This window comes from Notolepis coatsorum (assembly GCF_963971535.1).
Source record: "Notolepis coatsorum genome assembly, chromosome: 1".
In the NCBI taxonomy this organism is placed as follows: domain Eukaryota; kingdom Metazoa; phylum Chordata; class Actinopteri; order Aulopiformes; family Paralepididae; genus Notolepis; species Notolepis coatsorum.
Window position 1 is genome coordinate 319,324,729 of NC_140165.1, and position 55,143 is coordinate 319,379,871.

General features: G+C 44.5%; 1 protein-coding gene across 1 annotated transcript; it reads left to right on the forward strand.

Moving 5' to 3' along the window:
• Positions 1–24,133: 24,133 nt before the first annotated feature.
• Positions 24,134–49,726, forward strand: drc12 (dynein regulatory complex subunit 12 homolog; the record flags this gene model as incomplete). Its single annotated transcript, XM_084311940.1, has 5 exons — positions 24,134–24,137; positions 25,843–25,962; positions 44,154–44,246; positions 45,899–46,029; positions 49,598–49,726. The coding sequence occupies 5 exons, from the start codon at positions 24,134–24,136 to the stop codon at positions 49,724–49,726; spliced, it is 477 nt and encodes a 158-aa protein (XP_084168066.1).
• Positions 49,727–55,143: the final 5,417 nt, after the last annotated feature.

A 55,143-nucleotide genomic window follows, 5' to 3' on the forward strand; every position in this document is an offset into this window, starting at 1 on the left:
CACTACTACCACTACCATTACTACCACTACCACTACTACCACTAATACTACTACTGCTGCTACTACTACCACCACTACCACCACCACTACTACTGCTACTACTACTATTACTGCTACTACTACTACTGCTGCTACTACTACTACTGCCACTACTGGATGTAACAGTACTGTATATCTGTATGTCGTGATATATATCTGTATATCTGTATGTCGTGTATGTCATAAATGTCATGAAGAATTGAAAATGGGGGACCCTGATGTAAACAAGATGAAAGTCTTTCTCTGGTCTGCATCCCCTTAACAATCGTGTGTAATGTATTGAGCCGTACTGTATTGTACCCATTCTGCAATCTGTTAATACAATTTTCAATCAATGAAATTAGGGGTGCACCGATATGAAAATTGGCCACCGATACCGATACCGATTGTTCAACTAACACAATCGGCCGATACCGATACCGATAATTGTGGCAAAAAATAAGTATTTTTAATTTTTTTTAATTTTTTTTTTAATTTTTTTTTTATTTTTTTTTTATTTTTTTAATGAAACTACTGTATATTTGTATGTGTGTTTGTATTTGTAGGCATCTTTACTTACTTAAAAAAGGAAACATCAAGAAATATGTTTATGGTATCACTGATCCCTCTCCCAGTATCGTCTGGCGGCCTGCAGAGGGATACTATTTTCTCAACCAGAGCTTTCAACCAATGCAATGGAACCATTCTGGCGGCCTGCAGCGGGATACTATTCTCTCAACCAGAGCTTTCAACCAATGCAATGGAACCATTTTGATTGACAGTCGATTCGGCCAATTACGCCACACCGCTAGCACCCACCTCCTGCTTACCACCAAGCGTTTATTCATTTTTCTACTTCGGGGCATGCCGCCATTGATCTGCTTGCTCGAATGCGAGTCAAACTTAGAACCACAACAAGCTAATACGTTAGCTGCCCGGCAGTGCCCGCCGACCAGCGCGCTCCACAGGATGGCCAAACGAGACACAATGATTTTACTGCAACAAATTTTATAATAAAACAAAGCCTTTCTATACATTTGTCTGGTTGAAAACTTTATTAACAGATTGCAGAATGTGTAGTTGGGTACGGAATGAGCAACGGAATGTAACCGAGCTATGCACGGCTTGCTTGCTATCTTCGGGTAAATACTATGCTGATGTAATTGAACGTGTAACTAACTATAATAACGTTAATGCCACAAAACGAATGTTTGTGTCATTTTAACAGCAGATACTTTCTTAAATGCCATCCTCCCGACAGAGCGGTGTTGATGGGGAGCTCTGATGGATTCGCTTGGTTGTGTTATTAACATTGAACAGCTAACCGAAAGCTAGGGTTAACTAATGTTAAAGGTTTAGCCATAACGTTACGTTGGCTAAAGTTGGGGCTATTCTTAATCCAGTAATAATGGCTGCAGACCTGCAAGCAAAGTACAGCAAGTTGGCAAAGGAGTATTCCAACGTAAATCACATTTTCACCAGTAACGTTAGTCTTCTGCCTCCCGGCTATGAACGGACTCGGAGTAATGCCTTGCTGCTATGGGTAATAATAATATGCTGATGTTATTGTCCGTGTAACACTAACTATATAACGTTAATGCCACAAAACGAATGCCTTGTTAATCATAAATAGTAACTTTGATGCAGTAGCTTGTGTGTGTGTGGGGGGGACGGCGGGCGTTGTGCAGGTAGGTCGCGAGTGAATTTTTTTTTTGCCTTTTGACGCTACACAAATGGATGGTTAGTTATCGGCGACTGCTATCGGCACATTTGAGCTTATCGGCCGATAGGCCGATAGCAGTCAACAAGGCACTTATCGGCCGATACCGATACCCGACCGATATATCGGTGCACCCCTAAATGAAATCAATCAAACCACTACCGCTACTAGTACCACTACCACTACTCCTCCACTAGAATGATCAGGAAGTATGTGACACATGCGTGTGCATGCGTGTATGAACATGCAGTTCTGTAAACGTGTGCAGTGCATGGAGTCAGTGCACATACGGACATGTATGTGTTTACAGACTGCGTGTTCATACACGCATGCGCACTTAGGTCAATCAAGGCTGCGACTTCTTGACTTGGGAGAAAAGTGATGATTGCCTCCGAGCTTAGCTGCATTCCATCCATCCACTCTTCTCTCTCTCTCTCTCTCTCTCTCAGCAGCGCTACATTGGAACATACTTGGGTAGTGTAGACTTAGGGTTTCATGTAAATGGCATGTTAGCAATAGCAGGCCACATGCTTAAAAGAGGTATCAAGTTAGGAGGATACCACTCTGCCCTGTCAAGGCAGACCGCAGTAACTTCCAAACAGTGAAACTGAGAAAAATGGCTTTAAAGTTTTTTGACTTGCCATCCAAAATGTGTTATAGGTAGATAGATGATAGTACCCAGATTTAACATGTATTAATGAAGTAATCTTTAGGCATACAAAAATATGACGTAATTGTTTTAATTAACCCCCAAAAAGCAGATACTGCACTCTGCTGCACGATTTCCTTAAATAATTATACAGGTAATGTACAGGCAAAGTGCAGGCAAACAATGTTGTTTTCACTCCAGCTTTCATAACTTAACCTAGCCATTTTATTTGGATCATCATCATTCCAATATATTCAGGTATTAAATTTCATTTTCAAAATGGCTAGGTTAAGTTATGAAAGCTGGAGGGAAAACAACATTGTATTTGAAGTTACTGCACTTTGCCTGTACATTACCTGTATAATTATTTAAGGAAATCGTGCAGCAGAGTGCAGTATCTGCTTTTTGGGGTTAATTAAAATAATTATGTCATATTTTTGTATGCCTAAAGATTACTTCATTAATACATGTTAAATCTGGGTACTATCATCTATCTACCTATAACACATTTTGGATGGCAAGTCAAAACACTTTAAAGCCATTTTTCACTGTTTGGAAGTTACTGCGGTCTGCCTGGGTTTTGAGTGTGATTTTGTAGTTAGTACTGCAGTTTTTAAAACCCCATATCTCCCAAACTGAGCGACATTAACATCTGAAACTTGGTCACAAGATAAAACATTTATTGACAAGGTCAATTTCACTCATAACTCAATTTTGACTTTTTTCAAGTTACTGCGGTTAGCCTTGGCAGGGACTAACCTTCTTACCGTCTTCTACTATCATGCTCTCTTCCTACTATACTAATGTGTCTCTACTACTACTATGCACTCAACACTGCAGCGCCCAAGTTTCAACACTGTTTGATGAACATTGTTACTCAGCTGGTAGAGTTGTACCCTTCCTTCCTTCCTGATGACTTGTCGTACAGAACATGTAAGTCGTTTGGGGAAAAGCGTTCAGCTAAATGACTAGATGTAATGTTAAGGGTGTGAATCCCATCCGTAAGGTATAGGCTATATTGGTGGTTAAAAAAAAGTCAAAAGTATCAGACAAATTAATTTCACAAACTGACACAACAACAACAACACTTATTGTCTTGCTCTGATGCAGTTCTAGCCGGGTCAGCCCAGGCCCAGCGGGCCGGCGCACTATAAGCTCTACTACACACACTGTGTCATGAGACCCAACAACAGGTAAGCCTCAGACCCAACAACAGAGCAGCCTGGCAGGCGCCGGGAGGGAGTTTGACATTTAATACCAAACTAATGTTTAAAAAAAACGTGCTTCAGATGACGCAGTGACATATTTGACCCAAATTAGAGCAGTGAGCAGCATGGTGGTGTGGTTGTGAAAAGAATATATATATATATAATAATAATAACGTCAAGCAACAGGACAATATCTTTTGAGGCCATCGTTCACCTTTAAGCCACCGGTCTCTTTAACATCTAATCTCCCCTGCGTGCGTGGGAGGCGTTTTGAAAGGGAGATTTAGTTCACACACACTATATCTATGGCACATGCTGCTACGCTGTGGTTTTCCTTTCTTTCAACAACTCTCCGGCTGATATTTTCACTTCTATTTAAAAAAAAAAAAAAAAAAAAGTTTGGCGTCGAGTAAAAATACTCCGGGGCCACCGCAGCGAGCTGCCCCCCCCCCCCCCCCCCCCCCCCCCCCCCCCCCTTTAGGAGGCTCCGGGACACGTTTTCCAAACACCACCGAAAGCTCTCACACTCACACATTGGCGATTGTTCCAAAAAACGCCATAAAATGCCATACTAGAGGTCGAGGATCAAACTTCTCACAGGCTGGAGTTTTGTTATTTCTACTTCTTCAATACCAGTGCGCCTCCGACACCACATTGCTGACTGTCGTTTATGAACTGTAGTTGACTTTCAGTATGAGGAAAGCAGAAGTGTGTCTGCAGTGTGTTTTCATGTGTGTGGGGGGGGGGGGGGGGGTGATGGGGGCCTACTCACAATGCACAATGTGTCTGAAGACCTGACCGGATCTGGTCGTACAAATGTTTAAAAAAAAAAAGGTGCAAAGAAACAAATAAAACAAAGGAAAACATGGATCAGAGGTTCCGAAAGAGAGAGACTCTTAACCTCAACGTGTTCAACTTAGACCTCAAAGAGGAAGAAGAGGATGAACAAAAGAGCGTCTTGTCTTCACAATCGCTCCTACAGTGCTGTGTGTGAATCTCACAGGAAATCAGGGGTCAAACGGCTACAAGAGTTTTTCCGAGAAGTAAAGCTGTGAAATGAGGCGCCTTGTGTGTGAGGCTAGTTTTTTTTTTTTTTTTTTTGTATAACAGTCATGCACTCTTCCTACATTATTACATGGCGTTTTCACATTCGCCGAAATGCTTGCTTGTGATTGGTCAATAGCCCCCGACAGCGGTGAATTATTTTTCAATAACCACCGGTGATTATTGTTTTTCGCAGCTGGAGTAATCAAGCCCCACTGACACACACTGTTTCAGTGCAGCCAATCAGACACACCTGCCGGGCTGCCCGCGATAATAATAATAATCACTTTATTTGGGCTGACAGAGCCACAGAACAACTGCGATTTGTCAAATGAATTAGGTATATTGTTAGTAAGTTAGCCATGTAATAAGCGGGATAATGTATAGCTATACTCGGTCATCATCGCAAAATAATTGACCTTCACTGACGTTTAAAACACCTTGACACAATGACCTCGTAGCTATACATTATCCCTTACTTATACTAACATACACTTTACACTTATTTACGACAGGCAGCCATGCGGGAGGAAAGATAACCACACAAACATTCGAGAAGGCCGCTGTTGCAGAAACCTCTCTTCCAGTATGTGTGCCTATATTACTTACTACCTACTATACTTAATAGTCTCTACTAGTACTATGCACTTGCAGCACTCAAGTTTGAACACTTTGATGAACATTGTTACTCAGCAGCTGATAAGAGTTGTACCCTTCCTTCCTGCCGACCTGTCGTACAAAACGTGTAAGCTGCTTTGGATATAAGTGTCAAAGCTAAATGACTCAAATGTAAAACAGCCTGTAACAGAACATTTGCTTATTTTCCACAACGCTCTGTTTTGGTCTTCCAACTGACTTCTTCTGGTTGAGTGGGTCTCTCTTGTTGATTGATTGATTGATTGATTGATTGATTGATTGAAAATTGTATTAACAGATTGCAGAATGGGTACAGAATACAGTACGGCTCAATACACACAATTGTTAAGGGGATGCAGACCAGAGAAAGACGTTTGTCTTGTTTACATCAGGGTCCCCCATTTTCAATTCATCATAACATATAATATGACATACTAGGGCTGGGCGATATGGAAAAAAATCATATCGCGATAACGATATGATAATTTTATTTTATTTCTCGATATAGATTTTTTTTTTATTTCGATATTTGATATCGATTATTAAAATATATCGCGATATTTATCGTTATCGTTATATTGCCCAGCCCTATGACATACATGATAGACAGTACTGCTACATCTAGACATTTACGACATACCAGATTTACAAATAATAGTACCGTTAGTGTTTGTGATGCAAAAAAATAGTCTAAAAAAGAGAGTATATATACATTTGAGGGGGAAGAAACTGTACATTGGAAAAGAAACTACTCCAGTCCAGAGTACTAGTTTTGGTCTCCCAACTGACTTCTTCTGGTTGAGTGAGTCTCTTCTTGTAGGCTACTGTACTCCAGAACAGTACTAGTTTGCAAGCTAGCCACACTTGACTGTCTATCTGTATGTTATGATGAATTGAAAATGGGGGACCCTGATGTAAACAACAAGACAAAAGTCTCTCTCTGGTCTGCATCCCCTTAATAACAATTGTGTGTATTGAGCCGTACTGTATTGTACCCATTCTGCAATCTGTTCATAACAATTTTCAATCAACTGCACCTAATCGATTCGTAACCCTCTTGATAAGGTTACTTAGAAAATAGCATGCAGCACAAACAACCCCTAACGTTTAGCACGACACTGGGATGTACAGTAGGGACCATGACATCTAGCATTCATTGCACAACAACTGCCACTGTACTGTTTGATTGATAACTTTATTAACAGATTGCAGAATGGGTACAGTACAGTACAGCTCAACAATACACACAATTGTTAAAGGGATGCAGACCAGAGAAAGACTTTCCGTCTTGTTTACATCAGGGTCCCCCATTTTCAATTCATCATCATAACATACACGACATACAGATAAGACAGTACTGCTACATCTATGACATGCCAGATCTACAAATACAGTACTGTTTGTGATACAAGAAGAGTCCAGAAAATAGATAATACATTTGACGTAGAAACTGTACATTGGAGGAGGTACTGTACTGGCGAACAAGCCCTGGTTCTACCACCAATGTTGTGATATCAGCAGATTCATATCGTTGGAAAGATGATGATGATACCGTCCCCTTAACCCAGTAATAATATACGTTTTAATAACTTGGCAAACATCACACAGACACGTTAGCAAACTAGCTTGTCTTTAGCCTATACTAGCCCTGTATTGAGACCCAGCTGGCTAGCTCTCTGTGGGGGACCCTGATGTAAACAAGACGAAAGTCTTTCTCTGGTCTGCATCCCCTTAACAATTGTGTGTACATTGAGCCGTACTGTACTGTACTGTACCCATTCTGCAATCTGGTAATAACATTTTCAATCAATCAAACTCTCTCTCTTGTTGCAACACACAGATTAGCTCAGCTAGCCCCAATTAGCTTCCTGCAGCTAGCTAGGTTAGCCGCTCGCCTAGCTAGCTGCCTGAGTCCGCTAGCTGCAGGAGTCGGACTCGAACTCGCGACTGTCTGTTACTGTTACCCGCCGTCACACCGTCACGCACCTTGTCCATCAGCTTCCAGCACTTCTCCACCGTCTTCTTGTCCACGGCCCCGGGCTGGTGGTGCGTGTGGAGGTGGTGGTGGTGCGGCTGGAAGGCGTCCTTCATCATCCCGATGAGCCCTCCGCCGCCTTTCTTCACGTTCCCTGCCATGTTCTGCCTCCTGTTCTGTTCTGCAGCCGGGCTCTCGGGCTCTGAGCCTCTGACCGGGGCGACGCGGGGGAGGAGAGGGGGGGACTGGAGGGGGACGTGGGGACTGGTGACTACCAAACCGAGGCAGGGGGGGCCAGCCAGGGACCGAACCGCCTCCTGTAAGCAGGACTGGGGGGTGGTTTGTTTAGCAGCACAGGGCCAGGGGAGTGGGACCAGGGGACAGGGTCTAGGCAAGGGGGACCAGGGGGACAGGGTCTAGGCAAGGGGGGACAGGGTCTAGGCAGGGGGGACAGGGTCTAGGCAAGGGGGACGCAGGGACCAGGGGGACAGGGTCGAGGCAGGAGGGACACAGGGACCAGGGGACACAGGGGGACAGGGTCGAGGCAGGGACTAGGGGGACGCAGGGGACAGGGTCTAGGCAGGAGGGACGCAGGGACCAGGGGGACAGGGTCGAGGGACGCAGGGACCAGGGACGCAGGGACCAGGGGGACAGGGTCGAGGCAGGGACTAGGCAGGAGGGACGCAGGGACCAGGGGGACAGGGTCGAGGGACGCAGGGACCAGGGGGACAGGGTCTAGGCAGGAGGGACGCAGGGACCAGGGGGACAGGGTCGAGGCAGGAGGGACGCAGGGACCAGGGGGACAGGGTCGAGGCAGGAGGGACGCAGGGACCAGGGGGACAGGGTCGAGGACCAGGGGACACAGGGACCAGGGGGACAGGGTCGAGGACCAGGGGACACAGGGACCAGGGGGACAGGGTCGAGGCAGGAGGGACGCAGGGACCAGGGGGACAGGGTCGAGGACCAGGGGGACGCAGGGACCAGGGGGACAGGGTCGAGGACCAGGGGGACGCAGGGACCAGGGGGACAGGGTCGAGGCAGGGAGGACCAGGGGGACACAGGGACCAGGGGGACAGGGTCGAGGACCAGGGGGACGCAGGGACCAGGGGGACAGGGTCGAGGACCAGAGGGACGCAGGGACCAGGGGGACAGGGTCTAGGCAGGGGGGACCAGGGGGACAGGGTCGAGGCAAGGGGGACACAGGGACCAGGGGGACAGGGTCGAGGACCAGGGGGACCAAACCGCCTCCTGTAAGAAGCAGGACTGGGGGGCGATGGTTTGGCTGCAGCACCCCCCGGCGAAGAAGGGTCCGACGGGGGAGAGGGGGGGGGGGGTAGGGTAACCCTACCGGAGCGAGGAGGATCCCATGAGCGGTTAGTGAGTGGACCCGGTGGCTATTAACTAACTAACGACCTGCAGCACCGAGCGAGCCTGCAGCCACCCCGCCGCGTCCTGCAGCTCTCCGCGGGGACCGACACCGAGCAGCAAGCAACCGAGAAGATCCAAGAAGAAGAGAGGACAATAATGGCACCGTGTCCTCCGTGTCTCTGTACTCCGACCTCTTCCTCCCCAACATGCAGACTGGAGGAGGGGGTCTCTGTCTCTTCTCCTCTTCTTCCCCCCAACGTGTCTTCGTTCCCCTTTTCAGCTGCTCGTCGCTCTTTGCGTCTCTGTGTTCAATCTTGCTGCTGCACGGGAAGTTGTTGTGTGGCTCTGCGCATGCTCTGTTCTCTCTCTCTCTCTCTCTCTCTCTCTCTCTCTCTCTCTCTCTCTCTCTCTCTCTCTCTATTCTCTCTCTCTCTCTCTATTTTCTCTCTCTCTATTTTCTCTCTCTCTCTCTCTCTCTATTCTCTCTCTCTCTATTTTCTCTCTCTCTCTCTCTATTCTCTCTCTCTTCTCTGTCTCCCTCCCTCTATCTCTCTCTACCTCTCTCTCTCTCTCTGCTCTCCCTCTCTCTCCCTCTATCTCTCTCTCTGCTCTCCCTCTGTCTCTCTCTCTCCCTCTATCTCTCTCCCTCTATCTCTCTCTCTGCTCTCCCTGTCTCTCTCTCTCTCCCCCTCTATCTCTACCTCTCTCTCTCCCTCTATCTCTCTCTCTCTCTCCCTATCTCTCTACCTCTCTCTCTACCTCTCTCTCTTCTCTGTCTCCCTCTCTCTCTCTCTCTGCTCTCCCTCTATCTCTCTCTCTCATACACACACACACAGAAAAGAGAGAGAGACAGGGTTGGCTCTATGTAAATAACACCGTTTATCGCCATAAGGTAATGACATAATAAATAATAGCGACAATTATACATTGCCTACTCTGTTTTTCAACCCCCCCCCCCCCCCCCCCCCCCGTGACGTAGCCGCGCAGCCCTGTGCCTTTTCCGTACGTCCCCTCCCCTTCCGTCCGTTCGCCTCGCCCATCGCCCCCGCCCCCCTCCTCCAAACTCCACGCCCTCCTGGACTGGTGCGCGTGCGTGGCGTGCACATGCACACGGGTGCGCGCTTAGTGCGTTTTGCAGCATTCATAAAAATCGTACAATGCATGATTCATGAATGAATGATGAATGAAAACTTTATTTAACAGATTGCACAATGGGTACAATACAGTACGGCTCAACAGTACACACAATTGTTAAGGGGATGCAGACCAGAGAAAGACTTTCGTCTTGTTTACATCAGGGTCCCCCGTTTTCAATTCATAGTGAGGCATCATGCATCATGCTTTATGCCACCTTGGCTGGACTGTTGTGGTGCATTTCTTGGTCACCCCCCACAACAACACAAGCGACGCCTTGTTGTCACAATGGAAATTCAATTGAGATCCAATTACACCATTTTTGCATTTTTGCATTTTAAAAAGCTTGCATTTGTACTTTTATTGTTTGCATTTTGTACTTCACTTTGTGCTTTAGGTTGTGCTTTAGTTTGTATATTGTATATTTTGGTCTTTATTCTCTTCTTTTTTTTTACTGTATGAAGCACAATCTCAGGAGGCGCCCACTGTATGTACCTTATGTGACAAACAGGGGTGTGTTGTTGGTGATTTCAAAGCTGGTTGCACAGTGTTTTAATGACGCCACGTGCACGCTCGCTCCCGGGCATGCGCATAAATGTTCCCTTGCGTACGCACAGACTAAAGACAATGCCTAATTGCCTCTACGAATGGAATGTAACACATTTCATTGACACGTTTTGTGTGAATGTATCTGAGAACGTATTTGAACACACCTGACGACCTGCGCTATTGTTATGCAAAGTAGCCAGGTGGGTACTTACTTAGCGAGTTGGTGCATCAGTCGAGTGCAGCAAGCTGAACAAGCTGGTGAAGAAGGCTAGCTCCGTAGTGGGTGGTGGTGAGCTGGATAACCTAGAGGTGGTGTCTGACAGGAGGATGAGGAAAAAGCTAGAAGCCATCCTGGAGGCGTGTTGCTTTTTAACAGCGGAGGAGTGCAAGAATGTGACAATGTGACCATGTGACCATGTGACCGCGGCAGCGCGAGAGAGCGGCAGTGCGGAAATAGGCTGTCTATTGCCATTCTCTAAGACAAATGCTAACCTTAACCAGCTCCTTAACAGCGCCTAAACTTAACCTTTCTAACCTTAACCAACTCCGAAACAATGCCTAACCTTAACCTTAACCTTAACCATGCCTAACCTTAACCGGCGAAAGAATACATGTTAAAAAAAAAAAAAAAAAAATTGATGGGATTCAAACTTGAAACCAACGGACCGCAGGACCACAGGACCACCGCGCTGCCAGGTGAGCTCCGAATGAGAATCATGGCGGTTTACGGCTAAATAATGCCGCAAGCTCTGCCGCTCCGCTCTGCGGTTGCCGCGCCTGCCGCGGGGCGTGTCGCAGCCAATCAGGGAAAACGCGGAAGCATTATTCGGCGCACTCCTCCACTGTTAATAAGCAATAGGCATCCTGGAGAACCCCTCTCACCACCTCTATACGAGGAGCTGGCCAGAATGAAGAGCACGTTCAGCCCCAACTCATCCCCCCCCGACACACCACAAACCGCCTGGGCCGGTCCTTTATACCGGCAGCCATCAGGCTCTACAACAACAAAGGGCTCGGGAGGCCGGATCGGTCGGTTCTGTTTCTTTGCACTAGAGACTCATATCACTGGACTCTAACCACTGGACTATCTTGTGGTCGTACTTTGTATATTATTATACTGTATTTGTATCTATACCTTAAGTGTGTACAGTATCTATAGTGTATATAGATACGGGACTGTATAGGACTGTGAAGCTATGCATCCCCCAACCCGTATCCCCCCCCCCATGCTGCTTTGACACCTGAATTTCCCCCAAGGGAATCAATAAAGGATTATCTTATCTTATCTTATCTCACCTCGTGAAGTTGTGATTGGCTATTACCATGGCACCCCCACAGTGTGGCTCTCTGCAGACCAGGTGAGTAAACAGCTGAGCAAGTTACACGCAGGCGAGGCTGCGGGTCCGGATGGGGTGGTGAGCCCAAAGGTACTCAAAGCCTGTGCCCCTCAGCTGTGTGAAAACCTCCTGTGTGGTCCCTGTCCCTAAGTGCCCGCGTCCCAGCACGTCCAAGGACTACAGGCCGGTGGCTCTAACCTCTCACATAATGAAGACCATGGTTTAAGTTTTTAAGTTTTCTTTAATAGTTGTCATACAGAAGTACAGAATACTTTCATACAAAATGCTTCTTACTGTTACGCTCCAGAGACTGTGCTAGACAAGATAGTATCAAATAACATAGTATAGCATGTAATTTAGAAGAAGAAAATGAGGTCACAGTGTTCGGTATAGACATATGTACAATGTTCTGAGTTACCATATAATATACAATACTATGCAGTGTACTAATGTACAGTACTATATAGTGCAAAGCAGAAATGGGATGAGGTACAATTTAGGTACAATTTACAGTAAGGTGTACGAGTTGTAGTGCAATCCTTCATCAATAAATATAAAGTGTGGGGAGTGGGTGCTACAGTGTGTTTGTTTAAAGTGGGTGTGTGCTATAAAGTGTGTGGAGTGGGTGCTACAGTGTGTTTGTTTAAAGTGAGTGTGTGCGTGTGGATGTGTGTGCTATGTGCGTTTGGTGGTTGTTGTTGTGTAGTGTTCATTGTTCGTTTAGCAGCCTGATGGCCTGGGGATAGAAGCTTCTTCTGAGTCTTTCTGTGCTCGCCTTGAGACTCCGGTATCGCTTGCCTGACCGCAGCAGTTCAAAGAGGCAGTTGTTCGGGTGACTGGAGTCTTTAATGATTCTCTTAGCCTTGCCCTTGCAACGCTTGTTGTAAATGTTCTGGAGGGTGGGGAGCCCCCCTCCAATTGTGCGTTCGGCTGAACGTGTCACTCTTTGTAGTCTGCTTCGGTCTTGTGCGGTGCTATTCCCAAACCAGGAGGTGATGTTGCCGGTCAAGATGCTCTCTATTGTACATGAGTAGAAGTTCTTAAGGATCTTCTGACTGACTTGGAACTTCCTTAGGCGCCTGAGGAAGTAGAGGCGTTGTCGTGCCTTCTTCACAACACTGTCAATGTGTGTGGTCCATGTCAAGTCCTCGGATATGTAGGCTCCGAGGTACTTAAAGCTGTTGACTCTCTCAACCGGTGCCCCGTCGATGCTGAGGGGGCTGTAGTCCTTGACCCCCGACCTCCTGAAGTCCACAATCATCTCCTTTGTTTTGCTGACGTTCAGGGAGAGGCTGTTTTCCTGGCACCATCCCGCCAGGACCTTGACCTCTTCCAGGTAGGCCCTCTCGTCGTTGGCAGAGATCAGGCCCACCACCACTGTGTCGTCAGCAAATTTGATGATTGTATTGCTACTCCGCTGAGCCACACAGTCGTGTGTGTACAGGGAGTAGAGGAGGGGACTCAGAACACAGCCCTGGGGGGCCCCTATGTTGAGGGTGATGGATGAGGAGGTGCAGTTGCCTGCTCTCACCACCTGGGGTCTGCCAGTCAGGAAGTCCAAGACCCACTGGCAGAGGTCATAGTTCAAGCCCAGGTCCCTGGAGAGGTTATAGTCCTAGAGCAACTCCGCCCGGTGACCAAACCCCACCCAGACTCACTCCAGTTCGCCTACCAGCCCCGACTGGGGGTAGAGGACGCTGTCATCTACCTGCTGAACCGAGCCTACACTCACCTATACAAGCCGGGGAGCACTGTGAGAGTCATGTTCTTTTTTTTTTTACTTCTCCAGTGCTTTTGATACCATAAGGCCTGGGCTGCTGGGTGAGAAGCTGGAGGCGATGCAGGTAGAGGCCCCCCTGGTGTCCTGGGTTGTTGACTATCTGACGGGCAGACCACAGTACGTGCGCCTACGGAGCTGTGTGTCGGACAGACTGGTCAGCAACACCGGGGCCCCGCAGGGGACAGTCCTCTCTCCCTTCCTCTTCACCGTCTACACTACACCAACTTCCACTATCGGTCAGAGTCCTGCCACCTTCAGAAGTTTTCTGATGACTCTGCGATAGTGAGATGTATAAAGGACGGTGACGAGATGGAATACCGGGAACTGGTAGTGGACTTCGTCACATGGTGCGATAAAAACCACCTGCAGCTAAATGTGGCGAAGACCAGGGAACTGGTTGTGGAGCTGGGGAGGAGGAGGAGTGCACCTGTGACCCCCGTTTCCATCAGGGGAGTCGATGTGGACATGGTTGAGGATTACAAATACCTCGGTGTGCACATCGACAACAAACTGAACGGGTCAAAAAATGCAGAAGCACTGTACAAGAAGGGCCAGAGCCGACTCTACTTCCTCAGAAGGCTAAGATCCTTCAACGTCTGCACAAGGATGTTGAGGATGTTCTACGAGTCGGTGGTGGCGGCGGGCGCCTTCTTGTACGCTGTGACCTGCTGGGGCAGCGGACTGAGAGTGGGGGGGACGCAGACAGGCTGGATAAGCTGGTCAGGAAGGCCAGTAGCGTGGTTGGGGTGGAGCTGGACTCCCTAGCGAGGGTGGCGGAGAGGAGGAGCCTTGCTAAGCTCCAGGCCATCAGGGAAAACCCCTCCCACCCACTATACACAGACTTGGCTTAGTTGGCTGACAGGAGGAGCATGTTCAGTGCCAGGCTCACACTCCCTAAATGTAGCACTGAACGACACAGGAAGTCCTTCATTCCGACAGCCATCAGACTCTACAATGCATCAATGTGCCTCACTGCACCACTGAGCACAGGGTTCATCTACCTGGACTTTTACTTTTAAAATAACACTGTTCAATATTACACAAGTACTGTAGACTTCTTTTTTTTTATTCCACTTTTTCTCCTCCTATTTTTCTGTATTTTTCTCCCAGCCCAATTTGAGTCGTTATGCCAAGTCCCCCCTCCCCTTCCTGGTCGTTGCGCGCATGTGCCCCCCTACTGGTCGGTCTAGGGAGCCCTGAAGTCTATCACATGCTTCCTCCGAGACATAGGAGACAGCCAGCAGCTTCTTTTCACCTGGCAGCGAGGACTCTCATTGGTGAAGTGTAACGTGTGGGAGGTCACACTACCCTCACCATTTCCCTCCCTTGCTGTGCAGGCGCCCTGCCCTAACCGACCTGTAGGAGTTGCTGTTTACAACGACCAGAATACCACCCAGCGGCTTCCCTCCCGCTGACTCTGCCAATTGTGTCAGTATGGACGACCGGCCCAAGCCGGAGGCAACGCTGACAGCTGGATTCGATAACAATATTACACTTACTGTAGACTTCTGTATATTTTTACTGTATATTTTTTACTGTATATTTTATACTAGAATGTATATACATAACATACGAAATGTGAATCCCCGGTCCGCACTCTATTGTTATTATCTTATTCTTAGGCCTATTTTATTCTTATTCTTAGGCAATTTGTTTTGTTATTCTCATTCGTGACTTTGTTCTTCTGTCTAAATGTCTCAATGTTTACTGTGAGCGATCTGTAGTGTCAAATTTCCCTCAGGATGATTAAAGTATTTCTATTCTATTCTATAATCAACAATCGATCAAAATGGGCAGTCATGGTGCGTTTGTGTCCTCATCGTAAATTGGTAACATTAAAAGCCTATAGGCTACAGCCCAGGGGATGTGAAAGTGATTGGATTTTCACCTTTAAAATAAAAAAATAAAAAAATGCACAAAGTTTCATATTTGCGTGCGTGAAACATCAGTAAACCTTGAGTGGCCTAGAGACCTATTTAACATATGACTCCATGATCAATCCACACACAAGAGGGAAACACTGTTTTGTAGACTAAAAGTTCCGCCCAAAACAATCACCCCCCCGAACGGTGATTACGGGGTTTAGTGCCATCAGCCCATAGCAACGGCACGCCCGCGTCACATGGAGCTCATGGGGGGGGGGAGGGGAAGAGAGAATGCGAGGGCATACAATTAATGAACGTTGATAAGAGCCTTGACATAAGTGGTTGTAGCTACGGCATGTCAAGGCTCTTATCAACATTAATTCATTTTATGCCCCCGCGCCACCCCCCCCCCCCCCCCCCCCCCTCCCCCGCTCTCTCTCCAGAGGCTCAAAATACCGGAAGTGTTGCTATAGCAACTAGTAGTAGTAGTAACCAACGCACGGCAACAATGGACCAAGTCCCCACACGCCCTTCTATATAATCCAAGGCCCCCACCACCACCACCACCACACATTCTGAGATAGCCACTGGAAAGCAGCAGTATAGGCAACATTAGTATTAAAGTCATCTTATTGCAGATCGTGAAACTATACAGCAAAAATGCCTCCAAAGAAAAAAGGGAAGGGAAGCGTCAAAAAGACAGAAAAGAATAAACCAGATGACAGTAGGCCTAATTCTGTTAACCATTTTATGTCTATGATCATATGATATAGTCCGAGTGTCGTCATGCACGCGTTGACTCATAGCCTGTATTTCTTTACACGTGTTATTCTTTATTAGTTTCTGCAGGGGCAGATGAATTGGACACCAAATACAGGCGCAGTGTTCTGGATGTAGCCATTCTACAGGATCAGCTGGGTGAGTAATAATAATAATAATAATAATAATAATAATAATAATAATAATAATAATAATAATAATAATAATAATAATAATAATAATAATAATAATAATAATAATAACTTTGTTTTATATAGCGCCTTTCAGAAGACCCAAGGTCGCTTTACATAGGGGGGGGGGGGGGAATAACAAAAGTAACAAACACAGTGGACAGACACAACATACAAAGTGAGAAATTAGGGGTTAAAGGCCAAGTTGTTGAAGAGGTGGGTTTTGAGGAGTTTTTTTAAAGAGTCCAGAGTCGAGGCGTTGCAGAGTTCTGTGGGGAGGGAGTTCCAGAGGGTATCGTTGTCTGGTAACTGAAATGTGTTCTACACTTTGTGTACATTAACCCTTGTGTGGTGTTCGGGTCGGCCTGACCCGTTTTACATGTTTACTGAAAGATCAATTATATAATGAATACTTTTTTCTTTTTAAACCTGAGATTCATTGGCCTTGGCTCATTTCTCTGTGAATAACATTATACGATAACACTTTGTCGCATTGTGAAAACATTTGCACATTGTGAAACTGATTTTCTACCCATTTGTATTATGTAAGTGGTGCTGAGGTCCACTGAACCTACTGTAAAAGTGTGTAGATTGTAGGTGAAAACAAGTAAATATGGTAAAAAATTTAACAAAAAGGTTCACTGTGGTCCATCACTGTCTGCCTCCACCTTGTTTCATTTATATCTTTTCAAGATAAACATGATTTATTCCATTCATATCTTGATTATAATTATAATTGATTATAAAAAAGAAAAGAAAAAAGCGAATAGTTAGAATGTATGCTGTCTATATTACAGTTGAGATAAAGTTTGAGATAAAGATCTGCTAAGTATTTTTACATACATATTTGTGAGTGCGTAGCAAAAACTCAACAACTGAAAGAAGAAGAAAATCACTAAAGACTATTTAACACTGATTCTACTCTATTCTATTGTGTTTATATATGTGTGTGTGTGTGTGTGTGTTTGTGTATGTGCATCTATGTGTTTGTGTATGTGTGTATGAATGTGCATGTGTTTGTGTGTGTGTGTGTGTGTGTGTTACAAAGAATGAAATCAGGAATGTCCAATCGTTGCTTTTCTTTGAATCAAATCTTAAGGTCCTTTATTTTCTATTAGTTACAAATTCTAATTCAGTTCAGTTCTTTTTCTTTCAGTTCAGTTCAGTTCAATTCAAAGTCTCTTTGCATTCTTTCAGTTCAGTTCAGTTCAGTTCAAAGTCCTATTACATTTCATTTCCATTTCATTTCATGCTGTGTGCTCGAAGAGCACGCCACCTATATTACACAGCTGGTTCTAATAGCAATCAAAAACAATTCAGCTCAGCTGCAGTGTTTTGGAACACGTTGGCAGGAGCTGTCCACTCTTGCGTGGTGCTGAAAGACAAACTGCATTAGTTTTGTTGGCGAACAAGCATTGCACTTTCATTGTCAATAAAGAAAAATAAAACAAATAAGACAAAACGTTATCACCAATTAACTATGTGTGTGTATTATATTTTACTTTATGAGTCTGAAAGAAAATGTATATTATTTATAATAATAGTTGCAACAAACTCCGGCCCGATGAACACTGTTCATCAATTAATCTCAAGGTTATACAATAACTGTATTGGCCGTCTGATCATTTTCCTTCCTGGTAACTGTATTGAGCAACTTCTAGTTTTGCCATCACGACCTGGGAATACTTCATGTATCCTACCCATTTTCCAGAGTTGTCTTGGCAACATGTGTTCGTTTATCAGTACCACATCACCTTCCTTCAGTGGTGTTGTTTTCTTTGTGGAGGATGCGTGAGCAGATCTCAATTCCATCAGGTATTCACTTCTCCACCGATTCCAGTATCCATTGACGAGACGTTCTCTGTATCGCCATCTCTTGTTCATGTCCTTTTCGAGTTCCTTGTTGTATGTTTGACTCTTTTACAGTCTGTGGTGGTAGTGTCGTCAGTCGGTTTCCTACCAGGAAGTGAGCTGGGGTTAGAGGTGCCACCTCGCTTTCGTGGTCCACATAAGTGAGTGGTCTTGAATTGATCACTGCCTCCACTTCAGTCAGAAAGGTCTGTAGTTCCTCGAAGCTCAGAAATGCTTTTCCCACAATTCTTTTGAGGCTGGTCTTGACTGAACGCACCATACGCTCCCATATACCACCCCACCATGCAGCTCTTTCCACAATAAACTTCCAGTTTATCCGTTTTTCTGCAAAGAAGTCCTTCACTTGGTTGGATTTCATTGATTTCCATATTTCGTTCAAGTCCTGTGATGCCCTTTTAAATGTCTGTGCATTGTCTGAATAAATTGTTGAGCAAATGCCTCTTCTTGCAATAAACCTTCTGAAGGCCAAAAGAAAGTTAGGTGTCGTCAAGTCTGACACTAATTCTAAGTGAACAGCTCTGGTTACTGCGCACGTGAATAAAGCAATGTAGGCCTTTTTGTGGTTAGGTCTGACGTACAACGGCCCTGCAAAGTCAACTCCAGTCACTTCAAATGGTGCAGCTTCATTTGTCCTGTCCGTAGGTAAAGGTGCTGTTATTTCTTGACTGGCCTTGGTTGTAAACCTTTTGCAAATGAGACATCTGTTTAGAATCCGTTTAGTTGCTTGTCGTCCTCTTAGGATCCAGAAACGTTCACGTAGCTGTGTTAAGGTGTTCTGAAGTCCATTATGCATTACCTCTTCATGCGCATGTTTTATTTCCAGTTCTGTAAATAAGTCATGCGTGGGTAGAATAAACGGATGCTTTTGTCCATATCTGAGGCTTGATTTTTGCAATCTACCTCCAACTCGCATTACTCCATTATCCAAGAATGGGTTTAGATCTTTAATTTTCGAGTGCTTGTGAATATCCGTTCCCTTTTACAATTCCTTCATTTCTTGTGGGAAGGCTCTCTTTTGCGTTTCAGCAATCCAGTATAACTCTGCTGTGTTCATTTCCACTGCCGTCAGTGGCCCTTGGCGTTTACTTTTATTGCGCGAGTTATGCACAAATCGGTTTACCCATGCAGTAATTCTGAGAACTGTAGTTAGCCTACTGTAATTTTCAAGCGGAATAATTGCAGGTTCTGTTAGGTACGTTTTCGTTTCGGTCACAACATGGTACTGTTTGACAGTCTCCTCAATGGGCTCTTGTAGGCTATGCCCGGGGGTTTCCTTTTCTATTTGACGGGGGTCCGCGTCTCTTAGCCATTGTGGTCCATTCCACCATAAGCTCTGAGTCTTTAGGTTTTCCGCGGATATTCCTCGTGTGCCTAGATCGGCTGGATTATCTTTACCAGGACAGTGTCGCCAATCTTCTGGCTCGGAAAGCTTTTGGATTTCAACTATCCTGTTTGCAACGAATGGTTTCCACTGGTTGGCGGAGCCCTTTATCCAGTGAAGTGCGATTGTTGAGTCTGTCCAAAGGTAAGCTTTTATCGGTGTGTCTCTGGTGTCCGATATATATTTACAAAGTCTCGCTCCTATTAGAGCTGCTAATAACTCCAGTCTTGGTAGCGTCACCTTCTTCAAAGGGGCTACCTTTGTTTTGGCACATATTAACGTGCAGGTGCTTTCGTCATTCCCAACCGTGCGTAAATAGCCTACGGCGCAGTACGCTGTTTCACTGGCATCGCAGAATACGTGTAGTTGTCGCTCTGTGATTGAACTCGTGGTTCCAGTGTCGTAGGGTCTGGGAATTACCATATTCTTGACAGTTTGTAACTCTCCATACCATTCTTTCCATTTTGACTTTAAATCGGTGGGCAAGTCCTCATCCCACTCTAGGCCTCGTTCCCATGTTTCCTGGAATAGTCGCTTGGCCCTCACCGTGAATGGTGACAGGAACCCGATAGGGTCGAATAACCTGGCGGCTGTTTGCAGGACTGTCCTCTTTGTGCATTTTGTATTCTTTGATTCTCGTAGAATACTTGTCAGATCAAACATGAAATCGTCCGATGTCGTTCTCCACGTCATTCCCAGAACCTTGACTGGGGCATTCTGGTCCGATTTTGTTTCCTGTAATTTGTTCTGTAGTTCAGGTGAATTAGTTTTCCATTTACACATCTTCATTGCGGCCTTGTCCATGATTATTTTGGATTCATTATACAACTTGTATGCATCTTCTACTGTATCCGCTCCATTTATGAAATCATCCACATAAAGAGTTTCTCTTAATGCTTTTACCGTAGAGGGGTATGTTGACTCCAATCCCTCCAGATGATGTCTGATCGTTGCTGACAGCAGGAATGGGCTGGCAGTCGCGCCAAATGGAACCCTTGTCATCCTCATTATGCATTCATTATATTCGTTTTCATTCTCTGTATGAGGTGTCTTGTCTGTCCACAGGAACCTCAGTGCGTCTCGATCTGTCGGGTTTATTGAGATCTGTAGGAAGGCCTTTTCAATGTCCGACATGAAAGCAATTTTGTGTTGTCTGAATTTCAGTAGTACATTCAATAAATCAGGGTTCAAATTGGGCCCAGTTAATAGACAGTCATTAAGTGAGTCACTATTTTCATCATGTGATGATGCATCGAATACAACCCTGACTTTCGTCGTTGCGCGTTCCTCCTTCACAATAGCTTGATGTGGCATGTAGTACAATGGGTTACCGGTGATATTGGTTTCGACTGGTTCAATGATTTTCTTCTCCAAGTAGTCTTTGATCACCTCATTGTATCTTGTGAAGAGTTTCCCATCATGTTTGAATCTTCTCATCAGACGTTGAAACCTGTTCTCTGCAATTCCGTAGTTGAATGACAGTTTCAAATTATCTGTGCGCCATGGTAGTTGCACTTCATAACGTTCTCCGTTGTGCGTAATGGTTTCTTTGAATTGTTTCAGAGCAATTTCATCATTGGCGCTCAACTTAGTTTCTAGTTCAGGGTTGATTCCCAGGGATTCTAGCTCCCAAAATAAACGTAACTGGTCAGACAGTGTTTTATTATCTACATTGACATGCATCACTCCGACGTTGGTTATAGTGCTGACGTGCATTGTAGTTACCGTTCCTTGAATGAGCCATCCGAAGCTGCTCTCGGCTGCCACTAGTCCATCTTGTAGTCTTTCAATCTTCCCAGAGACCACTTTCCAATAGTAGTCGGATCCGATTAATATTTCCACGTCTTGATTTTCCATTCCGTGGACCTTTACGTCGGCCAACAGCATTCCTTTTCCTTCCATCTCCGTGCGTAATGGCTCTCCGGGTACACTCATTAGTGACGTGCACACTTGTGGTGATTCCAGTAATTCAATTTCGATTGTTTGGCCATTTCTTACATCGGATAATTTTGCCCGTACCTTATTGCAATGCACTCGTTTTGGTTGTAGGCTGCCAAACGTGTGTAATTGTATTACCTCGGAGCCTATTACAGGTAGATTTAGTTTGCGTGACAATTCTGTCCTTATAAAGCTACGTTGACTCCCACCGTCCAACAGGCATCTGGTCAATTTACTCCTGGTTGCGTTTTGGCCAACCAACCACACTGTTGCTGTTTGGAGTAAAACATTGCTATTATTGCCCGAATTATATCCGACGGTAGTATCAGTTTGTAGGTTTGTGGGTTGTTGCGCTACGCGCTGTCTTGGTTCATAAGGGCGCATATCATGGGGTTGAGCGCATACTACTTTGTGGTGTCGCCGGCCACACTTCTCGCATGAAACCTGCATTTTACAAGTTCTGGCCATATGTCCTGTCCCCAAACACACAAAACAACGTCCTTGTCTTTTAAGGAATTCTCTTCTTTGTTCGACTGTATTTTCCGTGCAGTATTTGGATATATGGTTGGCTTTGTTGCAAAATATGCAGTTCTGCGGCGCTCCCGTATATAATGCAGCGGTAGACGCTCTATAGGCTGCGGTAGGCCTATGTCTTTGCTCATAATTTTGTTTGTCAATTTGTGGGTTCAGATCAATCAAGGTTGCCGTTCTTTCTCGGCTTTCAACTTCTCTTTTCAGGAATTTCATTAGGCCATCTACTTCCAACATGTCGTCTTCCTCTCTTTGACGGCTGAACGCGAGCGTTATGCTCTCTGGCACCATTTTCATTAGGATAGGGCAGAGTAAGCTACCATACATTTCAGAGACGACTTGAAGCGCTGACAGACTTCTTACTTGTATTTCGATCTCATCATATAGTTTTCGTAGGGCGACTGTGTCGTTTGCACGTTTAACCGGGGTCAAGTTCAATAACTTATTCATATGGGCATTGATTAATAGATCTTTTCGGCCAAATCTGTTTTCCAACATTTTAATCGCAGCATCATAATTTTCATTGGTTAATGCGAGACCCGTGATTGCGTTTGCAGCCCTTCCCGTGAGATAGGACTTTAGATAATTAAACTTGTCAGCCTTGCTGAGGTCTGGGTTTCTATGAACTGCCATGTCGTACTGGCTCCAGAACGTTTGCCATAGGCTAATTTCTCCGTTAAATTTATCAATGATCAGTCTCGGGAGTTTGACTGCAAAACCATATCCCTTGTTGGAGCACACTGATGAACGGTCATCTTCTTTTCTTCTCATAGCCTTTTTCAATTTGGTTTTACGCACACATATATCCTCTTCATATCGTTGTACACCCTGAAGTTCATCTTCAAAATCCTCTTCCTCAATTCCGTCTTCAATTTCTGTGTTCAAGGCTTTCAATGCAATTTCTTTTTCCACAAGCATGTCCAGCATTTCTTCATAATCCACGTCCACATCTTCTAATGACACTCTTGTCTTCTCATCTATCACATTGAGTAATTTTGTTATCGCAGTCCTTACCACACCTCTTTTCAGAAGTAGTTTCTTTAGTTGTGTCTTGGACATCGCTGCTGTAGGCATTTCTGTACATTCCCTTGATCCTTCTTTGTCTTCAAAGCACTTCTTTTCTTTGTTCCTCCCTGGTTTCGGCACCAGCTTTTGTTACAAAGAATGAAATCAGGAATGTCCAATCGTTGCTTTTCTTTGAATCAAATCTTAAGGTCCTTTATTTTCTATTAGTTACAAATTCTAATTCAGTTCAATTCTTTTTCTTTCAGTTCAGTTCAGTTCAATTCAAAGTCTCTTTGCATTCTTTCAGTTCAGTTCAGTTCAGTTCAAAGTCCTATTACATTTCATTTCCATTTCATTTCATGCTGTGTGCTCGAAGAGCACGCCACCTATATTACACAGCTGGTTCTAATAGCAATCAAAAACAATTCAGCTCAGCTGCAGTGTTTTGGAACACGTTGGCAGGAGCTGTCCACTCTTGCGTGGTGCTGAAAGACAAACTGCATTAGTTTTGTTGACGAACAAGCATTGCACTTTCATTGTCAATAAAGAAAAATAAAACAAATAAGACAAAACGTTATCACCAATTAACTATGTGTGTGTATTATATTTTACTTTATGAGTCTGAAAGAAAATGTATATTATTTCTAATAATAGTTGCAACAGTGTGTGTGTGTGTGCGTTGCACACGTGAACATGTGTGTGTTCTTTATGTATGTGTGTGTGAGTGCACATGTGTATGAGTCGGCCCCTCATACATGTGCATGTTGTGTATGCATGCATGTTAGTGTGTTTCATGTGTTTGTATGTGTGTGTGTGTGTGTGTCTGTGTTGCACACGTGAACATGTTTGTGTTCTTTATGTATGTGTGTGTGTGTGAGTGCACATGTGCATGTTGTGTATGCATGCATGTTGGTGTGTTTAATGTGTGTCTTTGTATGTCTCTCACGCCTGCTCACGTCTACATGCAGGGGTGTAAAAAGTACCCAGAAATTATACTTAAGTGAAAGTATGGGTGCCGTCTCAAAATCGTACTCAAGTAAAAGTCAGAGTATCTGGCTAACAACACACTTGAGTAAAAGTAAAAAAAAGTTTCTACTTTTAACTCTATTTTTCTGATAGCAGGTGTTTAATCAAAGATCCCCGCTTTCTAGTCTTGCACAAGGACCAATCAGCATGGGTAGGGGCGGGTTAATTATCCATTGATGGGGATTTGATTGGCTGTTTTTAAATAAAGTGCGGCCGCAGGATTAATAACGTTAACGTTAGTTCGGCCAGAGAAACAAATATACTAATTAAAATGGTTGGACCGGCAAGATTTGTACTTTGTACTTTGTAGGTCTGCATTTTAAATGTAAGGAGTAAAAGGTATGTTTTTTCTCTCTGAAATGTAATTGAGTAAAAGTACAAGTATACAAACGTAATAATACTTGAGTAAAGTACAAATCCCCCAAAACAGTACTTGTATTTTATTTTTTTATTCTTTTTTAAAACAAACATATAAACAAACATGACAACACACGATAAGATATACAAGCATTAATTGTCAGGGCACATCCAATGAGATCACATTTTGGTTAGTTGTTTTATATAAGATATACCCATAATACCTGTTATCTAAAAAAAAACCCTACATACGTATGCTCAGCTCGAAACCCCCCCTCCCGGACCCCACCTTGAGAAGTACCTCCACTATCCCTCGCACCTAACCAGACACTACCATTATAAGCTAGCTTTTATTCTCTCCACCACTTCTAACCACATTGACATTTTGGATTCATTGAGACCCAGAATTCTTGCTGTAGATATTTCATGGTAAATTACATCGAGATATGTAAGAAACCAAACTTTACGGCACATTTTTTCCGGTTGAAACCAGCGTGATGCGATCAGCTTTTTGGCTACTGTGATACCCGATAAAACCAATCTCTTTAGCTGTGGATTCACTGCAAACTCAAAAACATCATTCAACAGCAATACCGAGGGGTGTACAGGTATATTCCAAGATACGAGTTTTGATATTTGTTGGGTCACATCTTTCCAGAATGCCTTAACTGGTGAGCAGTCCCAATACATGTGCATAAATGTCCCTTCGTCCCCATTTGTACATTGGGTGCATTTGGAATCTTGTTTGAGCCCCATTCGGCACAGTCTTATAGGAGTCAAGTATGTCCTGTGAATATAGTTAAGATTGATTTGTTGATGATCCGGGTTCCTTGATGTAAGTCGGACATTTGCCCAGGCTCCTTGCCAATCAAAGTCATTTTCCAGGTCTGGTATATCCCTCCTCCAGACAGAGTCAAGTTGGAGGGTTTCATACGAGGACGTTAGTAATTGATGATAAAATTCTGAAACAAAACCTCTCGATGTCTCTCTTGAGTAGAAGAATTTGTGGTATCTGTGGTGTTCAATTGGTCTGTCTAATGGAACACCGTGAGACTTCAAACATAGCTCTAACTGTTTGTGAAAAAGCCATGTGGACTTGGTGAGATTAAATTTTTTGCGTATTTCTTTATCACTACAAAAACCCTGTTTGTTAAAAATATCCCCTAATGAGTGTATGCCTTGCTTTTCCCATATAGGGAATCTTATAGGTCGTTTTCCAATTAAGAGAGCATTGTTATTGAATAAGGGAGTATGGTTGTGCCATTCTTGTGGGTTAGGATTTTTTTTTTGTGATTCACGCCATATCCGGATCGCATGAGTAATTATGGGGCCAAATTTTCGTTCACAGTGCTTGATTGGTAGTTTAGTGTGTGCTATGTCCTTCAGTCTATGTGGGGCTACTATGTTTTCTTCTTTCTTCAAAACAGTACTTAAGTATTGTAACGAAGTACAATTACTCAAGTACTTTACACCCCTGTCTACATACGTGTGTCTCTCAGCCCTGCAGTGTGAGCTGCTGATGAAGGCTCAGTCCACCAGCTCTGACCTGAAAGGCCGCGTGAGAGACATGGACCAGAGACTGCAGGAGGAGAAAACGGATCGCAGGGACGTCAACGCAGGTACCACATTTACATTTAGTCATTTAGCTGACCGCTTTGATCCAAAGCGACTTACAGGTTCTGTACGACAAGTCAGCAGGAAGGAAGGGTTCAACTCTACCAGCTGAGTAACAATGTTCATCAAACAGTGTTGAAACTTGGGTGCTGCAGTGTTGAGTGCATAATAGTAGAGACACATTAGTATAGTAGGTAGTAATATAGATATACAATTTAGTTCCTCACATTTCACCCATCCACTCACATTCACACACCGACGGCGGAGGCGACCGTGCAAGGTGCCAACCTGCTCATCCTGGGAGCAGTTAGCGGGGTTATAAGTGTCTCGCTCAAGGACACTTCGACACGCTGCCCAGGGAGGAGCGGGAATCGAACAGGGAACCTTCCGGCCCTGTAATCATTGGTAACCACTTTCAAAAGAAAGGGCCTAATTTCCGCCCAGCCGCAGAAGACCGGGGTGAATTATATAGCTGGCTTCTACTTCTACCGTGACTTGTGACTTGTTTATAAGATCCAGTAATAAGACACCACATTGTTATGCTTTTGTTGATATATTTCTCATATATCAACACATAGCAACCATTGTTTTGCACATAGCAACCGTCTCTTCCATTGCCGTGTACAAAACAATGGCTGCTATGTTACAGGTAGCCATGTTGGAAGACTAGAGAACTACCCAAACATTCGAGGAGGCCTTGAAGTGCACAAGGGTTCTATGTTCTGTTCTGATGAGATCAGAACCAGCTAACTACTCTGCGTTGTGAATTGTCCGTCCTAATTCCCTTGTACTACTTTCAAAGACCATGAAACTGGCCTTGCTTCACGGCGGCTATGCAGGAGAATGAAGAAGGAGAAAGTAGTTATTTCAAAAGTAGTGGTTTTATTAAAATCCACAAAGTTATACAAAAATGATCTGTTTCAATCAACTGAGATGTGCTATAATATTTAAGGTACCGAAAGCACTATGCCGCTTGCCCTCAATATTAGACTAAGAAAGCAGATTAAAGAATGGTAATTATTGAGTTGTCTTTGTTCTCTGTTGATAACAAAGAGGATTCTGTTCTCGTTCTTCTCCGTGTGTTTCTTTGTTCCTGCTGCCGCTCCTCTGTGTGAAGGTGGGAGGTGTGTTACTGTGTTGGTTCCGTTTTCAGTGTGTCTCCACAGTCACAACACCCCCCTTTTTATCAATGAGCCGGGAGTGTCTGCGTGATGTCACAGGAGTGACGTCAAGCAGATGTTCCCCTCCAATCACGGGCTCCCTAAGTTTGAATTTGAAATCGAAGGTTGTCCTCAGTAAGCCAACCCTCTCTACTTTGTTTAAAATCAGAGAAATAGATACCGTCTAAACTAACTTAATACTTTTGTTATTAAACCCAAGATATATATATTCGAATTGAGATTGATTTCATAAACACAGAGATATCATTTTTGAATAGTTTCTCTTGATGCTAAATGAGAATCACAGTAGTTTTATCATTAAGCCCACTTCTATAGTTTTCTAATCAACTTCTTTTAACTTAAATCAATATCTATTTTATACAGTTATTATTCAGCACTTTTAGTATTTTCCAATGTAGTTTCAGAAGTGGCTTAATTTCAAACTCTGTGATTCTTAATCATAAACATGGCATATTTCATATCATTAGATTCAGGATTATTACCACAACCTAACAGGAATATTTGCAGTTCATTGTAAGCTAATTTAAGTATAGAAACAGACATTTGAAAGTGTACTTGTGTTACTGAAATGGTGACGCTTTGAAGCTGCTTCCTCCACATCCTGTATAAACAGATTCTGTTGTAATCCTGTATCAAGTTCCTCCTAGTGCAGCTGTCCCCACATGTCGAGCCACAGGGCCAGTTTAACAGATACTACCGACATGTGACTTTTGACCTATTGTCTTCTTGTTGCCAACAGTTGTATGCAAATCTACCTCCTGTTGTGAGCCCAAGTCTCTGTAGACACACACATCTCTGAGCTAAGTCACTCTAGTCAAATCAGGTTTAAACTATATTTGATTGCCAATTGTTACACTTTGACTGTTTCTATAAGACTAGAACACATGATTTTGATTAGTTACTGAATTCCTTAACCCAAGGTAACAGACATCCTTTTCTCTTATCTATTCGAACACCAGTTTCAGGCAGAATGCAGATCTATGGTTACCAAATGATACTGCAGCCTCTTTTGAAATTCCTACCGTCTCCCATTCCTACTAAGCATGTTTGGGTGGAAATCTAACCTTGTACCTGCTCCAAACCTCCCCCATCAAACTCTGTCTCCGTTTGAATAACCTAATATCTATATTTGAATTTGAACCAAGACGGCATCCATCATTAGAGTCGGGAACAAGCTGATGTCAGCTCAGTTCAGTGCAGTAGTGGGGAAAGCTCCCGTTCTTAAAGGAACATGCCAACATTATGTGAATGCGTTTACCATTTTCTCCAGAGTCAGACAATGGAAGCGGATACGGACCAGCTAGCCCAGCTGCTGGCCAGAAACACCTCTCCCGGAGTCTTAAGCTATAGGCTAGCCGCGGTCCGGATCCGCTTCCATTGATTTGTGCTAAGCTAAGCTAGGCTAGCTTGCCGCCGGATAGCTTTCTACTGAACGCATGCACAGAGAGGAAATTGGCATCTATCTATCTTCTTGTCTGACTCCGGAGAAGACACTGAGCGCATTTCCAATAATGTTGGAAAATCGGATTCACATGTTATTTCTATAATACTGTACAGCTCAGTTTTGATTTGTGAAGAAGAATTATTGTCTCTGAATAACAGAGAGAGAAGATTCTTGTGACGATGTCTTCTAGAGACATCCGAGAGCTGCCCTATAGACCGTGAGACTATTGTCTGCCCTATAGTCCCGCAGCGCAGGTAACATCGCAGACCACTATAGGGAGGTGTAGTCTGACGTCACTCCACCCGTATAGGGATTTATCATTGGGAAAATGTATTATGAATGAATGAATGAAAACGTTTATTTAAAAATGGACACCACAGGTACATTGGACCAGCCACAGTGGACAGACCAGATGCGTTGTCTTGCGTGTTTATAGCACGAGTGCTCGTTTTCAACACTAGTCCATTGAGGCTTTTCTAAAAGATATAATAAAATTAACAGTAAATACAGAATTAAAATCACAAATCAGAACAAATATTTTCTAGAGCAAGAGTCCATGATCAAAACAACAATTGGCTATTGGCTAATAATTCTGCCTCATGGACATTGGCAAGCTGAGTTCCCTTCTATCACTAACATTATTGTTTAAGCATTTCTGGTTGAAATAAAGTTAGTTATAATAAGGTTTTTAATTTGTCGTTAAAAAAAATAACTACACTTACCAGTAGAACGCCTGTCGCCTAATACAGCCAGGAGTCTACGCTGTGGTGACGTCAATCAGCAGCGTCAAAGTGGGTGTAGTTCCTCAGTGAATGAAAACATAAACATTGTTATTTAGGTGTCAGTGAAACCAACATTGCAATCTGGTTAGAAGTGGTGGAGAGAATAAAAGCTAGCATATGAAGTATAGTGCCTGGTTAGAAACGAAAGAAAATGGATGGATTATCCAAGTGGGGGTCCGGGGGGGGGGGGGGGGGGGGGGGGGGGTGAGCGAGCAGGAGCATATGTATGTATGGTATTAGATAGCAAGTATTAGGTATATATCTCGTAAACTACATTTATAATGATTCAAATGTTGATTTCATTGGATGTTTACTGTTAATGCTTGTGTGTCTAATTTGTTGTTATGTTTATGTATAAAAAATAATAAAAAAATTAAATACAAAAAAAAAAAAACATTGTTATTTAGCTACTTTTACGATTAATTTGTGAATATTTTCACGTTGAGCTATAGATTGTGGATGAATACACGCAGAGAGGTACACCGTGCCAATGTTCATGCTTTATTTGTTTTAAACGAGACGATTTAGAAACGGGTCCATTGAAGGCGGCTGAGTGGCGCAGTGGGCAAGGCGCTCGCCACTAACGCAGGAGATGCTGGTATCGAGCCCAGCTCTCGGCGTTGCTACCGGCTTGGCCGGCCGTCATACTAACACAATTGGCAGTGTTAGAGGGTGGGAAAGCCGGTGGGTGGGGATTGGACGTTGTGGACAGCGACTCCTACAGGTCGGTTGGGTGACGCCTGCACAGCAGAAACAAGAAGTAACAGGGGCAGCGTGAGCCTCCCACGCGTTACTCCTCGCCACTGAGAGTTCGAGCTGTCTGGTGAAAAGATGCGACAGGCTGCCTCCTCGTGTACTGGAGGGCAGGGACGTGCACAGGACTTTAGAGGGGCAGGTGCTCAAAGGCTAAAAAGGGCACTGGGCCTGTGCTATTTTTGGGGGCCCTTTTTGGGTGGGAGGGGCCTTTTTATGCTTTTTGGGGGGTTTTGGTGATCAAATATTGAATATTGAACTATAATAATCAGTGCAGGAGCTCACTTATCCTTGAAAGACACTTTTATCACTGACTTAAAAAGCCCATACATCTCCATAAATGTTCAGGGCGGAGGGAATAAGTGCATACCATAACAGACCCCAAGTCTGTTAGGACAGCAGACTCGGTTGGCACTGCTCAAAACGTACCTTTTTACAATAGCTTTTAAATGAATTATAATCTTTATTTCATTGTCTTATTTTTCTTTATTTCTATACATTTTACTTAAATATTTTATTATAATTTGTATCATTGTTTTATGTAGTTTTTTTTTTATCATTTTATTTGTTTTTTTTTAATGTCAACATATTATTTAAATTATTCAAATGGAACTCAAACATGTTCCGTTGTGATGTTACCAGTGTTGGGCAAGTTACTTTTAAAAAGTAACTAGTTACAGTTACTAGTTACTTCTTCCAAAAAGTTACTAAATTACTTACTTCGTTACAAATTATAAAAGTAACTAGTTACTTCAGAAAGTAACTATTGCGTTACTTTCAAGTAAATTATTCGTTCATACACAGTCATACCAGTGGTGGTAAGCTACAATTGCAGCCAGAGCTGCCCTGGGGCAGACTCACGGAAGCGTGGCGAATAATCATCGCCTACGGCCCCTCCGACCACCACCAACATTCATTCACATGCATACACATTCATACGAGGCAAGTAGGTTAAGTGTCTTGCCCAAGGACACAACGGCAATGGGATGGACATGGGCTTGAGTGGGATTCGAACCACCAACCCTTCGATCATTGGACGCTCCGCTCTACCCCTGAGCCACGCCGCCCCACAATATGTAATCACGCTGTAGCCTCCACTACTGTAGTGCCCTGCGCTGCAACACAACTAACACAAGAGTGAACAAAAAACGCTCATGGACCCGCAGTCTGTCGTTGACTGCTCGCTTGTGTTGTTCGTTGGATTAGTTTTGGATTATTTGGGCTCGCCAAACAAATGATCAAAACGTACACAGAACCGCGGTCTGTCGTTGACTGAGTCGATTGTGTTGTCGCTGTGTGTCAGACTGGATTCTTTCGAACACCCGCCCACCTCTACCTCTGATTGGCTTACCATGACATTTTACTCAACCTCAGCCAATCGCGCACTGCCCACTAACCAAGGGAAAAAAGTATTGCTTCTCGGCGCAGAGATCTGTCTGATGAAAAAAACAGCTTCAATCATAGTAACGCGCCGCATTTTTTGGCAGTAACGGTAACGTTATTAAGATTGGAAGAGTAATCCGTTAGATTACTTGTTACTGAAAAAACTAACGCCGTTAGTAACACCGTTATTTATAACACCGTTATTCCCACCACTGGATGTCAAACATTCTAGAACATTTGTGATGTCACAGTATGATGTCATAATAGTACATTCTAGAACATTTGTGATGTCACAGTATGATGTCATAATCAAACATTCTAGAACATTTGTGATGTCACAGTATGATGTCATAATAGAACATTCTAGAACATTTGTGATGTCACAGTATGATGTCATAATAGAACATTCTAGAACATTTGTGATGGCACAGTATGTCATAATAGCACATTCTAGAACATTTGTGATGTCACAGTATGATGTCATAATAGACATTCTAGAACATTTGTGATGGCACAGTATGATGTCATAATAGAAATATTCTAGAACATTTGTGTACAGTATATATTCAACGATTCTCTCAGCGTCTACACTGCCGGAAATTCAAAAGAAGAAGAAGAAGACAAGTGAAGATCTCACTTGTTGTTTCCGGATACTTGTCTGTAAGCTTGAATATATTCTGTAGATACAATTTAAAATCCCCACATGGAAAAGGAAACAATGTCCTGTACAATCCTTAATGAGCTGCCTCTGGAGGGAAGGCTCTGTGATGTGGTTATTAAAGTCAACAGCACTGAGTTGAATGCCCACAAGGCCCTCCTGTGTGACTGCAGTGACTATTTCAGGTAAGTTTAGCTTGGTTCAGGTTAGCTTGGTTCAGCTTAGCTTGGTTCAGTTTAGCTTGGTTCAGATTAGTTTGGTTCAGGTTAGCTTGGTTAGTAAACAGATACCATACTGTACTTTTACTGTAAACAGATACTATACTGTACTTCTACTGTAAAAAGATACTATACTGTACGTCTACTGTAAACAGATATTATACTGTACTTCTACTGTAAACATATACTATACTGTACTTCTACTGTAAAAATATACTATACTGCACTTCTACTGTAAACAGATACTATACTGTATTTCTACTGTAAACAGATAATATACTGTACTTCTACTGTACAAGTTCAAGTTCTTTAATAGTTGTCATACAGAAGTACAGAATACTTTCATACAAAATGCTTCTTACTGTTACGCTCCAGAGACTGTGCTAGACAAGGTAGTATCAAATAACATAATAACATAATATAGCATGAATTTAGAAGAAGAATGAAGAAGAATGAGGTCACAGTTGTTCGGTATAGACATATGTACAATGTTCTGAGTTACCATATAATATACAATACACAATACTATGCAGTGTACTAATGTACAGTACTATCTAGTGCAAAGCAGAAATGGGATGAGGTACAATTTTAGGTACAATTTACAGTAAGGTGTACGAGTTGTAGTGCAATCCTTCATCCATAAATATAAAGTGTGGGGAGTGGGTGCTACAGTGTGTTTGTTTAAAGTGGGTGTGTGCTATAAAGTGTGTGTAGTGGGTGCTACAGTGTGTTTGTTTAAAGTGAGTGTGTGCGTGTGGATGTGTGTGCTATGTGTGTTTGGTGGTTGTTGTTGTGTAGTGTTCATTCATTGTTCGTTTAGCAGCCTGATGGCCTGGGGATAGAAGCTACTTCTGAGTCTTTCTGTGCTCGCCTTGAGACTCCTGTGTCGCTTGCCTGACGGCAGCAGTTCAAAGAGGCAGTTGTTCGGGTGGCTCGAGTCCTTAATAATTCTCTTAGCCTTCCCCTTGCAACGCTTGTTGTAAATGTTCTGGAGAGTGGGGAGCCCCCCTCCAATTGTGCGTTCGGCTGAACGTGTCACTCTTTGTAGTCTGCTTTGGTCTTTTGCAGTGCTATTCCCAAACCAGGAGGTGATGTTGCCGGTCAAGATGCTCTCTATTGTACATGAGTAGAAGTTCTTAAGGATCTTCTGGCTGACTTGGAACTTCCTTAGGCGCCTGAGGAAGTAGAGGCGTTGTCGTGCCTTCTTCACCACACTGTTAATGTGTATGGTCCATTTCAAGTCCTCGGATATGTGGGCTCCGAGGTACTTGAAGCTGTTGACTCTCTCAACCGGTGCCCCGTCGATGCTGAGGGGGCTGTAGTCCTTGACCCCCGACCTCCTGAAGTCCACAATCATCTCCTTTGTTTTGCTGACGTTCAGGGAGAGGCTGTTTTCCTGGCACCATCCCGCCAGGACCTTGACCTCTTCCAGGTAGGCCCTCTCGTCGTTGGCAGAGATCAGGCCCACCACCACTGTGTCGTCAGCAAATTTGACGATTGTATTGCTACTCCGCTGAGCCACACAGTCGTGTGTGTACAGGGAGTAGAGGAGGGGACTCAGAACACAGCCCTGGGGGGCCCCTATGTTGAGGGTGATGGATGAGGAGGTGCAGTTGCCTGCTCTCACCACCTGGGGTCTGCCAGTCAGGAAGTCCAAGACCCACTGGCAGAGGTCATAGCCCAAGCCCAGGTCCCTGAGCTTGGCTATGAGTATGGAGGGGACTATGGTATTGAATGCCGAGCTGTAGTCGATGAATAGCATTCTCACATAGTTCCCCTGCCTCTTGTCCAGGTGTGATGCTGCTGTGTGCAGCACATGGGATATGGCGTCCTCCGTGGACCTGTTGGGGCGGTATGCAAATTGCAGGGGGTCCATGTTGATGGGGAGGGAGGAGCAGATGTAGCCCTTTACTAGCTTCTCAAAGCACTTCATGGCTATGGAGGTGAGAGCTACAGGGCGGTAGTCGTTGAGGCAAGCAGGCTTGGATTTTTTGGGTACAGGGATAATAGTGGACTTCTTCAGGCAGGTGGGGATGACAGCCTGTTCTAAGGACAGGTTAAATATGTCAGTGAATACTGGGGCCAGTTGGTCGGCACAGACTTTTAGGACGCGGCCGGGGATGCCGTCCGGACCTGCTGCCTTCCTGATATTCACTTTTTTAAAGGTCCGCCTCACCTCATGCTCTGTTACCCTGAACACTGCGCCTCCATCAGCAGCCGACCCCCCCCCCCCCATTGCCGAGGCTTGTGAGCTGGTGTTGTTATTACCAGCATCAAACCTCGCATAGAAGGTATTGAGGTCGTTTGCTAAGGAGATGTCATTGTTCAGTTTGAGGGAGGCGCCTTTGTAGTCTGTCATCGTTTTGAGCCCCTGCCACATAGCTCTAGAGTCAGCTTGTTCAAACTGGAGTTCAATTTTATCCCTGTAGCGCCGTTTGGCCTCTGACACTGTCCTCCTTACGTTGTGTTGCGCCACCTTGTGGTCATTCATGTTGCCTGCCACTAGGCCGTCATTGTATGCTTTGGTGCGCTCTCTCAGGGCTTCACGGACGGATTTGTCTACCCAGGGTTTTTGATTTGGGTAAACTTTCATTTTGGTAGTGGGGATTGTTTCTTTCACCCTAGTACAGACATAGTCCAGCACTGTCTCCGTGTAGGCATTAATGTTATCTGTGTCGCGGAATACAATCCAGTCTGTGTTGTGGAACACTGACCGGATTATATATATACAAATATACTATACTTCTACTGTGCTAAGACCCTATACTTCTACAGTGAAAATATATTACTACACAGGACAGAATGTTGCTTACTGTTTACTCATCAGATAACTATACTCTGCATCCCACAGAGCCCTTTTCACTCGCTGGAGCGACTCAGAGAAAGCAGTCTACACTATCCTTGGGGTGTCCCCGGGTATGATGCAGCTCATCATAGAGTACTCCTACACACGCTTTGTGCTGGTGACAGCAGAGAACGTGGAAGAGCTTCTGGTGGCTGCAGACCAGCTTCTGGTCACTGGCATAGTAGGAGCGTGCTCTGACTTCCTAGAAGGCCAGCTGTCTCTGGAAAACTGTGTCGGCATCTGGAGGTTCGTGGACATCTACTGCTGCCCTGACCTGAGGCGCAAGGCCCATCTCTTCATCGTGTGCCACTTTGAGGAGATGTTGCACGTCTCACAGGAGTTTGTGGAGCTGTCCCTGCAGCAACTGGTGGACATCATCGAGAGGGATGATCTGAACGTGAAGAGCGAGGAGACGGTGTTCGAGGCCGTCCTCCGTTGGATCGACCACTACCGTGAGGAGCGTAAAACACACATCCCTTTGCTGCTGCCCAAGGTAACTAATTGTATTACTGTGCATTACATTAAAACAACACTAGGTTCCCTAGTACAGTGGTTCTCAAACATTTGGGTCCAAACTGTTCCCTAGCAACAGAAACCGTCTACAACCGATGTCTAAGTTGTACCCGCTGTCTGCTTGTCTCTTCCCAGGTTCGCATGGGCTTGATGAGGCCTGACTACTTGCTGAACAATGTCCAGAACAACCCTGTGGTGAGGGACAGCCACGACTGCAGGCCCCTCATCATCAGCGTCCTGAACCCCCCTGGCTCCGACAGGCTCCCAAACCCCCTGATGCGTCCACGCCTGCCCCAGGAGGTCCTATTGGCCATCGGAGGCCAGAGTCAGTCTAATAATTACGGCAGCATGACCATGGAGGCTTACGATATCCGAGCCGGTGGATGGATGGACGTGAGCGTTGAGGCGGGCAGTCCCCGGGTTGGCGACGGCACCGCTTATCTCCACGGTCTGGTCTACTGCGTCGGTGGCTTCGACAGCATACAGGATCTCAGCAGTGTGCGCAGGTTCAACCCCGTCACTCGCAGCTGGCTGCAGGCGGCTTCCATGCACTCACGCCGCAGTAGCCTCAGCGTGGTCGCGTTGGGCGGCTGTATCTACGCCATGGGAGGGTGGGACGGAGACGTGGACCTGAACACCGCCGAGCGCTATGAGCCTGAAACCAACCAGTGGACAGTGATCTCACCCATGCTGGAGCACAGGAGCAACGCCGGGGCAGCAGCCCTCCAGGGCAAGGTGGGTGGAACTGAGGGACACATGGTGGTAGATGAATACAAGGAACGTTAGATCAGAAATCATAAATGTCTTTATTGCCAAGTAAGCTTGCACATACAAAAGATGTGTCTGGGTCCTTTGGTGCATCAACATTAACAGACAATTAAAGTAGAATGAAATCAAATGGAATATATAAACTAAATTAGAATATTCTTTCTTATTACAGGTTTACATCTGTGGTGGCCTCAACGAGGCAGAGCCTCTGCTCACAGCTGAGTGCTACAGCCCAGACACCGACCAGTGGACTCTGATCGCCCCCATGAGCAGCAGGCGTTGGGCAGTGGGAGTCGCTGCGTACGGAGGACAAGTCTATGCCGTAGGTGCACATGGAGACAAATGCTTTATACTAGATATTTCTATAGATATGTATCATTTGACTTGCAATGCTTCTGTGATGCCCTCATTTCCCTAAATGGATTAATACAGTGCCTGCCTGCCTGAGCCACACACTAAAACATTCCTTTCATGTGTCCTGTCCTCAGGTGGGAGGGTTTGACCGTGGAAACAACCTGCGTAGCGCGGAGGCCTACAGCCCCTTGACTGACTCCTGGAGCGCCCTGCCCGCCATGATCACCCCCCGCGCCCACTTTGGCATCGCGGTGCTGGACGACCTGCTCTTCGTGGTCGGAGGCTACAGTGACTCGACCACCATCTCCAACGTGGAGCGCTACGACCAGAGCAGCGACAAGTGGACTGTAGCCGAGGACATGGAGTTCCAGCGTTTTGGCCTAAGCTGCTGCATAATGCATGGCCTGCCATTTAATATGAGCCAGTACGCTGCTCCCCGTGGAGGAGGAGGAGGAGGAGGAGGAAGAGTAGGAGGATGAGCAGGAGGAGGAGGAGGACGATGAGGAGGACTAGGAGGAGCAGGAGGAGGAGGAAGAGGAAGAGGAGGAGGAGGAAGATGAGGAAGAGTAGGAGGATTAGGAGGAGGAGGAGGAGGAAGAGGAGGAAGAGGAGGAGGAAGAGGAGGAGGAGGCAGCAGGGAATCCATCTAAGAACCTTAAACATTTATTAGACCAAAAGAAATCCTAGGAAATTAATAAATTACTATCAGCCAAAGGTGGTGCATTTCTTTCTTCTAGTAATTCAGACAATATCGGTTTTTAGTTTGTGTAATGTAATGTAATATCTGTTTTTAGTTTGTGTAATGTAATGTAATATCTGTTTTTAGTTTGTGTAATGTAATGTAATATCTATTTTTAGTTTGTGTAATGTAATATCTGTTTATAGTTTGTGTAATGTAATGTAATGTAATGTAATATCTGTTTTTAGTTTGTGTAATGTAATATCTGTTTTAGTTTGTGTAATATAATGTAATATCTGTTTTTAGTTTGTGTAATGTAATGTAATATCTGTTTTTAGTTTGTGTAATGTCATGTAATATCTGTTTTTAGTTTGTGTAATGTAATGTAATATCTGTTTTTAGTTTGTGTAATGCACATAATATGGGAACTTTTATCCATATGCTAGCCCGGCATAGTTCTGACAGCTGTCACTTGTGCTACTGCGAAATAAATGACACACAGCTTTGTGTTGTCAACTGATAGAAATTATGCGTTTCTCTATTCCCATGATTTCTACAATATAATATATATATATAAATAACTGTCTTTTACTAGTACCTTACTACTATGTACTATGTTACTATCTATATACTACTACCTACCATGCTAATATATCTATTATACTATGCACTCAGGGTGTAACACTCAAGTTCAACACTATTTGACGAACAATGCCACTGACCATAAGCTGCCAGAGATGCACATCTCCTGCTGACCAGAAAACCACACACTTTTCTGATAGTGGGGTGCCTGGACACTCAGTCATTTAAAATGTAAATGCGAAAGTTTTGTTTTCACTTCTAATTTGAAGATAAGGATCTATAGAAAAATGTTGGCTTGAGTGTCAAGTAACCAGTTGAATTTAATAAAAATGTATCCAAAATGGCCACAATCGAAATCATGAATTCTTTAAAAACGTCTTAATGTTCACACAATTGCTGTGTAATATAATTTTGTATTGCTATTTTAAGTTAATACTGTGTGAGGAATCAACTGGAGTTCAAATATTGATGTTTTGAATATTCTGGTATGGCAAAAATCAAAGATGGCTGCAATTTCTGTATTTATTTCGAATTACGCTTCATACCTTTTATTCTATTGAATTTAGAATGGTGATGTTGGTGCCTGTACCTAGGTTTTCATGAATGAGTAATTGAATAAAAATAAAATAAACATGATTGGAGCATATCTTATATGATATTTCACACAATGAGACAATAAATATGTGGAGAACTAGAGTTAGATATGAGAACTGTAAACAACAGTTGATTGTGAAGAACAAACGATGATTGTGAAGAACGTCCTCATCAAAAGAAAGGATCTGCATCTCAGCACCAATGTCAACGCCATGCCAAAGACCTGGGCCCTGTTTCATGTACGTGGTTCAACTAAGTCGATCAAGATGTCCATTATCCAGCTTCAGTTAACCCGATGTTCGAAGCCGGGATTTTCCTGTTTCACAAAGGTGGATTCAGTCTCGTTAACTCAAGCCAGACTTGCGAGTCAGGCTAAATGCGCGCGGCCGTTTTAGGTGAAAAGCCAGCACGTATCGATGGCAGAGATCCTGATTCTCAACGGCATTGATTGATTAATTGATTTAAGACTTTATTGACAGATTGCAATACGGCTCAATCGCCTCGCCGACAAGTTAAATGCGTTATCTATAGGCTAATTCTAAGTCCCTCATTACCTCAATCAATCAGATTATATTTCTTTAAACTTGCCTGCTGGATTGAATAATCAAATGAGATCTTGCTAGCGAAAATTATTAGTTAACTGTTATACAGAATTACGATACGGCTCTCTTACCCATTGATTGATGTATAGTCAATCTTTTACTTATCTTCTCTGTGGTGTAACGGGTTCTTCTTTTGACTTTCACACGGACGACCGGGGTTCAAGACCCTAGTCTTTTCCTTCTTTTTGCAATATAGGAATAATTCAATTTGGTGCACGTTGAGAGCTATATAAAGAATGACATCCTCAATGCATGTAGATTTATAATATTTTAACTTAAAACCAGGCTACTTTGGCGTATAATCATTAATATTATATTCAAAAAAATCATATTGGAAACACCGGGATTTGAACCCCGGTCACTGGATTGGCAGGCTTGAGCACTACCGCTGGGCCACTGGGCCAGATGGGATAAATTCATTGTTTATACATTAATGAACGAGAGACCCGTGTTTAGAATATCCTTTGTTTTGAATGAAGTTTATCTCTTTATCCTCATTCATTAATGTGACGTCAACGGCTCATTCAATTTCTCAAATCCGTCAAACAGCGCATCTCATCAGACATCTTAATCCCAGTTACAATTAAAATAACCACATCATGTGTACATCGCACGAGCGAGCGCCACCGTCGCCACGGTATATATAACGTGCATTATTTAGGACAAAGTGAATTTAATATCAGCATTTTGGGTCTATTTTACATTTCAAAAGCCCCCTCTGGAAGAATGGAGCACAAAAACGTAATTCAGAATGGTATAATGCAGATCGTAGACTGTGGGAATAGTTTCAGGAAACGGGCTGTCACTTCTTTGCGGGGGCGTGGCGATAGTTCAGGCTAACTTGAACTTGAACTCTGCTTTCGACCAGGCTCAAACTTTTGGATATGTTGTCATGGTGATTTGGAAAATCCACGTACATGAAACCGGAAAGTCCGGCTAACCCAGTTATCCAGCTAAAGTTATCCGGCTAACTCAGTTATCCAGGTACAAGAAACAGGGCCCTGATGGAGGTGTTGCTGAGCAATGGGAATCCCTTTGAGGAGGGCAGTAAAGACCATTTATCAAAGTTGCGTACGCACAGATATGTGCTTAACCCGTGCGTACGACCATTTCTAAGCAAAGTGTGGGATTTATCAATTTGAACGTGAACTTGACTTTGTGCTTATATTTACACACAGCTCGGAGCATGCTTAGCTGACGCCCCTTGGTAGAAGATCGTTACTGCAGATATAGATGGGGGGGGGGGGGGGGAATAACAAAGTAATAAACATAGTGGACAGACTATGTAAATATGATGATGGGATTCAAGTTCGCGTTTTTATTGATCACATAGGCATGCTGTCAGAGTATGGTGTCATAATCAAACATTCTAGAACATTTGTCGTCACAGATCATGTCATAATAGAACATGTTATTACTGTACCACCCATTGTGACAACAGCCTTGTGAGCTCCCGCACACAAACATGATGGAATTCAAGTTCATGTTTGTATTGATCACATAGGCACATGGCGTATAGGCTACATCATACATGGCAGTGAGATTCATTGTTCTTGTATATGCTCTCGTATTATTGTTTATATAGGCTACCCAATACTGACATCAAAATAGATTGTATGCCTCTAGAAATCATATGCAGCAGGTTTGGACGTTACGATTTGGAATAAAATTGAGGAGAACTTTAATCCCTGGGTATTAATCGAACAAAACGGAAAAAGGCAGTCATATTCCAGCACGGCCTTTATTAGTGTTTGCGCTGCCCAGGCAGCAATGGTTAATAGATATCATATCCGACATCACCGTACCACGTGTACACGTCTGTCAGCCTGTCTCGTATTTCTCCATAACACCCTTCCCTCGGGTCAGTCCACTTTTCCACATTTCATGGGGGTGTTCCATTACCGTATATGGTTAATCGGGGCGGTTCTGGTATGCAAATACTTAAAACAGTGCACAAGCTCCAGCTTAGGAGCAAGGTGATATTTATGAAGACAGGTGTGCGTAGGACCTGTGTACGCACGTGTGATAAATCCCGTTTTTTTTGTGCGTGCACACATTCTAAATTCTGTGCTTAAGAACGAAAATAGAATACTTTCTAAGAAAACTTGATAAATGAGGGCCCTGGTTACATTAGACAATAAGGTGTGTGAGGCTGCTGCTGTATCTGTCCATCAACTCGAGTCTACGGGACAAGAGCAGTACAACAATTTCAGGAACAGTGCTTGAATCAAATGACAGACTTCTGACAGCACTGATCAAGCGAAATAACTTACTGTTGTTCCATGAGAAGAAAACACAGAAGAAGACAGCAAATAAGCTGAGAATGCAGCACTTCAAACATCATGCAGAGCTCTATGGGAAAGCTTTTATTGTGCTAGACAATACACGTCAAGTAGAGATATTTCTGTTGACGAGGAGTTAGTTGCGCCAGGTGTAACAAGACATTTTCTCATTCCTGTCAAATAAGTTGTTAACAGATGGACAGTTCCCAGATGACAAGGATGTCTACATCACTGCAGGTGATCAAGTCCACCATGTTGGAAACAGTCCACCAATGGATCAATGCAACCATGAGGAAGCTGACACTCATGTCCTATAATACATCTCCTCCACGCCCTCCAAACATCATCACTTGGGAGGGTGCATACTGGAGATACAGATGTATGTCGTAATTAGGGATGCTCGATATTGGCTTTTTTACCGATACCGATATTCCGATATTGTCCAACTCTTAATTTCGATACCGATACAGATACCGATATCAACCGATACCGATATATGCAGGGTTTCCCCCCAAAAAAACTGAATAATTTCAGGTAATTAATAATTTCACTGGATGCATTCAAAAGGCTTTCTAAATGTAAGCATTATCTGTGCAAAATATGATAATTAAAAAAGTAAAAATTAACATTACATATCTCTTGTTGTTGAATTAAACCAACATGCATACTTTTGACAATAAATAAAATAAGAATTGGTTCTTACTTGCTTGCCTGGGTAAATAAAGGTTAAATAAATGTAAAAAAAAAAAAAAAAAAAAAATAGTTATAGTATACCTGCGCACAAGCCCGGTTTTAAAGGGTCCTTTTCAGGTGGGGGGGCCCCCCTTTTTATGCTTTTTTTGGGGGTTTTGGTGATCAAATATTGAATATTGAACTATAATAATCAGTGCAGGGGCTCACTTATCCTTGAAAGACACTTTTATCACTGACTTAAAAGGCCCATACATCTCCATAAATGTTCAGGGGTGAGGGAATAAGTGCTTATCCTACAGACCCCAAGAAGTGCTGTATATTCTGTATTGTTTAATATAAATGCATTTTTTATTCCAATCCTGATTTGTATTTGAGATTCCCAAATCCCATCGGACTTGACTTCTTCGTGTCCCTCAGTGAGTGTAATACCAGCATTCAACTGTATGGGCCACAGCGATTTTTATCATCATCATCATCATCACCCACGCTATGCATAAAATATATAGGTCCGCGGAGAGGCACGCTGAGGAGGCCGTGCAAACTCTTTACCTAATATTTTGATTATATCCTGACATTTTTCAGTTGGAAGGGCAGTCTATATGCGTAACGAATATATATATATTATTTTTTTCAGAAATGGCCCTTTTTTACGAGGCTCAAAAAGGCAGGATCTCAAGCACCCCTTGGGCTCTATGTGTGCACGTGCCTGCCGGAGGGGACACGTGATGCAAGGCTTCTATCCTCACTACAGCCGACCAGTGGGAGGCATAGTCTAGCAACGTTCAAGACAGGGGAGGGAAGAATGGGAACTACGAAATTGGGATAGGAGAAAAATAGAAAAATAAGGAGAAAAAGTGGATAAAAAAAAATACATGGCAATTTCAAGGAGGGTGGACCGCGCGGGAAACACCAATGACGTAACTAACCACCACACACCTCCCTATAGACCAGGATGTAACCACTACACCTCCCTATAGACCAGGAAGTAACCACTACACCTCCCTATAGACCAGGAAGTAACCACTACACCTCCCTATAGACCAGGAAGTAACCACTACACCTCCCTATAGACCAGGAAGTAACCACTACACCTCCCTATAGACCAGGAAGTAACCACCACACCTCCCTATAGACCAGGAAGTAACCACTACACCTCCCTATAGACCAGGAAGTAACCACTACACCTCCCTATAGACCAGGATGTAACCACTACACCTCCCTATAGACCAGGAAGTAACCACTACACCTCCCTATAGACCAGGAAGTAACCACTACACCTCCCTATAGACCAGGAAGTAACCACTACACCTCCCTATAGACCAGGAAGTAACCACCACACCTCCCTATAGACCAGGAAGTAACCACTACACCTCCCTATAGACCAGGAAGTAACCACCACACCTCCAAGAGGTGAACTCACCTTGTGGTAACGTGTCTGCATGCCTTTTATGGGTGGATGAGTTTTACTTGCAGTACCGCTACGTGCCACAGTCACTTCACAACACTTGTAGTCCATCATCGTGACTGTGGTGTAGATATACACACACACACACACACACACACACACACACACACACACACACACACACACACACACACACACACACACACACACACACACACACACACACACACACACACACACACACACACACACACACACACACACACACACACACACACACGCACACACACACACACACACGCACACACACACGCACGCATGCACGCACACACACACACACACGCACACACACACACACACACACACACACACACACACACACACACCTTTCTTTAACCAATAAATGGCTAACGTACCAAGAGTACACTGACTTCTCTCTCCACCCGTCGTCTGTTCCCAGATCTGAGCCGTCAGTACAAGACCATGCAGGCCGAGCTGAGCAGCGGGGTCAAGAGGTCGGAGCAGGAGGTCAACCTGTTACGAGGTCAGCTAGGTGAGCAGCGGGGTCAAGAGGTCGGAGGTCACCCTGTTACGAGGGCAGCTGGGTGAGCAGCGGGGTCAAGAGGTCGGAGGTCACCCTGTTACGAGGTCAGCTGGGTGAGCGGCGGGGTCAAGAGGTCGGAGGTCACCCTGTTACGAGGGCAGCTGGCTGAGCAGCGGGGTCAAGAGGTCGTAGGTCACCCTGTTATGAGGGCAGCTGGGTGAGCAGCGGGGTCAAGAGGTCGGAGGTCACCCTGTTACGAGGGCAGCTAGGTGAGCGGCGGGGTCAAGAGGTCGTAGGTCACCCTGTTACGAGGGCAGCTAGCTCGGTACGGCGCCCCCTGCTGGATATCATACAGGCCCTGTCCTCTTGACTGTCCAAGCATGGCCTCATTTGCATCATTTGCGGAGCTAATGATGCTAATGATGGAGCATCGCCGTCGGTTGTGTGATAGTAAAGCTAACCTTCTGTATTGTCACAGTGAAAGGGTTAAGGTACCTGAGCTGAACTTCTCCGTGTTCGCACCCCAGTTAGAGCACTGAGGTCACGGAATCATGAGGTGCTTTTAGATGTCCCCAAGGTCCAGGGCTAAAGGCTAAAGGTTAAAGGTCAGTTAGAGCACTGAGGTCATGATGGAATGAGGTGCTTCTAGATGTCCCAAGGTCCAGGCTAAAGGCTAAAGGTTAAAGGTCAGTTAGAGCACTGAGGTCACGGAATGAGGTGCTTCTAGATGCCCCAAGGTCCAGGGCTAAAGGCTAAAGGTTAAAGGTCAGTTAGAGCACTGAGGTCACGGAATGAGGTGATTCTAGATGCCCCAAGGTCCAGGGCTAAAGGCTAAAGGTTAAAGGTCAGTTAGAGCACTGAGGTCACGGAATGAGGTGGTTCTAGATGTCCCAAGGTCCCAGGCTAAAGGCTAAAGGTTAAAGGTCAGTTAGAGCACTGAGGTCATCGAATCTTTAAGTCGCCGCTAAAAACTCACATCATTGGCTTTTTGAGGCTTGTTAAGCCGTACATCCCTGGTCCTGTTGTGACTATTTGGTGTATTTGTTGAATTGCATTGACTTGTGCATTTTATATCGTATTTTGCATTTGTCTGTTTCTTTATACCACGAAGCACTTAAATGTATATGAATAAAGGTGACCTTGACCTTGCATTTCTGAATGTCAAGACTCGCAGCTGCCTAGGGTTCGCACAAGGTCCTTGAAGTGCTTGATTTTTTACCAAAAAAAAGTCGAGGCCTGGAATTCCTTGAAAACAACCAATTTTTTAACAAGGTGCTTAAAAAGTCATTGAAATTCAAATCAACCATTGGCATTGAACGTTTTGTTCATCCATGATAGAATTGTTCTGAATCAAGAAATAATTTTTTTTTATTTAAAGTGTAACTAATTGTCGGAAATTGGTTTTAAGCAATAAATATTGGATCAGATTTTTTTTCTATAAAAAAAACGGCATTTAAAAGTAAATTGTATCATTTTATGCTTAGGAAAGTCCTTGAAAGTCCTTGAATAAATGTTTTGCAACGTCTGCGGGGACCCCGGGCCGCTGCGATGTGGAATGCCGTGTCTCCTTCACAGCAAACGGAGCCTAAAATGTCATCAGGTGTTTATGTTGTTTTAGGTGTTGTTCTGCGTGTTGTGTTTGTGTGCGGCGCCCTCCTCAGGGTCGTGTGGGGAGCAGCTGAGGGTGGAGCGGACGGAGCGCAGCGTGGCGGAGCGGGAGAGGGACGCCACCATCGCAGAGCTCCGGACCCGACTGGACGGCATGGAGACGGACTACCAGAAGATCCTGCATGTGAGCGGCTCGGTTCAAGTTTCAAGAACAAGTTTCAAGTTTTGTTTTATTTGTCACATATAACCCTTTCACTACCACACTACAGAAGGTTAACCGTCTGTCTGTAGTGTGATAGTAAAGGGTTAACCTTCTGTAGTGTGATAGTAAAGGGTTAACCTTCTGTAGTGTGGTAGTGAAAGGTTAACCGTCTGTAGTGTGATAGTAAAGGGTTAACCTTCTGTAGTGTGATAGTAAAGGGTTAACCGTCTGTAGTGTGATAGTAAAGGGTTAACCTTCTGTAGTGTGATAGTAAAGGGTTAACCTTCTGTAGTGTGGTAGTGAAAGGTTAACCGTCTGTAGTGTGATAGTAAAGGGTTAACCTTCTGTAGTGTGGTAGTGAAAGGGTTAACCTTCTGTAGTGTGATAGTAAAGGGTTAACCTTCTGTAGTGCGGTAGTGAAAGGGTTAAAGTACATGTACATTACAAACCAAACCACCCACCCAACCTAATCCTGATGTACAGTTTCCTCCCCCTCGAATGTATATATTTTCTGTTAGGATCTCTGTTAAACAGTACTGTATATAAGTCTTTCTCTGGTCTACATCCCCTTAACAATTGTGTGTATTGAGCTGTACTGTACTGTACCCATTCTGCAATCTGTTAATAAAAGTTTTCAATCAATCAATCAATCAATCAATCAATCAATCAATCAATCAATCAATCAATCAATCAATAGGGATTCAATGTTTTGAACTCCTGGGCCCTGGGGATAGAAGCTCCTTCTGAGTCTCTCTGTACCGGCCATGAGACTCCGGTAGCGCTTGCCTGGGGATAGAAGCTCCTTCTGAGTCTCTCTGTACCGGCCATGAGACTCCGGTAGCGCTCGCCTGGGGATAGAAGCTCCTTCTGAGTCTCTCTGTACCGGCCATGAGACTCCGGTAGCGCTTGCCTGGGGATAGAAGCTCCTTCTGAGTCTCTCTGTACCGGCCATGAGACTCCGGTAGCGCTTGCCTGGGGATAGAAGCTCCTTCTGAGTCTCTCTGTACCGGCCATGAGACTCCGGTAGCGCTTGCCTGGGGGATAGAAGCTCCTTCTGAGTCTCTCTGTACCGGCCATGAGACTCCGGTAGCGCTTGCCAGGGGATAGAAGCTCCTTCTGAGTCTCTCTGTACCGGCCATGAGACTCCGGTAGCGCTTGCCAGGGGATAGAAGCTCCTTCTGAGTCTCTCTGTACCGGCCATGAGACTCCGGTAGCGCTTGCCAGGGGATAGAAGCTCCTTCTGAGTCTCTCTGTACCGGCCATGAGACTCCGGTAGCGCTTGCCTGACCATCAGCAGTGCAAAGAGGCAGTTGTTTGGGTGACTAGAGTCTTTGATTATGCTCTTAGCCTTGGCTCTGCAACGCCTGGTGTAAAATGTCCTGGAGAGTACTGGGAAGCCCACTGGTGCTTTGGGCTGATCGAGCCTCTCTCTCTGCAGTCTGCTGCGGTCGTTGTGTGCGGGCGCTATTCTCTTCTGAGTTCACCCCCCCCACCCCCCCACCCCCGTAGCGACAGAGAGGGAGGAAGTGAAAGAAGCAGAAGGAGCCTGCTGTGTTTCTATAGACGGCTTCCAGCTTGACGACGACGACGACGTGAAAACATTCTCACTGCTGGACGGACACAGGTCTACTTCCTGTTTGCAGTGTTTTGCTATAATATCAATAAAGGACAGGAAGTAAACACCGGAGCTGTTCCCTAAGCAACAGAATTCCGTCTAATTATTTACAGGCAATCACGTTATTATTACCCGACATGACGATGACCCACACAGGTCCCCAGCATGTTCCCTGTTGTTACAATCAAGCATCACCACTTGGCCCTAAGCAGTCACACAGGAAAATATGGCTCGTTTTCCCCGGTATAAGCTTTGATTGCGAAAAGGTAAGACAACAGGAAAGCGGACACGTTTGACCAAAAAAATAACAATATTTATTATTTGCACAGCTACTTTATTAAAGGACAACAAGGTGGAGCGCTGGGTGCTGCAGCCTCCTCCACGGTTCAAGATACAAACGACAAAAGAGCACATGGACAAAAATAAAGCAAAGAGAGAAATGGTCAAAACAGTGAGAGCAGCATAGGCGGTTAGGTGGCCGAGCGGAGATTGCGTTCGTCACCAGCCCCGGAGCTGTGAGCTGGATTTGCCTGTTCGAATCCAGCTCACAGCTCCGGGGTTGTCACCAGCTTGGCTGGCCGTCTGCACTGATACAATTGGCAGTATTAGAGGGTGGGAGAAGCTGGCGGGGTGGGTCCGGGTCGTTGTAAACAGCGACTCCTACAGTTCGGTCGGGGCGCCTGCTAAGCGCGGATAGGATCTAAGGGGGGTAGTGGGATCCTTCCACACGCTACGCCCTCTCAGGGAGGATCCGCGCTGCCAGGTGAAAAGAAGCGGTGATTGGCTGGACGTGTGTCGGAGGAAGCACGTGGTAGCCTCCACTCTCCCAGATGATCTGACTGTGGGGGGTAAGTGCGCAGCGACCAGGAAGGGACTGGGAATTGGCATAACGACTAACATTGGGATGGGAGAAAATCGGAGGAAAATGGAGGGGGAAAAAGACCAAAAAAAAAAAAAAAAAACAGTGAGAGCAGCACAGGTGAGAGCACTTCAGGTGAGCGACTCTGGTGAGACAAGGCCCTGGAGACCCCTGGTCCGTTTAGTAGGGTGTGGAGCCTCATCCCCATGTCCCCTGTGCTGCCACCCCACCTCCTGGTCTCTCACAGCATGTCCCCCATGTCCCCTGTGCTGCCACCCCACCTCCTGGTCTCTCACTGATGACTTGGAGGAGGCCACACCCCCGTCCCCGCGTACCCCCATGCCCCGCCCCCACCACGTGCCCCCGCCCCCTCCTTCATCTCTCAGGTCCCTCTGTGCCCTTTTCAGAACGACCAATCAAAATGAAACTTCACCCTATTTCTTGGCTTAGAAGGGGAACCGTGAAACACTTTCGATATGGATCCCACGGCCCTGAGCAGAGTCCAGATTGATTGATTGATTGAATTGATTGATTGATTGATTGAAAATGTTATTAACAGATGGCAGAATGGGTACAATACAGTACGGCTCAATACACACAATTGTTATTAAGGGGATGCAGATCAGAGAACGACTTTCGTCTTGTTTACATCAGGGTCCCCCATTTTAAATTCATAACATTTATGACATACAATATATACAAGTATACAGTACTGTTTATTTACAGACAGAGTTTCTAAAAGAGAATATATACATTTGAGGGGGAGGAAACTGTACATTAGGGGGGTTGGGGGGGGGATTGGGTTTGGACATTTACCGGGGGCCAGTTTCGAATTGCGGCCTCCCGTAGGTGCTCTTTGAGAGCGGTTTTGAAGGAGGGTAGGGATTCACATTCATTTTTTTTCACGGCTGTCGGTAGGACGTTCCACATTGTTGTGGCATAATTTGCAAAACGTGTTTAGTCCCTTGTTTGAGACGAATCTGGGTTGAACAACGTGATTCGTGGAGCTCCCTCTGGTGGTCGTGGTCGTGGACTTCATGTTGACATCATGTCCATGTCTGTCTGACCCTCCGCAGGACACCCTGGACAGCCTGACGGCCCGGCTGTGCGCGGCCCGTCGGGGATGGGAGGAGCAGGGGACGCGTCTCCACCAGGGACACAAGGACACGCTGTCCCACTTCCGCCTGAACACGCTGGACGTGTAGACGCCGGACCCTGAACCCTCGTGCGGGCGGCAGTGGAAGGGTTAACCTGCTGTGTATTGTCGGTCGCAGTGAAAGGGTTAACAGTTTGGTAGTGTGGCAGTGAAAAGGGTTAAACCTCGTGTTGAAAGCGTAGCCTGTCCTTCTCAGTGAGACACACTTTGTATAGAGTTCTACCCAGGGGTGTAAAGTACTTGAGTAATTGTACTTTGTTACAATACTGTACTTAAGTACTGTTTTTGGGGGGGATTTGTACTTTGTACTCGAGTGTTATTAGGTTTGTATTACTTGTACTTTTACTCGATTACATTTCAGAAGAAAAAAAAACATACTTTTTACTCCTTACATTTAAAATGCAGATCTACGAAGTGAAAAGTAAAAATCTCGCAGGTCCAACAATTTTAATTAGTATATTTGTTTCTCTGGCCGAACTAACGTTAACCTTATTAATCGTGCGGCCGCGCTTTATTTAAAAACAGCCAATCAAATCCCCATCAATGGAAAATGAACCCGCCCATACCCCATGCTGATTGGTCCTTGTGCAAGACTAGAAAGCTGGGATCTTTGATTAAACACCTGCTATCAGGAGAATAGACGGTCAGAGTGACGAGCTACAGAAGATGGTCACAAACGATAGTACGAGTGATGAAGAGGACGAAACGGAACATTTCATTGCTCCAGAATTTTTACATTGACCTTTTAAAAGTAAAAAAGTTGAAACTTTTTGACTTTTACTCAAGTGTGTTTTTAGCCAGATACTCTGACTTTTACTTGAGTAAGATTTTGAGACGGTACCCATACTTTCACTTAAGTATAATTTCTGGGTACTTTTTACACCCTGCACTTCATTTAGAATCAGCCACGATGGCGAGTCTTTACTGTGTCACAAAGGTTTCGAGAATTTCCAAGTTTTCAAATATACTTGTTTCATGTATACGGTTCTGCATGGACTTGCCCCGCCCCCATTGTATGAGTTGATCCAACAGAAAGCAGACACTGGCATTACCACCAGGGCCATCAGTAGAGGGGACTGTGAGGTGCCTTTTCGGTATACTACCTTTGCAAAAGCTGTGTTCTCTGTAAAAGGTGGTAACTACTGGAATAGCCTACCAGTTGTGATTAGAGAGTGCCCTACATACCCCATGTTCAAGACCCATCTTAAACTGCATCTTAAAGGGGAACTCCAACATTTTGGGAAATTAGCTTATTTAACATCTTCCCTGGAGTTAGACAAGAAGATACATACCTTTTTTGTCTCTGTGCGTGCATTTTAGCTTTGGGAATAGACGCTCCGTTAGCGTAGCTTAGCTTCATCACTGGAAGTGGGGGAGGGTTTGAGCCTTACAGTGCCTTACAGTGTATTGCAAGGTCTGACATTGACCAAACTTGATATGCATGACCTTGGTGGGCTCTAGGTCAACTCCTGAAAAGGGGGTCAATGTCAGACCTTGCAATCAAAAGTTGAATGAATGAATGAATGAATGAATGAATGAATGAATGAATGAATGAAAACTTTATTTAACAGATTGCAGAATGGGTACAATACAGTACGGCTCAATACATACAATTGTTAAGGGGATGCAGACCTGAGAAAGACGTTTGTCTTGTTTCCATCAGGGTCCCCCATTTTCAATTCATATAGAAGTTAGGGGGCACACTGAAATTATGGCAAGGGTTATTAGCCCCCTAACTTTTGATTGCAAAGTCTGACATTGACCCCCTTTTCAGGAGTTGACCTAGAGCCCACCAAGGTCATGCATATCAAGTTTGGTCAATGTCAGACCTTGCAATACACTGTAAGGCACTGTAAGGCTCAAACCCTCCCCCACTTCCAGTGATGAAGCTAAGCTACGCTAACGGAGCGTCTATTCCCAAAGCTAAAATGCACGCACAGAGACAAAAAAGGTATGTATCTTCTTGTCTAACTCCAGGGAAGATGTTAAATAAGCTAATTTCCCAAAATGTTGGAGTTTTCCTTTAAGGCAAACCAGAACTGTGCTCATTTTCTATCTGATTTAGTTTATGTAACTTGTTTCTTGCTGTTATTATTGATTGTCACAATGCAGGCAAATCTTTTGAATTTTTTTGCTGTCTCCTGCTTAGGGACTACGGGTGTAAATGAGCATTGCTGCTACAATCCGGCATGTTTACATTTAGTATTTTTTGTGCTTGATGTTCATTAACATGTGCCGTCTCTATCAAATAAACTAAACTAAACTAAGCAGCGCCTCTACTGTTTAAGGAAGCTAGCCAAATTTCAGGAGGATACGTCTGGTGATTTTGTTCCACAGGGCTTTCATAAGAGTCTGTTGTTTCCTTTGCTGCCATTTGTTGGTATGGAAACCTTGGCGTTAGACAAAAGAGTGCCCTTTAACGGGGTTGTGAGGGGGGCTAGCAAGATTGTGGGGGTACAATTTAACTGTCTGGGTCATATATGACGAGCAGGTGCTCAAGAAAGCGGCTTTTAACACCTGGCCCTGGGACAACAGTCGAAAATGTCTCATCCATTCGTGCCATCAATAAAGGAAGCAGGAGGAGGTAGCTTTGAGGTGTGTGGGTGGGTGGGGGGGGGGGGGGGGGGGGGGGGGGGGTTGTAGTTGATTACTTAACTGTTATCATTATCTGATCTTGTGACCGTGTACACGTCTGTCTATGTTCTTCTTGTTTATGTATGTTTACTGTGTTTTTTGGAGCTGTTATGATCTGCTGTGACATGAATTGCTCAGCTTGGCACATGCTAATACACTTGACTTGACATGTGTCCTCAGAGAGAGAGACCTTACTGTATAATAATATTAATAACAGGTGTCCACCACCAGAGTGCATGAGAGAGTTACGGTATCTATGCGTGCATTGAACGTTGGGTCCGTCTTGGTAAAACATTTCTGTAATGTTATGTAACATCCACTAGATGTAGCAGATGCTGACGTATACTCTGGGTCTGTGGATTCATCTGTTGTGTGGATTCATCTGTTGTGTGGATTCCTCTGTTGTGTGGATTAATCTGTTGTGTGGATTCATCTGTTGTGTGGATTCATCATCTGTTGTGTGGATTCATCATCTGTTGTGTGGATTCATCATCTGTTGTGTGGATTCATCATCTGTTGTGTGGATTCATCATCTGTTGTGTGGATTCATCATCTGTTGTGTGGATTCATCATCTGTTGTGTGGATTCATCTGTTGTGTGGATTCATCTGTTGTGTGGATTCATCATCTGTTGTGTGGATTCATCATCTGTTGTGTGGATTCATCATCTGTTGTGTGGATTCATCATCTGTTGTGGATTCATCTGTTGTGTGGATTAATCTGTTGTGTGGATTCATCATCTGTTGTGTGGATTCATCATCTGTTGTGTGGATTCATCATCTGTTGTGTGGATTCATCTGTTGTGTGGATTCATCTGTTGTGTGGATTCATCTTGTTGTGTGGATTCATCTGTTGTGTGGATTCATCTGTTGTGTGGATTCATCTGTTGTGTGGATTCATCATCTGTTGTGTGGAATCATCTGTTGTGTGGATTCATCATCTGTTGTGTGGATCATCTTCTGTTGTGTGGATTCATTCATGAACTGTTCTTCTTCCTTTTAGACACAAGATGTTGGTTTGTCCCGCCAGACATTCTGATTCCACTGACGTCTTTATAAGTTGAACGAACGGATGTGAATAACGCAGTGAAGGGCTACGAACGGATGCATAGTTGAGTCTGTGTGTGTGTGTGTCTCTGTGTGTGTATACTGTATATACATTGTGTGCATGTGTATGTCTCTGTGTGTATACTGTATATACATTGTGTGTGTGTGTGTGTGTATGTCACTGTGTGTGTACTGTATATACATTGTGTGTGTATGTGTATGTGTTTTGTGTGTTCCTGTGGCCCATATATCTCCAGTGTCAGTGTATGTTGTGTGTGTGTACGTGTGTGTGTGTATGTGTGTGTGTGAGAGTGTGTGAGTGTGTGTACGTGTGGTGTGTGTGTGTGTGTGTGTGTGAGTGTGTGTGAGTGTGTGAGTGTGTGTGTGCGTGTGTGTGAAGGCAAGTTTCAAGTTTCAAGTTTCAAGTGTTGTTTTATTTGTCACATATAAGGAACATGTACATTACAGTGAAATGCTTGGTTCTGTATGAGCCTCCTGAGATTGTGCTTCATACAGATGATTCATACAGTAAGAAGTAAAAGAATAAAGACCAACACTATACAAAATAAAATGTACAAAATGCAAAAAACGAAATACAAAAATGTATATAGTGTTTTATCCAAAGCTCTTTATCCAAAATGTTCCTCACATTTACCCATTCACACACACACTGACAGCGGGGGCGACCATGCAAGGAGGTAGAGCGTTCGTCTGGAAGTCGGAAGGTTCCCTGTTCGATTCCCGCTCCTCCTGGGCAGCGTGTCAAAGTGTCCTTGAGCAAGACACTTAACCCCTAATTGCTCTCGACGTGCAGGTCGCCACCTCGCATGGTCGCCTCTGCCGTCGGTGTGTGAACGTGTGAGTGAACGGGTAAGATGTGAGGAGCAAAAAATTGTAAAGCGCTTTAAATAAAGCTGTTATATATTTTATACCATTTATTATGAAATAGTAATAATAGTCAATAATAGAAAATAAATAGTAAAAAAAAAAAAACAATAGTGTCAAAACACACAAACCAACAGCTAAAGCCATGCAGGTCTCTCTGGGGGAGAATAAACACACCTCTCCAGGAGGACTCTCTCTTTATGGCTCCTTTTTCACGGACCGGTGCTTTTTGTTTTTTAGCCTCTCATCTCCGAGGTAATGAATAATTTACTCGCGGATTAGGGTAACCCTGCGTTCCTAACGACCAATTAACACAGGAGCTCTTGAGTCCTTATCTGTGAGCCAACACTTCCCCTCTTTAGTGTCAGATGACTCCGCTGGATCAGGCCTTAATGGGTTTTTGATGGGGGGGGGGCGATGGTGAGGGGGGGTGATTCCAGTCCACAAAACATGATGAGGGTGTGTTTGCACCCGTTCTTACGCTCCACAGAGAGCCGAGGTCCCAGCGCCTGGCAGCAGACCTATCTGTGGCTCTCATCTGTAATGTACTAACTAGTCGGCACGGAAACCAAATAACACTGTTGACCTATCTCAACTGCCCCGCCCTCTTTCCTTGATCCTCCAATCGCAACGGTTGTGATCGGAGGATTAAGAAGAGAGACCTATATCTCAAGCCCCGCCCTCTCTCCTTGATCCTCCAATCGCAACGGTTGTGATCGGAGGATTAAGAAGAGAGACCTTATCTCAAGCCCCGCCCTCTTTCCTTGATCCCAATCGCAACGGTTGTGATCGGAGGATTAAGAAAAGAGACCTAATGTCAAGCCCCGCCCTCTCTCCTTGATCCTCCAATCGCAACGGTTGTGATTGGAGGATTAAAAAAAGAGACAGATCTTAAGCCAGCC